The sequence below is a fragment of the Solanum lycopersicum genome, chromosome 1 (assembly GCF_036512215.1).
Source record: "Solanum lycopersicum chromosome 1, SLM_r2.1".
NCBI lineage: Eukaryota > Viridiplantae > Streptophyta > Magnoliopsida > Solanales > Solanaceae > Solanum > Solanum lycopersicum.
In genome coordinates, this window is record NC_090800.1 from 86,405,935 (window position 1) to 86,470,794 (window position 64,860).

General features: G+C 33.1%; 8 protein-coding genes across 12 annotated transcripts; 2 read left to right on the plus strand and 6 right to left on the minus strand.

The window, feature by feature from the left end:
- Positions 1-1,592: 1,592 nt before the first annotated feature.
- Positions 1,593-6,216, minus strand: CLPP2 (Clp protease 2 proteolytic subunit). The gene is made up of 9 exons (NM_001347103.1): positions 6,009-6,216; positions 5,787-5,906; positions 4,861-4,978; positions 4,664-4,756; positions 3,916-3,961; positions 3,692-3,764; positions 2,873-2,907; positions 2,689-2,777; positions 1,593-2,013 (listed from the first exon to the last, which is right to left on the minus strand). Exons 1-9 carry the CDS (start codon positions 6,125-6,127, stop codon positions 1,807-1,809), a joined length of 900 nt encoding a protein of 299 aa, NP_001334032.1. The 5' UTR covers positions 6,128-6,216; the 3' UTR covers positions 1,593-1,806.
- A 2,207-nt stretch (positions 6,217-8,423) lies between these two features.
- On the minus strand, positions 8,424-19,365 carry LOC101249681 (protein SEMI-ROLLED LEAF 2). Its single transcript, XM_026032874.2, has 20 exons — positions 19,022-19,365; positions 18,289-18,427; positions 17,860-17,934; positions 17,671-17,786; positions 17,008-17,122; positions 16,221-16,349; positions 16,038-16,085; positions 14,881-15,065; positions 14,550-14,746; positions 13,759-14,042; positions 13,542-13,691; positions 12,763-13,140; positions 12,496-12,645; positions 12,235-12,313; positions 12,030-12,154; positions 11,416-11,607; positions 11,113-11,253; positions 10,300-10,443; positions 9,134-9,340; positions 8,424-8,861 (listed from the first exon to the last, which is right to left on the minus strand). Exons 2-20 carry the CDS (start codon positions 18,421-18,423, stop codon positions 8,745-8,747), a joined length of 2,967 nt encoding a protein of 988 aa, XP_025888659.1. The 5' UTR covers positions 18,424-18,427; positions 19,022-19,365; the 3' UTR covers positions 8,424-8,744.
- Positions 19,366-22,319: 2,954 nt separating this feature from the next.
- On the minus strand, positions 22,320-27,248 carry LOC101249962 (actin cytoskeleton-regulatory complex protein PAN1). 2 transcript variants are annotated; one of them, XM_004230263.5, is made up of 7 exons: positions 26,750-27,248; positions 25,681-26,243; positions 24,435-25,107; positions 24,259-24,359; positions 24,064-24,153; positions 23,376-23,503; positions 22,320-23,224 (listed from the first exon to the last, which is right to left on the minus strand). In XM_004230263.5, exons 2-7 carry the CDS (start codon positions 26,215-26,217, stop codon positions 23,080-23,082), a joined length of 1,674 nt encoding a protein of 557 aa, XP_004230311.1. In that variant the 5' UTR covers positions 26,218-26,243; positions 26,750-27,248; the 3' UTR covers positions 22,320-23,079. The 2 variants fall into 2 exon arrangements, with proteins under 2 accessions (XP_004230311.1, XP_010313547.1); XM_010315245.4 differs by having other exon boundaries at positions 24,435-25,110.
- Positions 27,249-29,370: 2,122 nt separating this feature from the next.
- On the plus strand, positions 29,371-33,962 carry LOC101246773 (disease resistance protein RUN1-like). Of its 2 annotated transcripts, XM_026032878.2 has the most exons (6): positions 29,371-29,839; positions 29,914-30,039; positions 30,380-31,481; positions 31,646-32,080; positions 32,170-33,117; positions 33,210-33,962. In XM_026032878.2, exons 1-6 carry the CDS (start codon positions 29,802-29,804, stop codon positions 33,927-33,929), a joined length of 3,369 nt encoding a protein of 1,122 aa, XP_025888663.2. In that variant the 5' UTR covers positions 29,371-29,801; the 3' UTR covers positions 33,930-33,962. The 2 variants fall into 2 exon arrangements, with proteins under 2 accessions (XP_025888663.2, XP_004231293.2); XM_004231245.5 differs by having other exon boundaries at positions 29,371-30,039.
- Positions 33,963-34,110: 148 nt separating this feature from the next.
- Positions 34,111-37,788, minus strand: LOC101250547 (nucleolar protein 56). The gene is made up of 8 exons (XM_004230265.5): positions 37,476-37,788; positions 36,678-36,892; positions 36,355-36,512; positions 35,791-35,978; positions 35,464-35,716; positions 35,167-35,315; positions 34,925-35,059; positions 34,111-34,629 (listed from the first exon to the last, which is right to left on the minus strand). The coding sequence occupies exons 1-8, from the start codon at positions 37,678-37,680 to the stop codon at positions 34,271-34,273; spliced, it is 1,662 nt and encodes a 553-aa protein (XP_004230313.1). The 5' UTR covers positions 37,681-37,788; the 3' UTR covers positions 34,111-34,270.
- Positions 37,789-40,665: 2,877 nt separating this feature from the next.
- Positions 40,666-43,731, plus strand: LOC101250841 (pentatricopeptide repeat-containing protein At4g01990, mitochondrial). Its single transcript, XM_004230266.5, has 2 exons — positions 40,666-41,058; positions 42,317-43,731. Exons 1-2 carry the CDS (start codon positions 40,765-40,767, stop codon positions 43,469-43,471), a joined length of 1,449 nt encoding a protein of 482 aa, XP_004230314.1. The 5' UTR covers positions 40,666-40,764; the 3' UTR covers positions 43,472-43,731.
- A 163-nt stretch (positions 43,732-43,894) lies between these two features.
- Positions 43,895-50,074, minus strand: LOC101251127 (domon-like ligand-binding domain-containing protein). Its single transcript, NM_001321562.1, has 8 exons — positions 49,673-50,074; positions 49,535-49,602; positions 46,124-46,190; positions 45,833-45,987; positions 45,678-45,748; positions 44,840-44,908; positions 44,620-44,720; positions 43,895-44,326 (listed from the first exon to the last, which is right to left on the minus strand). Exons 1-8 carry the CDS (start codon positions 49,931-49,933, stop codon positions 44,036-44,038), a joined length of 1,083 nt encoding a protein of 360 aa, NP_001308491.1. The 5' UTR covers positions 49,934-50,074; the 3' UTR covers positions 43,895-44,035.
- A 2,982-nt stretch (positions 50,075-53,056) lies between these two features.
- On the minus strand, positions 53,057-56,721 carry LOC101247080 (acyl-CoA-binding domain-containing protein 5). Of its 3 annotated transcripts, none has more exons than XM_004231246.5 (9): positions 56,405-56,721; positions 55,236-55,763; positions 55,080-55,145; positions 54,783-54,949; positions 54,549-54,705; positions 54,368-54,461; positions 53,888-54,273; positions 53,678-53,782; positions 53,057-53,589 (listed from the first exon to the last, which is right to left on the minus strand). In XM_004231246.5, the coding sequence occupies exons 1-9, from the start codon at positions 56,549-56,551 to the stop codon at positions 53,281-53,283; spliced, it is 1,959 nt and encodes a 652-aa protein (XP_004231294.1). In that variant the 5' UTR covers positions 56,552-56,721; the 3' UTR covers positions 53,057-53,280. The 3 variants fall into 3 exon arrangements, with proteins under 3 accessions (XP_004231294.1, XP_025888672.1, XP_069144990.1); XM_026032887.2 differs by lacking the exon at positions 56,405-56,721 and adding an exon at positions 56,093-56,230; XM_069288889.1 differs by lacking the exon at positions 56,405-56,721 and adding an exon at positions 55,902-56,018.
- Positions 56,722-64,860: the final 8,139 nt, after the last annotated feature.

Here is a 64,860-nt window from a genome sequence, read left to right on the forward strand (position 1 = left end):
ACGAACCAACATTTGTTGCTTTGAGTCATTTTTTGGTTAATATCATTCACAACTATATTTCAAGATGAATATTTCATTACTCCTTTTCGGAAATAATTATGTAACATTGCACAAGTTATAACAATTTTCACTGATGTGTCAATATCATAATGATTCATGCCTTGTTTCAGTATTTTGAATCTATTGTTTCAGGATCCAAAAGTTCGTGTGTTTTTTAAAGCAAAATATAAACTTGTGGATCATTTTTTGTGTTTAAAAAATCTCAAATCATGATATGAAATTCCTATATAATTCCATGTTAGAACAAATGAACAAGAATGATAAAATTACGAGGAATTCAAAATAAAACTTGCTTGGCGTAAAGGCACGTTAATACGTTTCTTGAAGATAGTTGGAGTCTCTCCCACGAGCGATAGGAAGAATAAATAACAATTCTATCTTCGGGATTCAACTAAGTCACAAAACAAGTAGCACTCAAGAATGTTGCTCTTTTATTATTGAATTGCTGATTTCACCTTTTGATTAATGTCTCACAAGTGTTTTTCAAGGGAAAGTAGTTCTGTTTGAATGTTTTTTCTTTTCAACCAAAAAAAACTCAATTTATAGGACAAAAGTTTTTGCAAGAAAAAGACTTTAATTAAATTATATTTATTATAGGTTCATGAATTTAAAGAAAAACTCATCTTTCAAAAAATCCATAACATAGAATTAAAAAAGCTTCTTGCAAAAAGTTTATAACGTAGAATTAAAACAAAAGAATGTTACAACTCACATTTATGTATTTTGTTATTTCAAAACTTTTTTCAACGGATGAATTTGTTTCAAAATTAAATTAAAACACTAAATCTTACATTCCACATCTTAATTTTTGGAGAATATGATATTTCATCTCATTACACAAAATCATAAAAATGAAATCAGCGTGAAATTACATATTCAAACACTGATTCCATCTCATAATTTTATATCACGATATGATATTTACCTGAACCAAACGCCTACTTAGTTTGACTCATGGGTCATAGAAGCAATTGGGTGGATTACATGAAAACTAAAGGACAAGACAGCCTAAGTATGTTTGATGTCTGAATAAAAAGAGAAATGGAGGACCCTACATCATACGATGAATATCGAAATTGTAAGGTTCCATTCCGCAAAATATGGATCTATGTTGTTCTCTCGTTTTTCATTTCATTTCATGCAATTGCCATATTTCATTCAAACTTTATCCTTAACATCTGTCCCAAACACATGTTTTTACCTTTTCGTACTAAGATTTTTAAAAAGACTACTATGTTGAACAATTCGTTTTTAGATCTAGCAAACTCTTTATATAAATTACATGTGCATTTGATAGCTTATAATCTCACACACATTTACTCTATAAAAACGAACATAAAGATATGCAATTTGTTGTATTAATGTGGCGCTTGATACCTTTTTTATGTTTATTTGTAAAGATTGATAAGAGTTGTAAACTATACAAGATAATCTCCTCTGTGTGTGTGTGTGTTTCTTCTTCAACTGACATTATTGCACTCGAAACATTAATATCGTGCTCTTCAAGAAACACAACATGAACAACATGGGGTAAAGAATTGCTGATATGAGGAAACATCTATATAAGATCTGGGCAGGTACATTACACTCTTTCCCAACAAGTAAAAATTTTGGCATACATTTTCTTCCTGGCAGCAGGAATGTTGTGTCTACCCAACTTAGTAAAATCAATTACAATCTCTAAAGACGAGTGTATTAATGAGAAACAAAATGATAGGTAGAAAATTAACCTTCCTTGCAATACAACTACGATTGTTCAGCAGCTGCTGCAAGTGGTTGAAGGGCTTTCATTGGATTCATGATGACACCATCGATTAGCCCGTACTCCTTAGCTTCCTTTGCGCTCATGAAAAAATCACGATCAGTATCCTGATTAATCCTATCAAGGCTTTGACCAGTCTGGTAGGCAAGGTAACCATTCAAATTTGCTTTGTGATGCAACATCTCATTAGCCTGGACATTATTGTTGATTTAGCTCCAAGTATTTTTTTGTTGCAAACTAAAGTTATACAACAACAGGCATATGCATTTATGTATGCCTCAGCTTCTAAGCATGAAAAGTAGAAATGATCTCACATAACTATTTCAAATTATTAACCTATTGAAGTGAAGTGAAGTTCTACATTTGAGTTATTTATTCCATAGGAGAAACAAAATTTTATAAGCTCTGACTAACTAGAGTACATAAGCTTAGCTGGAATATTGGAAAATTAATTTAATCATCGCAAAATTGTCTAAACTACATACCACTACCACTTTGTCTCAATCCCCAAACAATTTAAGGAATATCTTTTGAACTAGAAGCATTCTCTAAATGAACAGTTACAAAAGATAGCTTTTTTATGGGATTGGATGGTAATATCCCAAGGGTTGATAATCATACCCACTATGTTTGGGGGTTGATAATCATATTATTGTATTAATCATCCTCTAAACATACAAAGAACTGGAAAATTACTTGGAACTTGGAAGTTTCCATCACAAGTGCATTATTCAAAGGTAGTATTTCTATGCATTCTTTGTGGGACAAAGTCGTCCATAAGCACCTTGTGCAGACTGATATATGCTTTTCAAAGGTCAGAGGTTCTGGCATGCGAAACTGTGGCATACAGTAGAGTGAGTTATTACCTGTATTTCTATATCACTTTGACCACCTTGAGCACCACCTAGAGGCTGGTGAATCATTATCCTTGAATTTGGCAAGCTATATCTCTTCCCTTCAAGGTGATAACAACTTCAAAAGTTAAGAGCAAAAACTAGAACCATAGGACAAAGAAAGTTACTTTAGCCTTGAATCAGCTATTCGACTTACCTTTAGTGCCAGCACTGAGAAGAAAAGCCCCCATACTGCAGTGCCGCAAAACATAAATTAGCTAAGCAAGATACTTTATTTATTCCATGAAAAAAGAAAAAGGCTAAGCTAATCACCTTACGGTACTAAAGGTAAAACAAACTCCATATATTCCACCTATAACTGAATATGAAATCTCAATTTACAAAAACTTTTTTGAAATAGACTTGTAAATTGTTCCACCACTCACCCATCTAAATTATAAGAAGGTTAGGAAATAGCTGCGTGAAAGATAGGTGGATTGTAAAAGCGATGTAACATCAACATGGAAATAGTATCAAATAACACATTATACAAACAAACATAATAAAATTATATCAGACTAGCTCCTTTGACATTGTATACTTCTCCATGCAAGGAAGTCCCCAGGAAATTGATTTCAAGTGAACTGGCACAGGGCTTAAAAGGGGCAAGGGTGATAAAACAGGAGGAATAGCAGAATTAAGGAGAGAGGAAGAGAAGAAGGAACAACAAATCTAATCCCAACATTTTCAAATATTTTCAACATTTTCAAATATTTTGTTGGTGAACTTTTGCACCAAAATAGAGGAGTGTGAAGTACCTAAATGAAAGGAGGCTGCAAAAAATGGCAATAAATGAAAGGAATTGGAAAGTTAATCAAATAGATAAACAAATAAAAGAACCTACACTGGAAAGCTATGTAGTCCTATCATGGGTTAAGCAAAGGTGATTTTCACACAAATATGCAACACAACAACAATGTATGAAAGATCATCTTCTAAGTGAAACACACAGGTACACAAGTAATCAATCAGGTACCTTGCAGCGAGTCCAACACAGACAGTTGAGACATCGGGTCGAATATGTCGCATGGTATCAAAAACAGCCATTCCTGAAATAATAATAGGTGCATTACAATGGATAAACCATGCATTTAAGTAGACCGTAAAATCTGATTATAACACTTCAACACTACGATAATAGCTGAAAAAACTATGGTAAACAGCAAAAAAATGAGATTGACCGGAAACACTTGGTTGTACCTGCTGTTACTGACCCTCCTGGAGAATTGACATACATAACAATGTCCTGTGTAGTAAATTAAAGAGGTGTTCAGTTGAATTAAAAGAAAACTGTGTAAAATATAAATAAAAGGATGCACTTAAGAAAAGGGAAAACAGTTTAAGAATTAAACGCTACACTGGAAAGGGATACTCCTGCAAAGGTCACAAGAGAAGCAGAGCTGCATACATAAAACCATAGCAGCATCTGTTTATTCTTTCTTGTTCGATAAAAAGCAATGTTTTATTCATTAAATAGGAAGCTGATCAAAAGGCATCATATAGTCAAAGGTATGTAGGTTGCCAACTACATCAGTCTGTAAGAATAGACCAAGAGAAAGAGAGGAAAAGGTTGAATTTTCACACTGTCTCACACCTAGGCCTTACCTTTCTTCACTCATTTGGTTCATGCACAACTGGGGCACTACGGCCTCAGTAGGCTAGTTCAAGCATATAAGTTATGCTGGCATGTCAATTAACATGACATGACATGCTGAAAATTCCATTGTGTAAAAGAGGAAAGAAATTCATAAGTTGCTCAAGCAATTAAGCAATAGACACTAGACAGATCATATTTAGAAAACAAATGCGATGGATCAATTTTCACAAATACAAAAGATGATATATACTACCAAAGGACTGCCTTATGCAGAATCTCCTCGAAATTGAAACATCTAATATTTTAACCAAAGTCTATCTGATGAAAACAAGTGCGCTCTTGAAAATATACCTTTGTGGGATCAACAGCATCAAGATAAAGAAGCTGAGCAACTATGACATTAGCCATATCATCATCAACTGCTCCACCACATCGTATGATCCTCTACAAGATGATAATAACAATAATAATACAGAAGTTAAAATTTTAGCAAGTACATTGTGACTTTGTGATGAATGCTGTATCTGCCATAAGAAACAAATTCTTACATATTGAAAGAGCTGGCTGATCACACTCTGAAATCGTTCTTGTACCATTGGCGGTGGTCCTTGACCTTGGGCGGCATATGTAGGAAAATAAGGTGATGATGGTATTTGCACGTCATCTCTGCAAAACTCGGTAACAAGGAAAAAGCATAAGATATAACAGATAAGATGACAAAGCAACTAAGTCATCAACAATGATTTCTTACAACTTATGCGTTCCACAAGTCCATAAATCTGGATCGTTTACTCCCATAAGATGACCTCAGAATACACCCTTCTATCTACTTTTCAGGAAACTTAAACAATTCTTTTTAAGAAGACAAATGAAAATACAGATTAAAGTAATGAAAATACTATCTCTGTCTCAATTTATATGAACTTTGCCATAACGGGGTATCGCAAAATGTTTGACACCACTAACAATCCTATTATATACTTTACGACAAGCAACTTTCATGACTTCCAATAATTCAAAATTTGTTTCACTATTCAATTTTGTGCCTCTACATGATGTTTTTGGTATCAAACTAACTTCTCATTGCTCCCTTTAGTATTTTCATTTTCTACTACTAATATTGTACTGCTAGGTCTATAAGAAACAAACTCTATACATTCCAAGGTCGATAAGTCAAATTAACATCTTAAATAGGAGATTGACAGGCACACCCCAAGATTTTCTTAGCAGTGTCTAAACTTAATTAGCTAAATTTGGGCCTAACCCCAAGATTTCCTATTCCTACTCCCCTTATCCACTCATCAACCATAAGAAACCCTAACAATAACACCCAAGAAAAGTAATCCTTCCCACTCTGAAATTAGAAAATTTCTAGCTAACAAAACATCAAAAAAGTTTCAAGATTTACCAAGAAATTCAACCAAGAACCTTAAAGATTGGGTTTGGGGGGTGGGGGAAGAAAAAGAATAAGAACCTGATAGACCAAATTCCAGAAGAACGTGAAGCCTTTGCTAAATCCCAGTCACCTCCAGAATACACAGCCTTGACGGTGCTATTTCCCCTACTTTTCACTTTCCCAACAGCCTTTACTTTCCTGGGTAATTACCCAAAACACAAAAAAAAATCAAAACTTTTCAGGGAAATACTCAGTATTAGCGACATATACAAGTAAAAAGACACAAACCCATTTCAGTACCTCAAAGAAAGACGTTTAAACTGTAGAGATATGGGAGAAATATTGCAATAATCAGATGGGAAAATTGCGGAATTGTATTTAGAGAGAGATGAAGTTGTGGCTATGCAAGAATGAGCCATTGGGGGGGTTGAGTTTGGTGTAGATGAAGAGGAAAAAGATAGGTTTTTTTGGGGCAATTTAAAGAGTTGAGTGTTGGAGTAAACAATTTACGAGAATGACGAACTTGGAAAGATATACAACGGCGCTCCCAGCGCAACTTAGCATATATCCAATTAACGTGCGCCGCTCAGTAAATAGTCATTAGATATTTCTAATACTATTATTCAGTATTTTTAATTTATTACAAGGACAAAAATCCATTAAATTAAACTCAACTTCCGAATCTTATCAAATTCATAGTTTCTAAATTTTTTCGTATTAAATATGCACTTTCTAATAAACTAGTAGTTATTAAAGTTTTTGATTTTTTTTTTGAGATAAGTAGAATTTTTTAAAATTTCTCTTTGATTTTAAGTTCAATAATTTATTTGTTTATTTATTCACTTTTTTTGTGATGTTATAACTGTTATTTTTCCATTGTCTGCGAAGTTGAAGATGAGTACATTTTTAATTATTTCAGTTGATTTCAACTAAACTCTATCTAAATTTGACGACATAAACTTTATCACGTATAATTCTTTTGTAACAAGGGGATAGAGTTGATATATTTTGAATAGTTTAAAGGTATGCTTGGCTCTTTTCGATTAATTTTACAAATAAAATCTCAAAAAAATTATTAAACTTATCAATTTTATTAGACAAGTGAATAAAAATACTTTTAACATTATTGAATTCTTATCACTCAAGTTAAAATACATTTTTGCAGTAGGATAGCGAGTATCCTCCATGATGTTAGTTAGCATATATAATTATATATTTCATAGAAGAATAATAAAAATTGTATAATTAAATTATACTTTTCCATTCAATACAAGCTTATTAGACGAAATGTTCAAAATCATAGCAAGTTCACCCCTTAGACAAACAAATGAATCACAAAGATCTTTCATAAATTGAAGTATATATCTTTACCAAGGAAATACAATACAAAAATGTATTACAAAAAGGATTAATAAGACATTGCAAACAATTAATAAATAAAAACAGTGAGAATAACCTAAAGAAAATAGTAATTAAATAGAAAAATAAAAGTGTGAATGATTATATTTGAATATATTATTTGATCATTTGTGATGAATGTTTGAACTTAGATTGACTAATAGTCTATAGCCTTTTCTCTGTCAGGTGAAAACCATCCCAAGAATACATATTCACAATCTCTTGAACATGCAATAGGATAAAAGTTAGCTACTAGTGCAGTGGTGTAAGTGCTTCACTCTTAATCAGAGGTCTCGAGTTCGAGCCCTTGGTATAGAGAAAATTCTATTGGGAGCGCCATTCACGAATGGATCCTGCACGCAATCCAAATTTAGTCGGAACTCCAATATGGACTCCCGACACCATACATAGATTTTGTTTGTCAAAGTAAAAAAGAAGCTTGATAATTAATTGGGAGTATGCGTATGGCATGAGATTACTGCTGACAGCTTTATTTTTTTCATGATAATATCTATACTAATGATTTCTTTCAAGGAATTGTTATTCTATGGTTGGCAATTTGTGATATATATATTTCATGTTAAACATGTTTAAATGTTCATATATATTATATTTATTTTATATAATGACTCAATATTAGGTGACCATTATATATACGTCATTTGCTTTTATTTCAATTTATGTTTACACATTTGAAATTTTGAGATTTAAATTTTTAAACTTTGTTTATGAATTTGGACATAAAAGCTTTTAGATTTTAAAATAAATTTATGTATTTAACAACCAAAAATGAGAATTAGCGAGGAGGCCAGTGAATGCTGTCTATTGATGGTGTTTTCATAACTTCACTATTGATGTTTGCCATTTCAGATTGTAATTAATGTAATAAGAAAATCAATTGATATTTTCAATTTAACAAATATTTTCTTTTCATTTACAACAAAAGTAATGTTATATGACATGTAAATGAGATCTAAACGTTACATGTCAATATACATGTATAACACCACTTCACTGCAGTGGTTATGAAACTTTCAGACACACGTTGTCACAATGACTGTATCAAACATGTATAAAATTAAATTCACAACAAATTAATTCAAAATGATGAATAAGTCGCTCTTTGAAAAAAAAAATTGATCTCATAAGTATCACTTTAGTATTGCTATATCACACCAAAAGTTAGTTGATCATGAAATGAAGGTTTGAAGATGGGACTTGAAAGTGTATGAAGTCCCCTCTAATGTGGGACTTTTCTACACTAACCTGAATTTAGTCGAACTCCAAAGGCTCAGGTGGGAAACAAAAGAAAAAGCATAAGAGAACTTCATCTAAATTGAAACTGCATCCAAATTGTAAAGAGACAGATTTGAAATGAGCAGAGGAGCTGGAGCTGTAAAGCAAGCCTAGATACAGACGACTAACATAAGTTAGAATTAAATACAGCTTAGTAATACTGCACTTTACAACAATGCTACAACAAACATACACCTTAGAAATACAAACACTTGATAATTGGGGCATGACAGCTCCAGAGTTGGAATTAAAGCAAAAGGGTTAGCTAAACCTACTAGTCGATCAATAGCTCAATGTGATGTCATTTACAGCCTAAGGTGCAGTTGCATAGCGTGCATCGATCTAACCTCTAGCAGCTCTGAGGAAGTTATCAAAAGGACTTGCAGGAGGTAGCCTCAGTGCTAGCCATGATTCATTTGATAACGGCGGTCCTTTAGCAGGTCCATCTTCTTGAAGTATCTGCAGCAAACGCAAGTTGCAGACGTTAAAACATACCATATGGATATCAAAATCAAATGCAAGTAAGCAAAATGTCTAGACTACGTACATTGATGGCATAGTAAGGGGCATAATTAAAAACTCGAAGAAAGAACAAAAACAACTTCTACACCGGAAACAAAGAGAAATTAAATCATCTGAGATCACATTTGTGCTCAAACTTTCTCTGTCTAGGGAATCAAAATAAGAACACGCATGAAGATCTAGTGAGAAGACAGTTAATGAAAGATCACCTTAGCTAGTGCAGATGGACCATTTGCGGGGCAGGCAGGATACACCATACCAGCTGCTTTTGAACAATGATTTTCATGAGCTAACCAATTAGAGAGTTTCTTTCTTGAGTCTGTGCCAAGAGATTCGCATTGACTAGTGATGGTGTCATATGGAAGAGGTGAAGTTGAAACAGATGAACCAGCTACTTGACCAGCCACCTCGAGTGCCTGAGAAAAGAAACCAACTTAAGGAACAACACAAGAAGAACGCTTATGATTGACTTGTTTCTTTGAAATCCCGTAAAAGATCATTACGGTAGTGATTTGTCTGCTTTTCATACATTGGACCAAACAAAACTATGAATACTTGTACTTTGTTCATATCATCGGTGCAGTTTTATCTGTCTAGCTTCAAATTTTAATAAACCTAACTGTGAAAACTGATTTTGGAGAAAAAGCAGGCAAAGGACCTAGAATAATATTAGATGTAATCCATTTATTTAACTTGACAGGAGATGCAAACATGAAGCTAACTTTGTAGACATACATGAATGCAGGACCAGCTTGCAAATAGAAACGATGGTACAAAACTAAGCAGAAATTTAACAATTTTGTTTCAGATTCAACTCACATTTTCTCATTTTGCAGATTTAACTCACATCATCTTGACACACTTTCAGATGAGAGACTTCTTTGCTTTTAAATTGGATCAAATATGGGAGAAATCAACAAATTTTCAAAAATTCATACATTTAACGACAAATTCAATTTTTTTTTCTTCAAAATTTCATATATTGAGCAACAATTCAAAACATGCACAACTTAAGATTGCTATAAGAGGTGAAATCTGTTTGCAGAGAAGTGATATCATGCAGCATCCACTTAAGTAGTATGTGACACATTGTTGCAAATAGCGAGTTACCTCTGCAATTGAGTACATGAAAGATGTTTCCTTTTCTTTAAAAGGATTTACACTCTCATTAATAATGTGGCGATAGTCGGATCAAACAGGAAAATCAACTATTAGTCACACCTCCCTAGATCTTGTTTACAACTATAACGAACTATTTTGCCTTGACTATATAATCCTTCTACAAGCAAGCTCATCTCTAGGGGCACACAAGGCAAATAGCCAAATAGACAGATGCATGTGGATGGACACATATAAGGGTTGTGGGGAAAATTACCGACTCAAGAAGCTGTCCAATGCTCACAACATGAGACATCGAAGGAGATGGAGACATAGGAATTCTGGGAACAAATCTGGTGATGTCAGCAATTGATGATTCACTTACTTTGTAATCCTCTACAAACGAGCTTGGATAACATTCCTGCACCAGTACACAATAAACATATAAAGATGTTGTGATTCAGCAATATGAGAGCATGTATTAACAAGGAAGCTGTTAGCAGACACTGGCATTAAACTAGGGAATGATAGGGACAGATTTGCTTGGTACTTCCTCCATCCCATTTTATAGGGCCTTGTTGACTGGACACAGTTAAAAAAAGAAAAGTCTGCTGAAACTCGTGTCCAAAACAATCCAGACACTTATGTGGCTATAAATAATCTCACTAAGGGTAAAAAGAAAAGGTGGCATTCTCTTTTAAGGGCATGCTACTCCCTCCATCCAAATTACTTGGCCCTTAAAACTAATATAGATTTTTTCTTTTTACTTGTCTATTTTAACAAATAAAGAAAAATTTATCATTTTCTTCCAATATTACCCTTACCATTAAATAACTACATAAAATACTAGTAGTCAAATTTAGATTTCCAAAGCATGACTAATAAGGTTAATTTAGTAAGATAAACCCCTGATAAATATTTTCTCAAGGGGAGCGTCAAGTCAACATGGGTCAAGTAGAATGAAATGAAGGGAGTAAAAGTAAAGTGCCACATAAATTGGACCAGGGGTGGGAGTACTAAATGATGATGAACATTAAACCATCATCTATGTCATGCCACAGAGAATCATCTGAATGCTTAATCAGCAAACCTCATCAAACGAAGGTGAATCTCTGGAGTGTGATCCTATTTGGACGTGATCCATGCCAACCATTGATTTAAGATAAAAAATGAAAGTATCATCAGGTGTGAAATCCTCCGACAGCTGCTTGAATATGTCATCTGCCTCAACCTAAGGCACAACCCAAAAGAATAAGTAAGCACGAATAGGCAGAACCAGGGACAAAAAAAGTCCGTTTGCCATTATTTTCCTTTTTTTGTTGCTGGCAGGGGAGAGCTGGAGTTAAGTTAAGAAATAACGAAGTATAAATTGAATTTTCAAGACAACTAGTACCTCTGCAATGCTAGACAAACTTTTAACTAAGATGTCCTTTATTATCTCATGACACTCTAGAATTTTGTTCCGCAATTCTGATAGTGATGATACAGCTGCTTCGTTATCTGCTGCAGAACCATATTTTCTCACATCTACGTGAGGCTTCAGGTACACTTGATAACCATCATTGATACCCAGAAAAGGATCAACCTGAACATGGAGGGATTTTAACAGCAATAACAAACAAAATATGTCGTAACAAATTTATTAAACAAACGTGGTAGTAGAGATGAAATGTTGTTTCTAACTTGTTTAACAATAGTAAAACCTTTGCAATCATAACTTGTTCAACAGAAAAATAGTCCATTTCCATAATGTTGGAATCAGAGCTTGTCCAACAACAGAATAACAGAAGATTCTTCTGTTTCCATAATGTAGCAATCAGAACTTTTTCAACAACAGAAAAATAGTCTTTACTATTCCATAATGTTGCAAATATCTTATCAATTAAGATTCTTTTTAGTGAAAAAAGCAAGATAAAACCGCCTTGTTTGCATTAATTCTTCGTAACAGAAAATGTAGCCATGACTTTAAACTGAAATCAATGAAAGTTTATCCTAGGGAGTACTCACACCAAAATCCCGCAATGTTTCAAGTATAACACTTAGGTCAGTTATCTGATAAATCTTCGCCAAAAATGCTAACATGGCAGCTGATAACACAAGAAGCGAACGCTGGTATGCTGGAGGAAACAATCCTGAAAGACACAAGGTAATTGTAATTCACTTTTAGCATTTAACCATGAGTTCATTAGCTGCAAAAATTACAGTTCCTTACCATTATTAGGGTCTAAGGATAACTTCATAAGTGATAAAGGAAGCTGACAAAAGTGTATCAGTAAGTTATGGTTGGTTTTCTGCAACAACAGAAAATTGACAACCATGAGCATAGATTAGATACAAAGATGTTTAGAGGAAGCACATAACCCTTGCCTGGAATTGTGTTTACTCAGACTTTCAGACTTTTTTTTAAGTTTTTTTTTCTTTGGGGGGGGGGGGGGGGGGGTAGCATCAGAATGTGAATAACCTGAATGCTCACCTTGACACGTGAAGAAATAAGTGTCAAGCAAAATGACTGAACTATAGCTTCAACATTTGCAGGTACATTATCTGGCATGTTGGCTTGTAGCCAGAGGGCTGACAGCAACTGGACAATTTGATCCTTGTTTAGCTTCAGAATATATGGTTCCTGGATCAAGTAAAAAGCATCCTTCAGTGGAGCCAGAAATTAGTGAAAATGCAAAAAGGAGAAGGAAAGGAAAACTAGAATAAGAAAGTATATTAGTTAAATCAGTAATGTTCTTACACCCTCATTCAAGCCAGCTGTACAATCAATCATAGAACTAAATTTTTGAAACTTCGGTGAATTTTTAACGGCCCAACCCTGCTTGTGTTCCTCATCAACATTGTCTCTCGCCTTCAAGTCATCTTGAATAACTTGTCCTTCCTTCAACTTAATTCCATCCTTTCCCTTTCGAAGTTTATCAAGTAAAGAAGTAATTGACACAAATGTCGATGAGCCGTTTGCATTCCATCTCCTTGTGTGGTTGGCTATGTCATGTCTAATATGATTAGAACTTGGGATTAGGAGAACAGAAAAGATGTGGTGTCCTCCAATTCGTATTTCAACGTCTGGATGCAATGTCACTTTCAGTAGCTGAACAAACAGCTCCTCAGGGAACACCTAAAAGGATTTAAGATAATGAAATATAAAATAATCTTGTTGAAACGCAAATGATATAGAAGATGAACACATAAATCAACTCAACAAGAAAATTTCATTGTTCCCATTGATATTACTTGCCAGTTACCATAAAAAAATAAGAAATCATGTACAACAGGTAATATATCCATTTCATTTAGAATACATAGAAAGAACAAATCACATCCAACATTCTGTGAAGAGTTTATTCACATCCAACATTCTGTGAAGATTTTATTCATTAACCTCAGACATGATTACTCAAAACAGACAATAAACGTGCGAGAAGCCTAAAGTTAAAAGGAGGAAATATATAACGGCAACCAAGCTAGCTGGCAATGTAAGAAGACCCAACATGGATGACAAAGCAGGCAATCACTTACCTGCTGACGTCGTGAAACAACAGATGCTAATGAAATCATATGAGCAAGAATGATCAATGATCCCATTGTAGCCCTGGCAACCACTTTAAGAGAGGGCAACTTCTCCAGCATCATTGCCATCATATCAAACAGTGGTCGTGCATCAACAATCTACGGGAAAAACCTGTTAATATCAGAAATAGCCGATCAAAACCACTCATTAACTAACATAAATTACCCCTTTAGCAGTTTCTAGGAAGCATTCTTGGATAGATGTTTGAAGTGCAAGATTGAAGTTAAGCTCTTGCTCTTGAACTGATTCGACAGTTGCTTGAAGGCTCTTACGCAAATGTCTGCACAAGTCACCGACAAATCGTACATCTGAGAGACTAGCTTCCAATCTAATGAGTCGAGCCAAAGCAGTAGCAGTTTGGATGACATAAGACTTCGTTTGAGGATCATGTGCCACATTCTTGTGGTCTAAATGCCGAATCACACCGGTTAAAATCAACTGTTGATTCCCTGAAAATTCACAAGAATGAAGAACATTTAGATGTCATCAAGTCTATTCAAATATTTGTGCCATCAACGTATAGAATTATGATGACTTCTAGGAAAACAGTGTTTAAGCAATATACTTTTACAGTGTTAGATGGTGATATAAGAACAGATACCAGCCATTGACCCACCAGTTTAAGCAATATAATTTACAGTGTGTTTTGTCATTTACCTTATTCTCCAAAACACAACGCGGAAAAAGCAGGTCTAGTAACTTTTTCTACATGCAAAAGGAATATCTATGAAGAAGAATTAATACTGAGCAGTGAGCAGAAATGCAATGGGAAACCCATCAAAGAAACACCTGCTTCACAAGTGACATCTGGTTATACAGCTGTACACTGATGAACAAAATGTACCAAGAACTCCACTATGAAGACAAGGATAGAGGAAAAGTTGTCCAATGCAGGCACATCAGTACACTAGGGATAATGACACCGAGGTTCAAGAAGCAGTATATTAGCAGATCACCTGAACTTTCAACAAAGTAGATCATATCGGAGAGAACCATCACAGCCGATCCATGTGGAGAAACCCAGTGCCTCCCATGGTCAAAATGGACAAACATTGGCTCTAACACCCTACGCATTGTACTGCTCTCTTCGGCCAGGTCAGCCATTCTCTCAAGACAAATTTGAGCCCATACTTTTGGTGTTTCGATTTCTTCTCTGTAGAAACAATTTGAGGCAGAAAGATAAAAATGTAGGTAGATAAAGTGATTAAAAGAGATATCAATGCATTAGCAGCAGTCGCGATTATCTGGTAAGAAAGCCAAACTTTTAGTGAATTTAGCGGCACAAACCTTGTTAATGAAGATGGATCTTTCTTATCAGGTCTGGGTCTAATTTGGCGAGGACCAAATTCACTACCAACAGCTCTTCCTTCAGATCTAACAACTTCATCCACCCAATTGTGGTGTGCCTCCCCTCGTTCAAAATCTTCATTATGCATTTCAGGCTCATAGTTATCCAGAGTCACATGAACAATCTGCACAAAATGATATAGAACTTCAATGATGGCTAGTTATTGTCATTTGTTAACAAAAGACAACATTCTGAGAAGAAATCATCCATACACGGATAATTCCTAGTCAGAAAATCTAGAATAACCAACTAGAATGGGAAAACAAGACAATGCATTTTTTCTTAAGAGTTGTAAATGAGCCAACCCAAGCAATTTACAGATGCTTGCACTTGGTCTGACTACTACTGCAAGCACAGCATCTTAGTAGAATTACCATGTGCCACGTGTCAAGCACATACTCAACTTCAGTACATTCCTTCAAGCTTGAACTGAACTCAACTCTTCTTGTCTAAACCAAAAGAAAGTACGACAAACAAATTGAAACTGAGGGACTAAATAATCTCCTATTTTATCACTTGGACTTGGGGAAGTTGAAAACCCATGCAGAGACAGAGAGAAAACAGATTATGCCCCTGCAAGAATTGGAGACCTTTCATATTCACAAAGAAAAATAGGAAAGAGGTGATACTGAGCGCAGATCATTTAATATTGAGCTATACAATAAGCTCGTGTTTTGGCTGAGTTTGTTCACGAACATTTCAGTTTATTTACTGGTGTCATTTTTCACTTGAAAGCCAATGACAATGAATATCTGATATAATCGATTACAATAAATGCAAACAATCAAAGGATAGAGACTCTTAGGACTCACCCAAGATGGGATACAAGATTTACATTAATATCCACAACATATCACTGTCTATTTCAGATAACCTTCATATCAAATCTCACAATAAAGACTCATGAAATATGTTCTGGCAAATGATGAGTATGTAATTTTCACAAATATAGGGAACACAAATCTCACAATAAAGACTCATGAAATATGTTCTGGCAAATGAAGAGTATGTAAAGTTTACAAATATAGGGAACAATAACTCAAGGAACTAGAACATCTTGTGTGTGTGTGAGAGAGAGAGAGATCACTGTACTAACCTCATCAAAATCAACAAATATATGAGAGAACTCAGCCATGAACCAAACCTGCAAAGGTGGATTCAATTACTCAGGTCTGACTAAACATTCAGCAAACTTGTATGAGGAGAATTGCTGCCATATAAAGCAAGCATTGTTAAAACAATGGCTTTTGACTGAACCATAAAAGTAATTTCACAATACCATGGCAGAAAGACACTGCAAACTTGATGCCCTCAAGCTGCGTTTTTCATGTTCTTCACCAGTCTCCCGTGCCAATGAACATACTTTGGGAACCAAAGTTTCAATGTTATATGTGTATGTTCCATCTACCTGCTTCCAAAATAAGATGGCAAGTAATTTTAGAAATAAAAGAAACTAATGTCAATCTTCAGCTAGTGCAGAATGACTCTGGGTTTACCATAACTAGGAAGCAGTAATTATACATACAAGATTCGTGGGGAATAAAAATTCTATAAACATACATGGGCAGATAGTCATCTCAGATTAACATGCATAAGATGATTAGAAGTGACTCTTTACACTGTACAACTAAAGTGGCATGCTCATCTATACAAGTAAGAGGAAGAACTCAACCATATGTAACACACTTTAGCTTCAATAACAAAAGTTTTGACTATCAAAATAACTTAGTTTTATAGTATGGCTTCAACTAACAAAAGCACACTAGCTTAAACTCCCCTATATTTATTTGAGGTTGCTCAGATATGAATATTGAATACTGATTACTGAATACCACTTTTGGAGCCCAAAGAAGTTTTTAAGGTGAATTAATCAGCAAAGCTTCTTTAATCAACCAGAACAGCATAGTGCAAAGAATATGCAATTAGACATTCAAGGACTTTTCTTTTACATCTAATGAAGGTATGAATTTATGTGATTCTGTTACATATTTAGATTTAATAAACTACTCATTACACACCCAAATTGATACCCCAATAGAGAATTGGACATTATTTTCATTAATCACCTGACTATAAATAAACCTGGTCAGGGTCTGGCAACCAGTAATCCTGACAGCATCTTTCTTAGAGTCATCCAGCAGTTCAACAACCATGTCTAATAGGCTAGCAGCAAAGTATGCCCTGCAGACACACAAATCGGTAATATATTACATCCCTAGAAGATTAAGTGGAAGCTTACTCCAACTTGTTATCATTTTACGAAATAAAATGATCTCTGAGTTACCGAGCATAGGTTTTGCCAAACAATGAGAATCTAAAGCATTATATTACAGAATCAGTCTACCGGTAAGCGCATCAACTGCAATGCAGACTTAACGAAGGGCTAGCAAATAGAAGGTTGGAATAATATAGGACTAATGAAATTATATGTATTATGTAAACTTGCAATAGTTGATTACATGCAGCAGCTTGAATTAGTAATGACTAATATCAAACTCAAAATTATGGCATGCCCTACCAGTGCGTAATTTGAAGATGTTTTAAATTGTTAAGCCTGACACTTTGATTGAAAAAGTGCCAGAAGAAATTAAAGAATAATTGTGGGAAATCTTAAACGTATTGAGTTCCATTATATCATATTCAGGAAAATACTACAAGAGAATACTCTTGGTGTTCAAACTCTTATACTTCACTGAGATGGTCATAAATATTGAAAAATAATAACTCACATTTGCTCTTTGCACATGCAAAGCAACTTATTGTACACCTCAGCAATTACGTTGATAAATTTGATGTGCTCACTTCGCAGCTCTTTGTAGCATCTTTCTTCAAGATACTTTGCGATCTGATCAAGAAAAGCGACATGTTTAATTTTACTGAAAGGGTTTACATCCACAGGCAGTGAAGAAAACCAATACCTTCGGGATTCTGAAAGGATTTTTCGCTGCATATTCACATAATTTCACTATTTTCCTTTCATTAGGCGAGCCATCCTGCATACACAAGTTGCAGAGCAATTGAATGTTGCTATCACAAGTACCAACAAAGCAGATTCATGGATTGACTATGGCTACTCTTTATATCTTGCATTCTCAAGCATAACAAGGGAGTTACTCCCTCCATTCACTTTTACATGTCACTTTCAACATAACAACGAAAAGACACGTATCTTTTTCCGTGTTTTACGCTTAGCATAACTTAATTCCCTAAATCACCTACGAAAATACATCAATTAACATGGGTATTAAAGTAAACGATTCATCTTAATTATTAGTATTTCTGAATGAGCATGGGAAGTTCAAAGTGGACAAGTGAAAAGTGGAGTTTAAGCTAGACAATGTACTTACTGGTGATTTAGGGAAGATTTCAGCTAGCAATTTCTTGTAACGCTTAACGGGTTGTCGAGATCGAGACCTCATAGCAGGACAGCAAATGCACATGTTCCCACATGCAGGGAATAACTTCCGTGAAATAAATCCCATTTTCCTTCAGTTATCAGAATAAACAAGTAAAATTTCTCAGTCATAAAAGGTAGAACAAAAGAACCCAACCAAAATAGCATACATACACAACCTTAGTGACAAGATAGATAAGTATTAACCAACCTTACAAAAAAAGGAATTGAACACTTAAAAGTAAAAACCCAAGAATCCAAGAAAAAAACACCAAGAACTCCAAGAAAAATAACACCAAGAATCAAAAATAACCCACAACACAACCAACTCAAAACTCAAGCCAAAATCAAAATGCAGCAAAGAGAGAGATCGATCAACCAACAAGAAACGGTAACAAAAGTAAAAAAAAAAAAATCTGATACACAGAGGCCAAAAGCGTGAAAACCAAGATCATTAATGACAAGACAGAGAAAGCATTAATCATCTTCACAAAAACAAGAATTGAACATTTAAAAAAAAAATAACCCAAGAATCCCAAGAAAAATAACACCAAGAATCACAAAGGAGCAATAACCCAAGAAAAATAACACCAAAACTCAAAAAACAAACAATAACCCAAGAATAGGAAGAATTACCAGGACAATATACACAGCAAAAACTAGTGAAAGAAGTAAAAGCAAAATACCTTCTTCAACTACAGAAGAAGATCTTGGAACTCCCAGTGAAAAGGGGTTTCAAGAACTCCAACAAAGGTTTGAACTTTGATAGAAAGAGCAAATGGGAAGTCAAGAAACCAGACAAGAACAAAGTAAGCGCGTGAATTTTAAGGAAGAAATCTTAAAAGGAGGAAAAAACAACAATGGGGTTGTTCAAGAATCAAAGACTGGTTAGTAGAGTAACAGAGTGGAAGAGAAAGAGAGAGATATCACGTGATTGTCAGGTCACTTATTTGTGTTAAAAGAGACTTTTTTTTCCCTTATTGTCTGTCGCCTCTTCCAACACAGGTCAGGTCCCCCTATCTATATTTCTCTTTCAAATTTTTGAAATATAACAAACTTTTTCCTTCATATCACTGTTTTTTCAATGGTCTTGTTGACTCACTCTCTTTGGACCAACAAACTTTTTTTTTTTTTGGCTCGTTTAATAAGATAAAAAGATATTAAAATTTTGTGAAACTCTATAAATATATATTTAATTTAAACGTATTTAATGTTAATTAAATTTCAATTAGGATATTTGAACGCATCTTTATTTTAAATTTTAGTTTATGAGATATTATATTTTCTTGAAAAAAAAAATATTCACAAAGTGAGATCAAAACATGTAGTCTTATTGGCAATCAAATACCAACAAATTCGTTAATGGAGATAAAACCTAAATTATCTTAGATCGAGAAATACGTCATTAACGGCCTATAAATTATTAAAAAATATTTCATTAATGATTTTTGAAATACGAAAATCTAAAGAGATAAGAGTCAAGAGAGAAACAGAATTGTACTCGCATTATTTATCAATAAAATCACAATTTTTCATATTAATTTAGGATAGTGATTGCTTTCAATTTTTAACTTTTAAATAATATTAACAATTTATTTAATTTTTGTCAATGTGTAATATTTTATTCATGTGAAATGTCATATGCATTCTTTTTAAAATAATATTAAAAAGTGTATTACACGTATCATTGAGATATAATTCTCAAACTTACTTAGATATGATTCTCAAACTAAGTAAGTGATAATTTATGTATGAAACTCACATTTTCAATAATTTAGATATGAAATTAAAAAAAAATTAAGATGTATTTTTTACATTTTACTCTATTAATAATAATAAATTTAGATTAGTAACTCTAACGACTTGATATGATAAAAGGAAAATAATAAAATCAGATTCAATTTCATTTCAGTAAGTTATAGCTTATTAGTTATTACAACTCGAAATCATTTCAAATTTCAATCGAGAATTAATAATTTCAAAAAAAGAAAATAAATATTTAATTAAAAAATTACTTATTTATTACAATAATCTTCCATATAAGTTTTTGTCTGAAACTCTGTAAATTAACTTGTCCCAAACGTATAAATATAAAACAAACTTGTCCCATGTAATAGTTCAACAACAAGATTGATTGTTTTGTTTGTTTTGAAGTAACTGTCCCAAAAAATATATATTTTTAAGCTAACGACGACATTATATTTTAGCCTAAATAATTATTTCAAATCGTTAAAAAAAATGATCTCCTTCCAAAAAAAATTTTAAAAAAAAATCTCTCTAGGTGGGAAAGAGGTTTGAAGGAAAAAGATTCTGATGGATATGATTCTTCTTTTCTGGTCTGCAAAATTTTGAATTATGAGTACTTTTTAACTTTATTAGAATTTTTAGTGGAAAATATATATTTGGTTGAAATATCCAAATCAATATTAGTACTATGTTTAATAACTTTGTAGATAAAAACAACTAAACACGTCTTTTTCTTTTCTATAAAAAGTTAAGTATATAAGATAACTAGTATTTTTTAGTTACAACCTTTATATCCAACATAGTCACTTAAACAATTAAGGTTAACTATGTACTTTTTGCTTTATATTAAGCGTAAAGTTCACTGATTATGAAAAAGAAAAAAGTGTTTAAATTAAAAATTTATCCCTCAATCTTCAAATATACCACCTAATTATTTTTCTCTTTTTCCTTTGCCTGATAAAGATCACAAACCTAAACTTGAAAAATAATGTTAATTAAAGTAATATTAAAACGGTTTTTTTCTTTGCTAGCACATCAAATGTTGATTTTGCTACCTAATAGAAGATTAATTGAAAAATTAATGAAAAGATTAGTAAATATCAGAGTTATCCATTGGAAAAGATTAATGAATTATCTAATAATTTTTGTCAATCTCAAGTAAACATCAGTGTGAATAACACGTTATGCCACAATTGTTTATAAATTTGTTAACCAAAACACTTCCAAGAACAATCAGCCAAATTACATTATTATATTAATTAGATAGAGTAATAACTAGTCAATGTGCTGTGAGGGAGACTTCTTATTTTTATTTAATCAACATAGTATATGAGTGTGATTGTTCCTAACTTTATACATTGCAGTTAATTTTAATGTTGGTGCTTAAAATTCGCAACAGAGTTGTCACTCTATTGAAAAGTTACATTGTTCAAAACTTTACTTAGTTAAATTTGTATTTTTTTATTGAAAATTTTAATTTCACCAATTGATTGCGACTGATCAACACCTAAATCAAAATTAAATATATAATAGTAAATCTAGAGGATATATAACCTAGATATGGGCCTCAACTGCCCATTGCCAACCCTATTAAATAAAAATGTACATATCAAGGACATGAATTGAAAGATACCTATACTCATCAATTCCCCTGGACCACAAAACTCACTAATGATTGACTAATTAAGTTGGACATGCATGTTTAGACCAAGTCCTTAACAACTCAGATGCTTACATTATTATTATAACTTGATATTCTACATTTGGATTTTAGACCACCTTAATGAAGGACAAATAATAGAAGATCATTTTCTACAGCACAGTAATTTCTGATTTTGCAGGTCATAGTACAGCAACTTTAAGATGGCATTTTCAGCTTTCCATAAGTTGGTGTCAGTCTTCTAATGTATGTTACATAGACTTCTTTTTGGTGGCATAATACATAAGCATGATATTTAATTAATTGGCTTCAATGAACAATCACGTCCTCCAACAGCACAAGTAAACACTTAAATTTGTATAAAATAATACATGTAGTCCAACATAACATAATATACGTAGAATGCCATGTACGACACAAAGTTCACATGTAGGATGAATGTGTTTATTTGCTCAATATTATACAAGTTAAGTGTCTACTTATGCTCATCGAAAGTTAAAAGTCATAATTGTCAACGGATATCAAGTTAAGGATCATGTTTATGTATCACGTCTTTTTTAATCTACATAGCCATGTGATGATAAAAGGTGATGGTTTTTCCATACCAATGGCACCAGAAGATCGACACCATAACTGAATGTTAATTTACAATTTAAGATCAAAGTTTACAGATTTAGAATTGGGGTTCTTGGGTTCAATTTCTCAGCTGGAATATACTGATGTGTGCCTTTACATATTCCCAGGAACAAGAACTGAAGAGTGACAATATTGAATATAGGCACTTAATCAAACGGAGTAATATTCAGCACATCATTACAGCTTAGACAGACATTCCACTTCAAAACGTTTAGATAAAAACTTTCATCCTTGAGTTCCATAGCTCAGCAGCATGACTGTTCCGAATACCAATTATCCCTATGTACCCACATCCGCCACCTCTGCTATGGACAATGTCACCAAATAATGGATCGTCGAGATCACCCTCAGCAATTCCATCCATGTTCAGCCTGATCTTATTGGTTGTAGAGGTGACCGAGAAAGGTTTCTTCTTATACTTTTGTTCACTCTTCCAAGCACAAATTCTTAGAGCATTTCTATTCAGAAGGTGCACCGTAGATTATGTGTGATTCATCCCACTTTCAATTGAGTCGGACAAAAGACTCTGTTATGAGATATTTAGTAGCTTTATGAAGCTACTCTACACATACTAGAATTCTTGGTAAACGGGGCATAGGCACAATGATGATATGGAACACAACCATTTCTTTGCAGTTCCCACATGAATCTCTACAAATAAAGTCCAAGTGCCCATTAGTATCAGGGCTGTGAGAGCTCTGTTCAGCAAGCACTTAGATGTTGAATCTTCTCACGTATTGCCTTGTAGCACTGGAGACTGCAGAGAGGCAGTTTTGATTTGGAGTCTCTGTATTTGTATGTATTCATACAAGATGGACCGGCACATTTCTCACGAGGAGGTGGATAGCTGAAAACCCAGATGAAACCCAAATCAACAGGTTTATAAATTAGTGATCAGTATTTTAATAAGGGGTGGGGTTGGGAGGATTTGAATAATTGAAAAAGGTCCTCGAGCATCCAAACTTCAAGAATAAGCATTAAGTCCTACAGATCATCACCTGCAAGCCTTAGGTTCAAATATGCTTGGGAGTCCCATCTCATTGGGAAATATCACAACAGTACCAGAAGGACCCATAACCCATCTGATAGCATTTGATGATAGTGAAGAAGCTGCTCCAGTTCTTTCCTGAATGCATAATTATGCACAAAAGAAAAACTGTGACATACAAACTAAAGAGTACAAGTGCAGAAGAAAATTTAATAGTGCAACTTTTGGCTCCTCAACAAGGAAATACTCTCTTTAAAGAGCAGCGACTTCGCCCTAACGATTTAAACTTACATGCAAATGGGCAAATGGCCATACATCTGGATGTGCTCATCTAAGCATGTCATAGACACTTTAAAAGACATACGGTGCAACACTCTTCCAAAGGAGTAAGGAGCAGAAGGGGGGAAGAAGCTCTTTTTGCCATTGCTGGGGATGGTGACCCAAGGAAAGTGGGATTGAGAACTGAATGAACTAAAAGGAAGTATTCATATAGATGGCAAGAAGGGAGGAAGAAACTAAAAAAAGAAAGAAAGAAGAATCTTAAAAACAAAAACATAGAAGTAGAAAACAGAAGATAATAGGTGTGCTAGATTTCGACCCAAAAAACAAGTTCTTGGGAAATTTCCAAAAACTATCAAGTAGGAGGGGAAACATCAAACTAAAAAAAATTCAATTCTTTGCTTGTTTTGTACTCTCACCTGTGCTAACTCCTCTTGACGCTTCTTAATTTTATCTTCTCGCTTTTTCCTACTAGAATCTTGACTTAGGATTTTCCTTATTGCTTCAGCCTGCAAAAAGCTATATACGTTAAAACCATTTACGTAAGAGCTGTATGGAAACTATTTGGACAATGAAAACACATAAGCACATAAACTTGAGTAAGATGTATACACCTCCGACTCTCGAGCAGCCTTTTCAGCTTGCATCCTGCGTCTTTGCGCAGCCTCAGCTTTCTTCAACTGCTGCTCCACTTCAGAGAGCTTCTCCTTTTGTTCTGCAAGCAGATTACGCTAAATTTATCAGCTGATCCTCAGTTGAAATATGTAAACCATAGAAGAGAGATACTCACTTTTAGGTGGTGCAGGTGGAAGTCTATGGGGAAACTCAACTGCACTGCAAGAAATATCTTTTCCAGATTGAAGTGCCTGCTGGCGAGTAGTCACGGCCATTTTTCTCCTTTCAACTACTGAGATATCAGCTAATTCCTTTAGTTTTTTCTTCTTCTTCGGTACTAACTCAGTATCAGAAACCACCACCTCTTCATAGTCCGAACCCTGAGATGCTCTTTCAGATTTGGATTTCTCAATCCCTTTAACTGCTTTAAGCGAATCGTAATAACTCAGATCTGCACTATAAACTTTGCTACTTTGACTTAACACCCTTGATATCTTCCGCTTTTTTCTACATCCAACTTCATCATCATCCTCATAGCCAGCACTATAACACGCAGAATATTTGGAAGACCTGAGCTTCTCCAGGAAACGGATCTCATCATCATCATCATCCTCAGTGTCTTCATCATCAAATGTTTCACCTGATAAATGTCTTTTTAGCAGAGACTTGCTTTTATGAGATGCCTCATATTTTTCTAATTGTTTCAAAGGGGCAAACTGCCCAGGTAACTGATCCGTCGAGGAATCCACTTTCCTAACACCAAAACCAGTTTTAGCAAAATCCTTCCAGGGGATACCTCGCAAGCCAATTGCCCTTCCACTATAAGAGGAATGATGTCCACCTGTATTCTGCTGTGGAATATAAGAAGAAACCTAAATTAGCCTCTAAAAGACATCAATCATCTGTAACTTGAGGAATCTAAACAGAAGTCTTTCAGCAGACTGCTGAGGAAGTGGTCTTATAGGTGACAAGTCAAATTCTTTTGTACTTAGGTGGTGCTTTTATGTTAGACATTTATCAAGGAAAAAGAACACGCAAATTTGGATATTACAGCCACGAAAAGGAGAAAACTACTTAAACGAGCTAAAAAATTGTAGACAAATTTGGATATTACATCCATGAAAAAGTGAAAATTACCTAAAGGAGCCAAAAAAAATTGCTGATGGACAGGCAACGGGAACTCTAGAAAATTTTCAATATGACAAGTCCATTCAAGACAACTTAGGGAAAAGTTCATAAATAAGAAAGACCAGTTAGGTCACATTTTTCTAGGCAGCATCTAGTAAAAATACCTATTGTATGCTGCACCATTTCTTTAGCGTTAAACCAAGGTGCATCCCCAATCAGTATGATGCACATCTTAAGTTTCATAAAGCAAATGTGTATAAAGGAGCCATCACAACAGGAAAATAAATAATGACCTTGGGTTGCCATTTCTGAGGGGCATCTGAAGAGGATCCAGCGACAGAAGTGTTTATTGTTTTTGTAACACCACCAACTTTGAGTTTCACTTTCTTGACTTTGGTGTCATTCCCAGCTCCATCTGATACTACTCCTGGCATTCCAGAATGATTACTGCACATCACAGTTCCACTTTTGGGATCCTCTACCCGAGATGTTGCTTGGTCTCCTTCACTAAATCTACTCATATCTATCTGACCATGCTTTTGCTCGGTATCACTGGAACAGGAGTACCCAGAGTTCCCACCTTCGACACCAAACTCACCGGCAGCCTCAGCTTCAATGAGGTTACTATAAGATGTTCTTGAAATATTACCATAATCAGCATTATCACAACTAGATGATTTGCTCAAACTATCAGATGGTGGTGCTGATGAAATGGATGAATTATCACGACAATTTAAATTCAACTGAGACTCCTTTTGAGGCCGCCGATATAGATCAGTTCTCTGTTTCCTAAATGTGTTGCCCAACCCAAAACCGCTGAAGTTCTCCATAGAAATAGAGAAGGTACACGCAACAGCTGCAGTAGGCAAAAGATGCAGATTAGGACTTAGCAAGACCAATCTTCACATACATGGTAAAACAGGAAAGCTCTAACTTAATCTCTATCAAGTGAGATCAGTGTATACATAAATATGTAGAAATTTCTTTCACTTAACATTGCTAAGAATCCTTTGAAACAGAACAACCAATTTTAGAGGTTACCAATGATTAAAGATTGACATCAAGCAAATATCTGTTCTCAACAAAATGCTCGCAAGAAGATTCTGGCGAAGTAACACCAAATTTTTTATGCCAAATTAAAAAAAAAAAAAAAGACACTAGATTAATGTAACCAAAATAGCAAAGATGTTCTTGATAAAGTGAAACACTTCATAGTATCCTTTCTAGTCTAAGAGCAACTTCTTTCCACTTAAAAGCAAGAACTTCCACCATGAATTTTAGTCAAATATCGCCCTAAATCATCAATATCCCTCGAAAATACATCAAAGAACCAAGAAAATAAAGCCTAGATTGAAGCTTTACCTTCTGAGTATAGTCAGGGCCCTTGAGGTAAAAACCCTCAAGAACCCTAATATGATCGGAGACGGAGGTATGAGCGTTAACCGGCGGTGTTGATGTATAGTTGAGAGAATTACGTGGCGACTTCCCAATCACCTTCTTGCTCCCCAGCCCGAGGTAATCACAACCAAAATGTTCCTTTGTCAGTTTATTATTTTCCTTTGTAATAGTGGGAATATTTTGGGATGATTTCAAATTCAAATCATAGTAATTTTAAGAAAATTAAAATGTCAAAGTTGATCCATGAGTTCCCATTTTATTTAAAAATAACTCATTATCTTAATTTTTGTTAGAAATATTATATATTTGATATGAAATATTATTCGTACCATGTTAAAAGATAAAAAATTATCTATCAAAAGAACACGGAGATTTGTGATTTGTGGATGCTCTTCAGATATTTGGATATCTTTTTTCACAAACTATGATTTGCTCAGTATAAGAAACTAGTTTCTGATGACGTGCTTCGCACGTGTGTTCTGTGTGAATTTTTATAGATACGTTAGAATGACTAAAGTTTCATGGAGTCATATATGTAAATTGTAATGAACAATAAAATGTAACAATTACAAAATAAGAATAAAGACTTGCGCAATAAAACATTGATAGAAAACTAAATTAAGAAGTCTAATGGAGAAAAAAAACAGATTTAAGAAAATATAGGCCAAAGTCATATGCGGCCACTCTAACTTGTCCCGATTATTCATTTAGACACCTGAACTAGGACTTATACCTATTTAACACCTAAATTATCAAGAAATGGGCCTATTAAACACAAAACGCTGATGTGGCAAAGTAAGTGTATCTCACTGCTGCTGAGCACGTGAATGCATTTTTTTATTTTTTTTAAATATTTATACCTACTTTGTTGACACTTGGCATGCATTGACTAAATATATATAAAAAAAATTAATTTAATTAAGCATAAATCTTTTAAATCATAAAAAAAAAATCCACACTCATCTTCCTTCAACCCACCATTTTAAAAACTTCAAATTTCTCTGCTTTTGTTATGATTTTTTTTTTCATTTTTTGTAAACAAAACGTCTGCTGCATTTTCAAGAAGAAGAAAAACTGAAACATTTGGAGTTAAAAATTGACCAATATCTGTACTTTTTTATTTTCAATAACTCCAATTGAGCAACTATCACCATTCATAAACTTATTAGAAATGCTATAAAATATTTGATATAATTTTAATTTCTCTTTGTTGTTGATTTTAAAATAATTTATCAAGGTCGATTATATTTATAAAATCGGAATAGTCGTCAAAGGAATAACATATAATGAAGAAAATGAAAGAGAAAAACATTTGGTGGATGAATTCGAAATGAGATGGGGTTAGGCATTTTTTTTTTTGTTATGAAGAGGAATGGTGATTATGGAACAAGAGAGAAGAAGAAGAGAATAAGATGAAGAAAAAAGGGCAGTAAGTTAGATGGGATGGGGTTAGGTGGGGGTGAGGGAGAGGGTGAGGGGAAAGATTTTTTTTAATTAATTTAATTTTTTATATATTATTAAAGGAAGGAAAATATTCGTTATTTTTAAAAATTAAATTAATGAGCCCATGTGCCACGTGTCGTAATTCTATTCGTACTTTTTGTCAAGATAAAGAGTGTGCATTACACGCACAATATTTGTAATGATAGTTGTTATTTTATGTTCAATAGATAAATATTTATTAATATTAAAGTGTCTAATAGGTAAGAGTCTTGTCTAAATGAATTATGCGGACAACTTTAAGAGGCTATCAACGACTTAAAATACAATGTAGACATTATTCTTATAAGACTGGTGTATGTATAGAATATAGATTAAAAAAATAAGTACATAATTGTCTAAGTTCTTATCGACTCCTCTTATAGCCTATCAAAATTCAAGAGGCTTCTTCATCTACTTTAACTATAGAATAAAAATGATAGCCTAATAATCGAGTTTCATGAGACAAAGAAGTTGAATTTATATAGATAGAATAGAAGGAAAATCAAAAGTTATCTTAAAGTTTTAGTTTAAACATTTGAAGGTTATGAATATGAAAAGATGAGAGTAATGAATATTAAGAGTATAAAAGTTGAATTAGTAATTAACAAATAATAATAAATAAATGAAGAATATGAAGAAAAAAAATTAAAATTAGCAAACCATGTAAAAAGAACAACTAAAGTTCTTATCACGTAATTAAGCTTTAATGGATTTAAATTTGTGAAGATAGAGTCATTTTTTAATAATAGTCGAGAGGAGAGTATCAATGTGTGTCTCCATTTCGCAGATTTGCACCCTTTAAATTATTAAATTTCGTTATTTATCATTAAGGTAGAAACCATTTTTTTTAAAAAAAAATTATAATTATTATATACATATAGATTATAGATAATAAATATTAATTAATTAGATATTTAATTAGAAATTAATCTTAAGAAGTCTAAAAGTCATTAACATTTTAATTAAATATTTAAATATTTTAGAACAATTTAATTTATAAAAAGGATAAAATCGTAATATAACTTCTAACTTTTTTTTGTTTATGCTTTTAATAATATATGAATTAAGAATATATTGATAATTTTTTCAAAGTGTGAATTTTCACGTTTACCAGAAAAAACACAAAATTAAGAAATTCAATTAGATGTTGACTATGAGGTTCACAATCATTGTACTACCATTAAACAAATGGAGTTCCAAAGCTGTGTTGATGCAATTCTGCAAGTCTTGTTTTTTTCTTTGGTTGAAAACATTGACTTTTCGTATCCGCTATGAATTTTGCTAGCCTAAGATCCTCAATTCCAGTTTCTTGAGTTTTGCTCTATGGCTACTGAATTCAAGTCTCAAGTGTTCTTGAGTTTCAAGGCCAAAGATACCGGCATTACTTTTGCAGATCATCTCTATGAAGCTCTGGCTGGAGCAGGTTTTGTAACATTAAGAGGTGGCGATGGAGACGAGGGAGGAGAAGAAACCAAATTGAAATTACAAAAGGGTGTTGAAGAAGAATCAGGGATTTCAATTATAATCCTTTCAAATGATTATGTGTCTTCAAGTTTGTGTCTTGATGAGTTGGTAATGATCTTGAATTGTAGTAAAAGAAGATCAGTTCTGCCCATATTTTACCATGTGGATCCTTCTGATGTTAGGAAACAGAAGGGGAGAATTGGAGAAGAATTTGATAGGCATGAAGAAGCTAAGGTTAAAAAATGGAAGGAAGCACTCAAACAAGTTGCAGACTTGGGAGGAATGGTCTTACAAAACCAAGCTGATGGGTGAGTTCATTAACTTTAAATGCACTTTGAGAAATGTTTCATATGAGTTTATTTTAAGCAAAAGTATCTACTTTATTAGAGTTGGAGCAAATTGTATTTGATTGGTAGCAATCCTTATTAGAAAGAGAGAGAGGGACTTAACATTGCTAAATATAATTTGCCTTCATTTGTCCTGCATTTATGAACTTAACATGTCTTTATCTCAAGTCTTTCTAATGACAATTTCTGTACACTCTATTAGGAGACTGTGTTCCCATGTTGCATGATTAAGTTCTCGATTCCACGAACTCACAGAATAACTTTGTGTTGGTTACTTTTCCATTTCGTTAAAACATTTCAGACATGAGTCCAAATTCATACAGAAGATCCTTAAAGTGGTTGAGAATAAACTGAGCAGGCCAGTTCTGTATATTTGCCCTCATCTGATTGGAATAGAAAGGCGTGTTGAAAACATCAACTCATGGCTAGAGGATGGATCTACTGATGTTGACACTCTTGTTATTTGTGGCATTGGTGGAATAGGCAAGACAACAATGGCAAAGTATGTGTATAATTTGAACTATAGTAAGTTTGATGGTAGCAGTTTTTTGTCCAACATTAGAGAAAATTCAACACACCATAAAGGTTTAGTTACTCTTCAAAGACAATTTCTTTCTGATATTTGCAAGAGAAAGAAGAAACCTATGTTTTCAGTGGACGAGGGAATGACTGAGATGAGAGATGCTGTAAGTTGTAAAAGAATCCTTCTTGTTCTTGATGATGTTGATAGCCGCGATCAATTGGATGCTCTACTGGCAATGAAGGACTTGTTATACCCTGGAAGTAAAGTCATAGTGACAACTAGGAACAAGAGATTGCTTAGGCCTTTTGATGTGCATAAGCTTTACGAGTTTGAAACTTTGAATAGAGATGAATCAGTTGAGCTCTTAAGTTGGCATGCATTTGGTCAAGATTGTCCTATTAAAGGTTTTGAGGTATGTTCAGAACAAGTAGCAATCGATTGTGGAGGACTTCCATTAGCACTTGAAGTTCTTGGTGCTACTTTGGCAGGAAGAAACATAGATATTTGGAGAAGCACAATACAGAAATTAGAAGCAATTCCGAATCATCAAATTCTCAAAAAATTAGCAGTAAGTTATGAATCTCTGGAGGATGATCATGATAAAAATTTGTTTCTCCACCTAGCTTGCTTTTTCATTGGGAAGGACAGAGATCTAGTAATAGCTATTCTCAATAGGTGCAACTTTTACACTGTAATTGGAATAGAAAATCTAATTGACAGAAATTTTGTAAAAATTAGTGAGTCTAACAGGTTGATTATGCATCAAATGATTCGAGATATGGGAAGAGACATTGTTCGCCAAGAATCACCAATGGAGCCTGGGAAACGCTCTAGACTATGGCGCTCCAAGGATTCCTATAATGTCTTAATCCAGAACCTTGTAAGGAATTCCGTCTCATATGGCTGATACCTTATCCTTTGTTGAGATTAGCGTTATTCATCTTGTTTCAGTAATTAACATAGTTCTCGTTAAGTTAAAATGAAATGGGTTGAAGATGAGTACCTTTGCCTTTACTCATCGTTTTCTGTCTTCTATCTGAACAGGCCACTCAAACAATTCAGGGCATTATCCTTAACATGGATATGCTCAAAGACAATGACATAGTTAGCTCAAGTTTTTCTGCCATTGATTTCAAGAAACACAAAACAAAGAACTTTCTCAACTATCATAATCCTCAGAGAGGTCAATTCAAACAGAAAACGTCTGGTTTTTCCCCATGGCATTTATCAGATGTCAAAGAAGTTACAAATCAACTGGTTCTGGAAACTGTTGTGTTTGAAAAAATGCAAAAGTTAAGACTACTCCAGTTTGATCACGTTGAGCTTCAAGGATCTTTTGATGTTTTTCCTAAGAGATTAAGATGGTTACGCTGGTCAGAGCTGCAACTAGAATGCATGCCAATTGATTTTCCTCTGGAGAGCCTTGTAGTGATTGAATTACAGCATAGCAGATTGAGGAAAATCTGGCATGAAGTCAAGGTACGCTAATAATGTGATTCATTCTTTAAGGTGTAGCAGAAACATAGTTTTGTCTGATTCTGTGTTCATTTCTATCTTTTGTCATTCAGTTCCTTAAATATCTGAAGATTTTCGATCTCAGTCATTCCTACGAGCTTCTAAGAACACCTGATTTCTCTGGACTGCCCAACCTTGAGAAATTGATCCTTCGATATTGTACAAGCTTGATTGAGCTTCATGAGACCATCGGATGTCTCGAATCACTTCTTCTGTTGAACCTCAACAATTGCAAAAATCTGCAGAGACTTCCAGATAGCATTTGCATGCTAAAATGTCTGGTCACACTAAATATCTCTGGTTGCTCAAGTCTTGAATATGTACCGATGGATCTAGATAAAGTAGATTCACTGAGAGAGCTCTATGCTGATGAAATTGCAGTTCATCAAATGGTTTCTACTGCAGAAGAGGTTCAACCGTGGTACGGATTCCTGCGGTCCTGGATGTGCAAGGGGACAATATGTCCTAAAGTTTCACACATTAGTTTACCCAATTCTTTGGTTACTTTGAGTCTTGCTGGATGTAATCTATCCGACAATACTTTTCCAGTTGCTTTCAATAGCCTCTCCTTATTGCGAAACTTAGATTTGAGCCATAACAATATTTGCAGTCTGCCAAAGGGCATAAGTTATCTTACTAGACTTCAAAAGCTACAAGTGGAAGGCTGTGAAAAGCTCAAATCTCTCATAGGGCTTCCCAATATAGAACATCTCAATGTTACTAACTGCAGCTTGTTAGAGAAAATATCATATCAATCTAAATCATCTAGTCTGAAGAATTTGCTGGTCTCAAATTGTGTTGAATTGGTGGAAATAGATGGAAATTTCAAGTTAGAGCCCTTGAGAAATACTGAGGCAGGGATGCTTTGCAAGCTAGGCTTGTTGAACTTGGCTCCTATGGACAATGTCATGATCAATCTTACATCTAACATACTGAGCTACTACCGAATACACGGTAAAGGGTGGACTCCAAGAAGGAAGACAAAGAAAGTTGTTCTTCAGGTATGTCCTGCTTATTATACCTGCAAATATCTACTTGCAATAGAATTGAAGACAGGAGCATATAAAAGTTCTATGAGTTACTTTTTTTGCAGGGACTGTACCAACCAGGCATCTTTAGCACTTTTCTTACTGGTGAAAGAGTTCCTCCTTGGTTTAGCTCAAAGTTCTCAAAAGAATCAAGTGCATCCTTCAAAGTACCTACTTGCAATTCCAGAATAGAGGGATTGAGTTTTTGCATTGTGTACAAGCGTTCCACGATTGGGCTTTCACCGAGCATTCTCGGTCCTTCACGGCTAACACCACCTCCAAGAATTTCTCATCTTGCCATGCGCAAAGCTCAAGGAAGACCACTTCGTTATAGGCTGGTGGAAAATAAACCATATGAATCAACTTTCGATTGCCCATGCATTACAGTTAATAACTTAACTCGAAGTTTGAAATGGTCTTACCAGCCCTTGTTCTATGGAGTTCCAGAAGGGAGAGAAGGAATGATGTGGTTAAGCCATTGGAAACTAGAGAATCAGTTGAGCAGTGAAGATGTTATAGAGGTCACAGTTACCGCAGGAGATGGTATCACAGTTATGGAATTTGGGATCAAAATTGTGCATGTTGAAGAGACAAAAGTGCTAGGGAAACCAGGCTGTGAAGAGACAGATATTGTCAATCCATTTTGGGATGTTAATTTGGTACATGCCACCACTTCAAAGGATACTTTTTCTGTCCGTCTTCCTCCTACTTATCGTTCCTTACGTGCTGCTCATGAGCTATTTATGGAGAAGGCACTTAAAAGAAATATGTCAGACTATAACTAAGAAATTTATTACCTTCCATTATACACACTAAAATGCATATCAAAACAAGAATAATGTCAGAAAACAGTGAGAACTTAAACAGTTCACACTTATATTGCATGACAGTAACCTTTTTAAATCAGGTACCCAGATGATCTTAACACTTGAGGAATAAATCTACGTGAAAAAATAAGGAAGGGAATCATGATAAGACCATCCTGATAATAGTAAATAAGAGGAGTGTTTGATACACGCGAAATTGAAAGACAGACAAAAATCTAACCTAGGAGCATACAGGCAACTATAAGAGGTGACCAAAAACCGTCAAAATAACAAGACCAAGATTAGAAAAAATTGTACATTTATTCATCATCTTGAACTTTGGACTTCTTTTTCTTCTTTTTAATTTCAACAGCAGCTTGGAGTTCCTCTCCATTGTCCTCTTTGTTCTTCTTTTTCTTCTTCTTCTTTGCTGTTCCATCCTCATGCACGCCATTACCATTACCAACAGTCTGATCCTCTTCATGCTCTGCCTCCTCTTCTGATTTCCGCTTCTCTTTCTTCTTCTTTTTCTTTTCAGACTTGGGTTCTTCAGAGGCATCACCATTTGTTTCAAGTGGTTTATCCTCGATCATGGGTTGAGCATATTCCACCACATCAACTTTGGATTTCTTTTTCTTGCTTTTCTTCGTGGAAGGCTCATCCACGTCCATTTCTGTGTCTGCAGTGCACACAAATACTACATCCTCAATACAGAAACCAAAATAAGGACAACCAACAAAAAAATTGTCAGGAATGAATTTCAACCAATGTTGGGCCAGTAGCACTTACTGAACAAGTACAACAGCAGCATGGCACAACATTCAAAATGTTTATCATACAGGCAGTAAGTTATCAATAATGTGCACCATGCAAGTACACTTGCAAAATAAGCATTTCATTATGTTCTGTTTAAATTGTTCAGCCTAAAGATTGCAACTCAATAGGATACATAGCTTCATGATCCCAAAACTCACCTTTATCTTCGACGGTTTCAATAGCAGCTTTCATCACATCTAGGTTTTTTCGTGGTGCAACCCCCTTGTCATAGAAGTCTAGACGCTCCTCAACTTGTTCACGGAGTTTCTCTCCAAAAGTAGTAGTACTCTTATCTGTGGATAAATATGGGAAGTGAAGTGAAAAACAAAAACAAAAGAAACACAAAACCACTGGGTAATGAAATGATTAAATGTTTGCCTCCGGTCTTGCAGAGACTAACCTAAGAAACAGTCGAGACGAGAAGCAATAGAACACTTGTTTGCAAGATAACGAGCCATTCGACCTTTATTACGAGCAGAGGCACGGCCAATGAAAGAAGAATGGAATATGAGTCCATATTTTGGTGTATTTCCTTTGGTTTTCAAGGCCCTGAAACAAAATTACAGAAAGTGACACTTAGAATGTGATCAGACAAAATGTTGGGATCAATAGCAGAATGAAATAATCTATATACCAGAAAAACCTAACATGAGACGATGAGAGCAAGTGCAAACAAAATTAAATAAGTGCAGATCACCTGAAGAGTGCCTTCTCAGCACCCAGGATCTGAAGGGTAGAAGAAGGGCACTTCGCCAAATTTGTGAGACTACCAGCATGAGAAATTAAACGAGCACCCACAACTTCACCAATCAGAGCAGCCAAATTTGGTGCTATGTCGTGCATTTTGGCGACAAGATAATCATAAAGATTTTTCCTGTATTCAACAAGGTCCATTACCCTCTGTGCAAATAGCTTGACATTAATCAAGTCAACTGGTGACAAATCCTGGCCTGGGAATTAGAACCAAAACGTTAGAAGAAGGAATGAGCACCCATCAATGACTTGAGAAAGGATAATATCATACCCATGGAAGCTTTTGCAGCTTCTACGATTTCTTTTGCTTTATCTTCATCTCCGACTATTTCAGTTAATGCTGAAATTTTGTCTTCAGACAATTGAGATTTGTCATCAACAAATTTTGCAACCTTGGCATATAGATAGTTGTCATTGACAATCTTGACCAACTCGGGGAAATGCCAAGAGTACCACTCTCTGCATCAATAAGCATTCGACAGGAATCAAATGGACTGAAATGGAGGGCAGCATTCAAAACAAACATATACTTCATCTATATTGCAGAAAGACATCCAGATGTAAGGACATTGGATGGCATACATGACTATATCAGTTACAGAGATAAATTGAACTGATAGAGAAATGGCCAGGAAGTTAAAATCATGCATCAGATTGTCCTTGCAATTACAAGCATGTGTCACGTTCTCTTCTAAGGTGAATAAACATATATTCATGTGACTTGAAAACTACCGAGCATAAAAAATGGAACTTGATATAAATACCAAAATGATTATGGAATGGCATGTTAAAACGAACAACACATGGATCTAGATAAGGCAAAGAGTAAACATACCTGACTCTCATGGCAAAGGTATTTATATCTTTATCAAGAGTGTCAAGTAGGACTATTGCCTGAGTGACCATATTGTCAACACGGTTGACATTGAACTTGACCTTTGCTCTGCTGTAACTATGACTCAGACCAAGTTGGGCTTTCTCCGAATCACCAGGCTACAAGAGGTTCAAAAGAATCAAGTAAAAATTCAACTATCTGAAGATGTTTTCAAACTTTTCAGATACATAAATATGACTGCCACATGTAAAATAATCATGCAAAAAACAAAATGTGGAATATCGCAAATATAAACTGTTTGGTAAGTGAATGAAGGAACAAACCTTAAGGTTTTTAACAAATTTCTCAAAATGCAATCGTACTCCACGCAAAATCTCAAGAACAAACTCGTTACTTTGGCAAGGAATCTTAGTAACTTCATGGATATGTGACCCAAGCTTAGGCTCTGCCAATCCTAAGCTGAACTTAGCTTTCTTACCCTCCTTGACTTTTGGGAGACTACGCTCCAAAAAGTTCTGTAGCTCCTCAGTCATTTGACCTGTAAACCCAATTCCAAAAATCCATTCAGAACAATAAACTCAAACAACGCAATAAAATGAAAACTAGCTCGCCCTGACAGATGATTGCTGCAACCACATTTCTCAGAATTTCAACACTTAGCAAGTTACATAAAAGCGAGTACCAATAGTAAATGTGGATTGGTTACCTGGAGAATAAAGTAGATTAATACTCCCAGCACTAAAAATACATTGTCGATGTATAAAAAGTAAATCATACATACTTAATCTTCTAAGTTCTTTCAAATAGGTTTCTAAAAAGCATAAATGCTTGCAAAAAGACAACCAATTGAAAATAACCTTTAGTCAAAGTAAAATTGTATGACAGTCTGAAAATCTTGGAAATCTTGGAATTTGTAACAACGGGAAAGAATTACTTCAAAGAAACCACAAACGCACATGCAGACCTCATGTCACTAACTCGGCCAAAACTATAACAACCTGAAAGTCCATTAAAATGAATTCGCTAAAACCGCACATGCAGACCTCATATTCATAAAAACTTGTACACACAAAAAAAAAAAAAGTAAACAAATGTCATTAGCAAAATTTACACTAGCTGACCTTCAGAAACAGCATTGCATTGATTTAGGGCATCAAGAGCGGACTCAAAAGGGTTAAAAGCTTCAATCTTTACAACTTTCCCAAAGCGATTGAGGTCATCGATTGAGTTCCGGACCGCCTCCGTGTTCTGCCCTATCTCATCAATCCCGTGAGCCAAAAACAAACCGTACCCAGACGCCGACTCATACAACAGATACAGCGCCATGGAATTTTACTTCTCAATCTCTCCCGATGTTTGCTCAATTGTAGCGGAAGAGAACTCGTTTAGGGTTAGGGTTTATAAGAGGTTTATAGTGGTTTTAAGTAGGAAAAAAAAAAGGGAAAGGGAAATAAGGCTTGGGCTGTTGAAAGAAATAGAATTTGGGCTGCCCTGAGTAGGCCCATCTTTTGGGCTATTCGATATTACACTGGGCTGGGCTCAATTAACAGTATGTAGTATTCATATGTGGATTTACCTGATCTTTGATATCCCATAATTCAATACAAGGACTTTGAGAGTGTGTTTATGAAAATGAGGTAAATGTGCTTTAGAAAGGGAAAATTTATTAGAGTCCGTGTGGAATGATTTAAAAAATAATAAGTTCTGAGTTAAAAAAAAAAAAAAAAACTTAAAAGTAGGCACTTAAACTTGTGTAAAATTGAATAAATGAATATATTCGTCCTACGAGACAATTTTGTGTCATGTGTGGCAACCTACATGTAATATGTCAAGTAGAACAATTATGTCTACTTGTTTAATTTTATACAAGTTTAAGTGTTTAACTGTACACATGTATAGTTGGAGGTCATAGTTATCCATTAAAGCTAAGTTAACAGTCATGTTAATATATTATACCTATTTTTAACTTTGTCAAACACATCTTATAATTCAAAATATTTTTTAAAAAATCTAACCTATTTTTAAGTCAATCCAAATATATTCTTACCGAAAAGTGTGTATGTTATTTAATCTTATATATAAAAGGTGGGATGCCTTTAAAAGAAGTGTACTATCTATATAAAGACTTGTCATATTTGAGAAGGTTTGATATGTACTTTCTTTCCACTTTTAATTGTTATGTTATATTTTTTCAAAAATTAATTTAATTAATTTTTAAAAGTTAAATTAAATTAAATTATATTGATACTTTAGATAAATATTTTAGATATTAAAAAATTATACGAAAAGTACTATATATTACAATTTTTTACATATCAATATGTTGAAAAAATATATCATAAAATGTAGTCAATATTTTTGTGGTTGACCTCTAAAAAAGAAAACTATGAGAATTAGAAGTTAACGGAGAAAGTAATTTTAAAATTCCTCTGTCCATTATTAGTAAGTCTTTAAAGGGTTGTTTAATAGAGTGTTATGAAAATAATGTTCAACAGAGTGTATTAATAATAGTTGCAGTAGTAATGTTTATATTTATTATGTTTGCATTAGTTATCCACTGATTCGTTTCTATGCATTTTTTGGTTTGGCGTATTAAAAATAACATGCATTATGTATAAATATTTATCTATTAAAATATTCTCGACCATTATAGTAGAAAAGATGTTAAAATACTTTTGAAGGATAATTAAATTTTTATAATAACGTAGTATATAACGAATGTGTGCTTATACATGAAATGAAAAAATACACCAAACAAAAGACTACTAATAACACAAAGTCAGTACATATATTATTTTTACTAATATACTCTACGAAATTATCTTTTATCATGTCCTTAGAATAGGGATTCATCTATCAATTATTAGTGTTGAGTAGTTACGATACATTGCACTATTCATGAATATCAAGTTATAAGGTGGGTAGACATTTATTCTCTATGAATCAATTTCTAGTATTAAACATTTAACTTAGTAATCAAGATTAATTTATTTTCACTCGTGTGATCTAGATCTTTTGTCTTTTTTTAAATTGGATTTATACTATTGTAAAATAATAAGATGAATCAATATTAATGTCATAATTCATGTTTTCTTTGTTAGTAAGTTTTTAAACAATAAAAATATTTTGAGAAATTTGTCAAAGTCATGTGAAAGTATGCAAAGTTTTGTGTTCTTAACTTCTATTTATGGCTCTTACATGATATTTATAAAGACATATTGAAAATTAATCCAATTGTACCAATATAAATAGCAAATCAATATGACAATACAATGTTATAATGTCTAATTTAATTGCACAAAATAAAATACCAAAAATCAATATAATTAATTCTATAAATTAACCAATCAAACTATACCATTAACAACCCCAACTACTAGGGATACATGGGTGGACTATATTATCTATTAATAGTAGAGCAAGACTTGTGATTTGAAATTTATGTAACTCATTTCTACAGCAATATCAAGTTAACATATACTCCCTTTCGTCCCCGTCTCATTTTATGTGACAACATTTAATTCGGCACATAGTTTAAGAAATAATGAAGACTTAAAAATATTTACTGAATTGATCTTTAAAAAAGTAAACTTATCTTTCTCTCTCTTTATAAATGTATTTTAATATTCAAGTGGAACCAACAAGGATAAGAGAAGATTTTTATCTTTAAATATTTACCATATAAGAAAATATAACTTTTTTTTTTGGACTGACCAAAAAAGAAATGGTGCCACATAAAATGAGACGAGAGAGTACTAATAATTAAACTCACAATCACATATTATATAACACATTTAATGAATTTTTTGACACAATTATTGATTTGTATCATTTCATTTGAGCATATTATACGCTCATAGTTTACAATAATAATTTCAATTACAATGATAAATAGACAATGACCACATTGCTACGATAGAGATGACAACAATAACAATGCATTAGGATTTCTCAATAATTTGTATTGACATATAAATCTTATATCGATTCTTACTTAGGAATATAAGATTTTAGAAAATGTTAAAGTTTTGAAGCAAAAGTATGAATGTGGTTGAATTTGAATGAATGGGTATCACATAAATGTTAATTTTATTTTTACCATTTTTGAATGAATTTCAAAAGATTGAATATTTATCCAGATATATTTTTTTCATGTGATTTAAGATTTACAATCTCTTCAAAAATTTACGATTGAAGATTTATTGAGATGCTTAAAAACTTTTTTAATATATAAATTTTATGTTTAATAAAATATAATTAAAAAATTGAAAGTTTTTAAAATTCATGTTGGTTACTTTCCACAAACGCAAAATGGTGTCGTATTGGCAATTTTTTGTATTGTTTTTCAACTTTTTGTTTCTTCTTAGTTATAAACCCTAGTTAAACCCTTCTTCTTCATCCACAAAAGAAATGGTGGGCAGAGCTATCTGTTTGAAGCTTCTCCGATCAACGACTTATCGCCGATGTTTCTCAACAGAAACGGCGGCGGTGGAGACCATATCAACGCCGGCCATCAGCCAAAGAAAACGAATAAGCGACGGTCGCCGGAAATTGTCGGACCTTATCAATAGAGCAGACTCTGAATCCAACATTAAAGATGCTTTAAACAAATTGGATAACGAAGGGGAATCCATACAAAAGATAGACATTGTTGGCTGTATCAACAATCTCCGTAGAACCGATAGGTTTGATCTTGCCCTTCAGGTATCTATCTTTCATCTCCGAGCATGCTTTTTTCTCTCTCAAGTAACTCAATTAAGTATTTACCATTATAAAGTTTACATTTTCCATGGAGATGTTTTTCCTGCAATTTTTTTTTCGTTTCCACTGTTTGGTTGTTCAATGATAAATGTTTATTATGATTATTTAAGATTGATAGTAATGTCGAAGTGTCGATCGGATTGGTGAAGCATACGAAGAATACAAAGAAAAAAATGACTTCCACAAATCATTTAGTGTTTTCTAATTGAGTTTTCCTTGAAACATTTAGTGTTACGAATTTGTAATTTTTTTCTAGTTCTTCATTGCTTTTTTCTTTGTTTGCGATTCACAGTGATTTTGTCAAACATTCATTACACTAACAATAGTTGGAGTCTCAAATAAATATGCTTGTTGACTTACTGTCTCCAATAGAACATTTTTGCTTCAGATAGTAATTCCTTAACCTGCCACAAATCTCTCATTAGCAAGATATAAATCAAGTTAATTTCGCTCATAAACTACTGTGCCTAGTCAACTAGGAGTACAAACTTGTACTCCAACTAAAAGTGGAAACTGGGGAATATTCTATGACTTGCATAGTGTCAATGCATTTGTGAGAACTATTGTGGAATTGAACCTCTATTTGACCAGAATGGAAAACAGAAGTGATTGACAAAGAACAACTATACACTTGGTGTAATCCCACAAGTAGACTTTGAAGAGCTTGAGTGTTTCAATCCCAACTCACCTTAAAGAGAGTAGTCGTTCTCTTTGCCACATCAACAACTAGGGGTAAAGACTATCAAATAGCCAAGTTCAGGGGTAATTAAGAATACTGATAGATAGTTTAAGCTATATCCTTTATGTGTCATAATCTGAACTTGAGTTGACATACAAATTTGTTGCTCATATTATTGTGTTTTTTATTTAGTATCTTGGGCTTGACAAGTTAATAATGAATGAATATGCTATGATTGGGCAAAATTGTTGTTTCATAATCACAGCAGAAGACTTGTTTGTATTGGCTTTAGTTTAATTTTATAGACTGTCTGCTGTATTCAATGGCTCTAGCCAATTCAATTCAATGACCCTTGTTTGAATTGGCTATATTACGTGACTGCTGCCATTCAAACTATTCTTGTTTCATGAATCATATAATAGTCTTATCGAAGTTGATATCCTTTTCTTTTCCCCTTCGATTACATAAGCTGCTATTTTTGTCTTGGACATATTGTCTTAATCTTTGAACTTCCAAATGCAGCTGTCTGAATGGATGGAAAGCAGCAAAATTATGATCAGCAATGGTGATCGGGCAATACGGATACACCTTCTTGCCAACACAAAGGGAACAGATTCAGCCGAAATGTATTTTGACAGCCTGCAAGAATCTGAAAAAACTAGTAAGACCTATGGAGCACTTCTCAGCTCTTATTGCAGGCAGAAAATGTTTGATAAAGTGTCAAAGCTTTTTGAGAAGATGAAGGAGCTTAATTTTACATCTACTTTAAATTATAACAATGTGATATCTCTTTATTTAAGAAGTGGTCAGCCTGAAAAAGTCTCTGCACTGGTTCAAGAAATGGAGCAGAGAAATATTGCCGTTGATATATTTACCTATAATCAGTTGATGAACAGTTATGCTTTAGTGAAGGATATAGTATCAGTTGAGGCTGTTCTTGAAAAGATGGAAAAGCATCAGGTAAAGTTTGACTGGCTCACATATGGAAACCTAGCTGGGATATATATCAATAACGGCTACCGTGATAAGGCGAATGATATTCTCCAAAAGATGGAGAAAATGAAAGATATGCATGACCGTGAAGCTTTCCATACCTTAATCACATTATATCAGAAAACATCTAATCCATCAGGAGTCAATCGCTCATGGGAATTATTAAAGTCAGTTTTCCCAACTCCCAGCAAGTTTAGCTATCTCATCGTGCTTTTGGCTCTATCCAAACTGGGGGACTCGGAAGCCCTTGAGAAACGTTTTAGAGAATTGGAGTCACATTGTAAATTCTTTGACATCAGAGTTTCAAATGTGATGATGGAGTCCTATCTTGACAGAAATATGATCGAAGAAGCAAATTTGCTTTATGAGAATGTGTTGAAGCAAGGCGTTGAACCCAACTTAAGGACTTACGATGCATTCACAAATTTCTATATAAAAAATTCGCAGATAGACTCTGCTCTAAAGTATTTGGAGATGGGTGCCAGCAAGGCAAATCCTAAGAAAAAAGTTTGGTTTCCTAAGGATGAATCCATCAAGATGTTTCTAGCTTATTTTGAGGACAGTAATGATCCTGTTAGAGCTGAGAAGTTTTGCGAGATTATGAAGAAGATTAATCGCCTCGATTCCAGTGTTTATGACTCTCTTCTAAGCACAAACTCTGCAGCCTCTGAAGTGGAACTATGAACACCTTCATGCTCTTGAGGATAACATGAGTGGCTCATTGCTCAAAGTTTCTCAACCCTCTCCAAGTGGTATGGAATCTGTCGATTTCGCTCTACATTTGCCATGTTGCTATTTTTTTCATGCTCTTTGTACTTTACATTATTTAAGAACCTTACCAAGAGAGTTATGTCAGCTCACTAGTATTTCTCGCCCATTTTCTGTGCGGATAAAACTGCGTACCTAACTAACATGCTCTAATATAGCTTGCAATGTTTGATGAATTAGTGAACATTTTCATTTTCTTGACATTCTATTCTATACTTGAGGTGGAAATGTGTGGTACTAGATGTGACAAAACTAGCACATGAAATTATAGCGTTCAACTTGGGAATTCGGGATGGCCAAGTTCAAAAAAAAAAAATTCAGTATGCCAACTCATAAAAGTAAAACAAAATAGAGTCATCTCCTAATGAAATTGCAAATAGACTAATTCTGTCACTCAATGAGTATAAGATATGCGCTTATTACAAAAGAATATTCCATGGCCATCCCTCTATGTAAAAATATAAAAAGGTAAAGACAAGATTAAAGATCAATGGGTTGAAAAGAGATGGCATTTTTCTTATGAACCCAATAAGCAACAAAAAAGGATACGCCAAATGAAACAACAGATAACAGAAAAGCAAAACCATTGGCAGCGTCCCAAGAGCTTCTTGATACCACTTTGATGCCTGCAGATGAACCAGGAGGAACATCTAGAGGTACCCAGTCACAACCAATCGTGTAATGTCCTGATCCGTGCCATGGATTTCCATCCTCCGGATACCAAAATGCAGCTGAAAACTTGCTTGACTGACCGACAGTGAATTGCACATCCTACAGCTCGACAGCAAACTTAATTAGTGCAGCCCTTTTAAACACATACTATTTTCTTTTCAGCTGCTAATAAAGGGGGGAAAGCATGAAACAGCATGCCAATGGATGTTTTAACAAGTGACTATTGACAATGTGGAATTGAATTTTTTGTCCTTTTCTGTCTCATTGACGATGTTTACATACACCTAGGACTTTTTTGGTGTTTATATTTAATGCTGAGGTTTCTAATGTATGACAACATTATCGATAACATAAGCCTCAAAGAGACTAAACACATCAGGATGATAGACTACCTGCTGAAGACGATCCATGGTTCTCAGAGCCCTAGAAAATTCAAAATAGAATGTTCCCTTCTGACCCTTTGTTGAATAAGGACTGTCTTCCTCAGAATAACCTGTCAACACAAGTTCATTTAAGAAATGAAGATGCCAGAAGAAGAATCAACTTTATAGTATCATCAAGAAGGAGCACAGATGAAACCCATGCTGATTTGACAAGGGTGAAAGATGTTACCTGAATGGGTACTGAAACTGCTATGCCACCATGCACCCCTCCAGTCATTCTGGGCAGATGTATCATTTCCTAAGAACAAAAATTAAGGGTAAGTACAAACAGACTCGAGCCAAAACTCGCATGTCAAGAATGTTGTGTCCTGCTTATAGATATAGCAGAAACAAGATCGCCAAAATCACAAGAATGAAGGCATGCATATCATAGTTGAAGAAGACATCACAAACATGTGTGCGTTAAAGTCCTCTTTCTTAATAGACCACTTCTAAGTCAACAAGCAGGGACTAGGATAAATTCAAGATTTTCTCTTCCTTCAACCTCTTAGACAATATGTTTGTTTGATCATCCATCTGATATTAAATTTCCACCAACGCAACAACAAAGGTAGACCGTGCTATTACATTTCCACCAGGGTAGCAACCAGATTTAGAAATACGATCTGATATTTTTTTTCAATCATTCAATTTATATGCTATATATATAATTCATTAAAATGTAATTTCTTTTTTAGTTGCATCTCATAGAACAGACACCAAGTCTTTGGGTGCATGGTAAGTTCCAATGAAATAAAAGAGATCAAAACAACAACCAAGAAACAACCCTACATGGTTACTGTTATAGATCCGCAAAAATGAACCACAAGTATTAAGGTCAGCTGTAAATTTTGTAACCTCGGTACTTGCATCAGTCAAATTTTTCTTTCTATTCCTCTTCTCCATATGCTTCTATCCCCATTTACGAAGGACAATCAAGATCCAAGTATTAATTGATAGGTGATCAGTATAATACTCTAGTACACGTTCCAGAGTTTGAGTGCCAACAACTCGAATGACATTCTTACCTGTAGAACTAACCCCATCCAAATTCATACAGTGTGGGCTCCAAGCATATAAATCGACTAGATGACCAAATCTGTTGACAATGTGAACATAGTAAAGATAAGTTGGAGAATTCTGTAAGTGTTTATAAACAAGATAATAGTGTATAAAAATTTACCTGTCTCCCCCATTACCATCTCTGTTGTCGACTGGGTTTCCACCATACAATCTGCCAGGGATAGCATTTCCAATTGAGAAGTGCATGATATCGACTTCGTGCCCACGACAAGTTTTTTTGTTGCATGCATCAGGTGATTGCTTACACCCACCCATCTATTCCAACAATTTAATCCACATTTTAGGCAATAAAAGATATCAAACAGAAACACAAGAAAGCTGTATTTTCCTTTTCTGGATAGACACATTTGCAGAAGTTAGCATAACCCGTAAACAAACGAGCACAACTTACACTATGATATGTGGCACTCTCACCAACTTGAAACATCAGTGCTACAGATGGGCAATTATTGTCATTTCTGCATCATTAAAAAGAAATCCTAAGTACGGTCGCATGAAATAAACAATATACCATGATTAAGTTGATAACATGTTACATCTGTTGTACAAGTACCATAAAAAAAAATGAAGTCAGTAACTCAGACACAAAACATAGAGAGTTAACAATCACAAAATATAGGCAGTTACCCACTCATGTAACACAGTGGAACTTGTGATGAAAGCATGAAAGAAGTCAGAGCAGTTTCAATCCCCAGGATGTGCACATCTGATACCTCAGTTTAATAGAGAGGAAGAAATTAAAGGTGCATGCCTTTTGGTCAAATAATTTATGTAGGATGATAACATTTGCTTTTCCATGCAATACATTTCAGAAATTCTGTTGTATGTTCACACAAAATGAGATAGAATATCCATTATTTCTATGTAGACACAATGCCGACACCTCTTTTAAGCAGTTTTACAAGTTTCAATTATCTTGGCCTAACTACATGCACTTCATCCCACAAAGAAGAAAGTTATTCAATAAAACACAAAACCTTCCCCTTAAGAATCAAAAAGTATATACCGTGTGCACATAGTTTTAAGATGTGATTGACCAGGCTTGACGAAAAATAAGGAAAGAAAGTACTCGTGAAGGTTCTGCAATATTTGAGTTGGCTGCAAGTATTATTAAAAATGATTGTTAAAAGGTGTAAGGAAGATTAGTTTAATAGCCTTCTCAAAAAAAAAAAAAGATTAGTTTAACGTCAATATTAGGATGACTTGAGAAAGGAAAGAAGAAGCCGAGCTTAAACTGATTAGGTAACTGCCCACATTACATACTTAGAATGACGTATTGTACATATTTAATGTCACTTTAATAGGCTATAAGCATGAACTAAAAACAACCGCCAAAAAGAGGAGAAGATTCAAGTATTTGAGTTTATGAGACCTAGAAGAGGTCTATGTATGGATTTGGCAGTTGGATTCATCATCACTTTTCTTTTAGATAAGTAGGATTCATTGTCACATCGATCTCATGATTCAGGAATATGGCTCAGGTGTCAATATGCGGTTGATATATGTATAATATTTTTGGTGTGTGTACAAACTTCAAAATGGAAAACTTAAAACCTAGTCAAACTATTGTTGTCGGCCATATTTGTAGTCCATACAACCCATGTGAACTAGCTGAATCCGGTATGCATATCATACTGACACCTACAATCACACCCACACCCACACCCAAGTCAATTAAGATTGGAACAGGTGGTTGGGCAAGTTGAATGATCCATGTGAAATAAGGAAGAAGTTTGACATTAATTTTATATTTATATCTATAGAATTCCTATAAAGAGGAAGGGCTATTTATATCTTTTTTATGCCCCAAAAGTTTCGTAAAAGGACGTAAAAAAAAGGGAGCAGCGTAATGTAAAAAATTCTTTAAGGTCTGAAAACAAAATATAGTGATTCAACTTATAACATTAATGAAAAGCATAAATGTCGGATGTAAAAGAAAAAAAAATCCCAACATGCCTTCAGACATCAATTTTCCAGTGGTTCTTTTTTGGATAATGAAGTAATCCAGTGAGTGAGAATTCTGATACAAAAACCATCTCTCTTGCATTTGTGACAAATCAAAAGAACGAATAAGTTACCATCATATTTCATAACAACAGTTGCAGAAGATAGTAGCCATGAGTAATGACTTCAGGATGATTAGGCATGCGCACATAATGACTTATTGAGAAAATGCATGAGTCTTTATACCAAAAAAGGAGAAAAAGATCATCCTCACTTTTCCTTTTTGTATAAAACATACCAATAGTCTCTATTCTACAGTCTTTTTCAACTCTATAGCAATATCTCACATTATTTGAGACAATGATTATGTGATGAAAGTATACCAGTGCAGATAGAAATGATCTTCTAGGGCACATGCTTGCAGTAATTGTTGACTGACCGTGATGGAAGGCTCTTCGACAATGTTACAGAAATTATAATGTTTTCCCCCACCCCAACCGTTAAAAGTAAATAAAGCACATTTTCCATGCATCACCTCATCTTACAACCTTCCACTTTGGACCAAAATTTTCAGGAAATTCACTCGCTAATACCACTTGAATGCTACCTTAAATTTATTTGGGCAAATGTCAAGCACTGTCAACTTTTTGGCTCACTCATCTTGTTCTCGTCTTTATCCTAAACATTGCCTCATGCTAATACACTAGTCTTTTTCCATTTGTTTTAGTTCATTTCAAACTTAACTAGACCTAAGAAAATCTTCCCCACTAAAGCTCAATCCAGTGTGACTTTCTTTTTTTATTATTTCAGAAGTTCATCTCTAACTCCCAAATCTGGCTTCCCTTCTTCCCAACCACAACTAGGAAATAGTGCACATCCTTGCAATCAAAACCTTACATGTCAATATTGAATAACCCTCAAAAACCACAACTAGGGAATAGTGCACATCCTTGCCATCAAAACCTTACATGTCAAGATTGAATAACCCTCAAAATCACGATTTTTCACAAATTTAGGTAGAAAATAATGTAAACCTGACAGATCCTTCATTTTTTTCAGAGACAGCACCTAGGATTACCCAAGACTATATAAGGAGACAAGAAACTATTCCCTCAACCAGTGTGGGACAATGTAATAGAGGTGAAAGAGGAAGTAAGGGGGCGATCATATGACATCTTTATGATGCATGAATAGGGAAAGGAGGAGGGAGGCACCCTGTTTATGCAATATCATTTCTACAGCCGTGTTGACGGAAATATGTTTTCTTCTTATTCCTGATTAGTTTGACTTTGACAAATTTCATTTATCTGTTTCCTAATTGATTTACAATTTCATTGAGTTCAATTTAGGAATTTGTTGAACAAAAAGAATTCATAAGACGTCTCCTTTTCCCTAAAAATAGAGCAAGCTACAAGACATATTAAAATCATTAAACTTCTAATTAAGGAGATTACCCTTTGCTAACGAGTTTCATAGTAGAGCTATTTTTAATTTAGAAGAAATCCATTAGAATAACTTACACAAATTTGTTTTTCAAGTGTCTTTCAGCAAAAAAAAATCTATATTGGGAAGTCTCTCAAACCCAATGGGTAGCAATGCATAGATTCACAGACATCAAAAGAAAGGTAACTTCAAATTTCTAAAGAAGCATGAAATGCCTTGAGGATTTAGCATGTTAAAGAAAGAAACGAGAAACTACACCACCAATGATGTTACCTCAATGCCAAATAAGGTATGTAATTTAATAATCAATTTTCCAATAAGCAACAGTCTAAAAACAGGAATAGTTCCAGCACAAGGTCACTAAATAAATCCCAAAATCCCACAAGATAGGTAATTATTGAGAGCATTTACTCACCCTTTCTTGTATACATATTCTCCATCTACTTGCAACAAAAAGTAGACATCTTTCCCATCGTGTAAAGCCTAATCAAAATCAAGTAAGTAACCCAAGAAAACAAATCAAGGAAATCATTGTAGAAGAATCTAATAATACCTTAACGGTCATTTTCCCCCCTTTGTATTCATGGTCATGATCTGGGTCAAGAGCAGGAAGGAGAGAAAACTCAAATCCTTCAATATTTTCCCAATCATCAGCGTGTCCATCAAGGGTTACGACTCCAGGCCTGAACTCCGCAGAAATACGGGATACTTCATCGGTTTCGCAATGCCAGTTGCCGGATTCTTGATGGGAAGAGACGAATTGGATCCCGATTGAGAATAATAAGAAGATTGATAGTAACAGGGATTGCTCCATTTGTCGTGGAAATAGAAGATTGTGTGTGTTAGTAGTAATGGGGTTTTGGATAAATCAAGAGTTGACTCGACTCAGTAGAACCGGCTGCCATGGAAGAAGATGGACGTTAATTTACAAAGGGACAAAACGTTCAATGTTTTGTGTACTACATCTGTTTTTTCTCGGATCTTTCCTTTTAATAATTTCCTTATTATACGTATTAAAAAAATTATAAATAAGTATATAATTTTATTAATTCGAACTTTAAAAAATTAAAACGTGAACACTTTAAAAAAGAATTCATTGCAAAGATAATATAAAAATAATTTAATTTACATTTTCTTAATTTAGTAAAGTGGACAAGTAATATGAGACATTTAATAAGATGATCAATCAATATGAGACACGGGAAGTATTTTCTAAGACCAACCATCAGATCTTCATTTATGAAGTTAAGCTAACGTCTAGTCATAGATTGTCAAATATTCTTGGGTAATATTTTACCATGTGTTTCGTCGTAGTATTTGAAAAATATATTTCTCATAAAGTTTAAAAACTATCAAAACTAACCATATGTTTGTATTATTGGTCAATTAAATCTTCATTGCAACAAATAAAAAGTAATGACCATGATACTAGAGCAATATGGTAATTTGGAGCAACTGCAACATATATCAATCCATACATTAAGAAGTAGATAAAGCACATGACTTGTTATCGTGAGATGATTGTTTGTCATTTTCATCCGCAACCATATCATCATTTTCATATTTACTGAATAATGACTAGTTATATGGACAAACACTTTTTGCCAATTTTTTTCTCAAATATTATTTAAAAAATCTATAACAAAACGGATAAATGTAAACAAAACGAACCTTCATAAACAAAAAGTTGTTGCAACATTAATCCATTCAATCTGAAGTTTCAGCTAGATTTTAAAATGTTCTTACAAGTTGGTATAATTTAAATGAAACTTATATTATATACACCATCGATATAAATAACTTTTATATAACTTCAATTCGTTTTAAATTTCGGTGTTTGATATTTGGTAGTATTTCTACCTGCAACATCAAAGGATGCAATTATTTCTCTTCTTTTCTGTTACACATTTTACCTCCATTCTTTGGGGTGGAACTTACATAAATATACTATGATAAAAAAGTATTTATCATTATTAATAATAATATTTTTTTTCACTTTAAATTAATTATAATACAAGTTTAATATATATTACAAAGATAAATTTATCATTCAAATATAATACAAGTTTTAATGATGGATAATACATTTTCACACATTTTAATACACTTATAATACAATGTGACAATTTTTACCAAATAAACATAATATATTTCAAACACAATTATAATTCAAATATATTGCATACATAATTCACTTTTAATACATATCACAGATTTATCATAATATTGCTATAAATGGAAATAAATAAAAAGTATCGCCAAAATCAGTAATTATTTTTAAAAATATATTAATTCATGTAATTTTTATTTTTTTATTAGTATTATAAACATTTTTTTGCAAAAGAATAGATAACTCACTCATTTGGAAGCTCCAAGGAACATATTTAACGAATTATGGGCCAAGCTCCAAATGATTTGGGCTTTAACTAAAATGGCCCATCATCTACCAGAAGGCCCACATCAATGATGACAGTGGGCCCATTTAGCATTAAAGGGCCTTTGTTTGCTTCCAACGGATACAGATCCCTTTTTATCCGGCCCAATAATGTGGGGCCCATAAAGCAAAAGAATCTTTTCTCCTTTTCCTTTATTTGGTATTAAATGAGTCATAAAGGGGAAAAAGGTACCTAAAATGACGTAATAAAAAATATTTAAAAAATCAGTCAAGTACATGTCATGTTGAAAAGACATTTGAGTTAACGTACTTGAAATCAAATGAGTGTAAATCTGGCGGTGGTAAGATGACGTTGGAAAAAAGATCGGACGGCTGATAATGACTGAAATTTTAGCAAAATCCCGCGGGAGGCACGGGAGCTTTATTAGTAAGAGAGAGAGAGATGGGACATGTCTCTGCGTGTGACTCTCAGTTAAAAAAACAGTCTGTACTTTTTTAATATTTCTTTTTTTTTGTTTTTAATTTATTTGACATTGAATTTAAAAAAATTTATATTTTAAGATAAATTATAAAAATTATTTTTCATGTTTTTACATGTCACATGCGAGTAGTACGATTAAGATTTGAGAGGTCTTTTGACTTCTTCACAGTTTTACGTTGAATTACTATTTATTTTCCTTTCACTCGGCTTTGATATTTGAGTAGACACTCATCGGTCATCTCCATATGACCTAAGTGATGAGTTCGAGTCGTATGGCTTTTAATTGTTAATATTTGCATCTGGGGCAAGGTTGTACTTGTATATATATTTATACGAAATTCTCGCAAATAGTTATTATAATTAATTTAATTATGGTATATAATTATAGTTTGCATATTTAAGAATTGTAGCTATGATTTAGACTGTCCCGTTTATATAATTCGTGGGTGAATTTGTTTAATTTGTGGATAGATTTGTATGATTGAGTTTTTTTTATATAATCTCAAAATAATGATTTTATACAATTATAAACATCTGAAATGTAACTACTTATACAAATTATATTATTATATAAATTTCAAAATATAAAACGTGCGAATTATAAGAAAACTAAAATGTTGAGCCGCATAATTATAGCTAAAAGTAGACCGCGAACTGTAATTAAGACAAACTATAGCTATGATAACTAAATTAACTTGTATATATTTACTTATACACGTAATTTCCCTTATAAAATATCACCGGAAACAACTTACCCGCATCGAATGTTTACACCAAGCCAATGCAATTTCCATTATTATGTGATTTAATGAAGTAAAATGAACAACAAGTTTCAACACATGGCATGCATGTATTGACTTGGTGTAAACACTCGATGCGGATAAGTTTAACCCCGCCCCAATATCACCTCCGTCCCTAGTTTCTTTTTTAAAACCTGACCTTACTTATGGACTCTTTTTCAAATATCACCTCAAAATATATACTATTATTATTACAGTTGTTCATATCTTACATCCAACATTAGTTAAAAATTGAAAGTATTGCATGTTGTTGGTAAAAAATAAGAAAGAAATATTCACCTTGCAAAACTTAGCTTGAAATTACAGAAAGAGGATACATGTCTGCTTTAGATGAAAGGAGGTTTACTACAAGACTGAACTAATACTAACAAGATTAGATTGAAAGGAATACATAGAGAATGGATCCAATAATATATCTACCTTAATTAGCATGTACAAAAACACACACTCATGAGACTTTCTAATTCTCTGTTATTATCATTAATTTAAGTTTTTGCATTGCCACATCCTGGACCTCCTAGTGTGAGCACCACTCCTTCAAGTTCACTTCTTTTCTGTGTATCCTTGTCTAGTTGATGAGATGATCTCATCACCGATGATGTTGATCTTCTAATTGGTACTTTACCTATGCTATGTCGTCCGAGTTCTGGAACTTGCAGTTGCACCAACTGCTGCTGCTGAGGTTGCCTTCGACATCCCAGACTTATATGATTCGCGTAGTTGACACCAATATGTCCCGGAGAGGGTGAAGGATTATGACCAAGCACGGGTCCTCGTGGTACTAGATCAGGTGCCTTTTTTTTTTATAACAAGAATCAAATGGATGATGAGTTTGAGGTACTAATTGACAATTTGGTTCAATTGAATGGTATATGACCTTACCGGAGCAAACAGAACACCTCGAAAGATCTTTCCATTAACAATCGCAGTCATTAGATAACCAGAGTCAAATGCTCCATCGACTTTTCCTCGGATCTCAGCTCCAATCTGAGTAGTACATTATATTATTGAGACATTAGGTTCTTATTCAACATAAAAGTTGGAAAATGCTACAATGACTCAAACAAATTTTTGCTAACTTCAAAGGCGTACCAAGTTGTGGAATCGTCCAGGCTCTAAGGATTGGCATTGCACTTCCTGCTTATCCATAAGAACGGCGGGGGGTACATGTCCTGATGAGTTTGACGGATTTGATTGTTCTCGAAATAGTTGCAGATCATGAGGATTCCTTGCTATGACATTCCTCGGGTTTGGTTGGCAGTTGTTAGGGATCAAATGTTGCTGCCTTGCGAAAGGAAACCGATCTGATGCAGTTCCAGAACCAGAGACTTGCTTAATAGTACTCATTTCTACATCGGATTGGGACGGAGGAGAACAACATTGAGACAGAGAAGGAGACTGATCTTCTTCTTGATCTGACTCCAGATTAAATATGTGTGAATTGTGACTCATTCTTCGCCTCTTTGGATGCAATGTGTCTTCCAAAATACATGAGAGTTATAAGTTAGTCATGCTTAGTTCATGTCTTGAAACTACTGGCTGCTAGCATGACAAAATCATTTTATAACCTACCAGAACTAAATCGAAAAGCTGCTTTTGATACGAACTCAAGTTCTTGAGATCCCGTCGTTTGTATATCTTCCTTCTTTCCCCTACATATAGCTTCCTGCCAAATCAATTTATACGAATCAGAAAAATGATCTTGAATTGTTTAAATTCATGAGAAAGGAATCAAGTTCTCGCTCTAGTATACCGAGCTATTGTCTCTTTCTTTCAGAAATCTTTTCTTATCATAATGACTTGTATTCCCAGAAACCCTGCCACCAGACAAGCTGCTAGTCCCATTAGGATATTCTACTCCAAACTGCAAGATAAGTAGCTCATTGAGTGGTCGCTCATCCTCGCCGCACCTGCAAAGTTGAAGAAACAAATTTAAAGCTATACAATCTACTGAGATCAGGCAGGAAAAAATGGATTAAAGACTTACCCTCCGTAGATTACAATATCCGTGTTCCGGGAAGCAGCAGTATGAGAAAATCGCCCCTGTGGTTTTTGGCCCGTCACATCAAGCTGAGTCCATGAAGAATTTATCACATCAAGAACCCAAACATCATTGTAGTATTTCTTGTCTCCAACTCCACCAATCACGTATACCTGTAGAACATCGAATTTCAACATCATTCTCTAGAGGATAGCTCACCGAAAATAAAGCTTTACTCCATTTGCAGTACATACTAAAAACAAAGAGCCTAATTACACAAAGGCTACAGCATCAGTTACTTGCCTTTGACCCAAAATTCACAGAGGCATGACCGGCTCGAGCATCAGGTGACGGTCCAAGAACATCCAGCTGGTAAGAAAGAGAACTAATTATCATCTAACATAATCTTTAGAACTCTACATCCAGACTGTGAATCAAGAAGAATACTGAAGCAAGTACCTTTGACCACATTAGTGTATCCATATCAAGAACATCGACATCGCCTTGATATCGGTCACCACAATCTCCGCCATATATAAAAAGCCTATTACCAATCGCAACAGCACTGTGGCTATCCCTAGGAACAGGCATTTCACCCCTCACTTCAGGAGAAGACCACCTCATAGTTTTGAGGTCCAAAACATGTAAATCATTCAAATAGTTTGCCTCACCTTCACCACTACCACCAAAGATCACTAATTTATCACCACCAACAATAGTAGCGGTGTGACTTTCACGCGGTGAAGGTGGATTGCCTTGACATTCGAGTTGAGTCCATTCTTGGCTCCTGACATCCAATACATGAATATCATTGACCTTCCTTGAGCCATTTGTACCTCCAAACACCACCATCCTGTGACCAATAAGAACAGCACTGTGGCTATCTCTTGGCCCCGGTCCTTGTCCTGTTGTCACAAGAATGCTCCAAGCCATTGCCTCAAGATTTAGTACAAGTACATCACTAAAATGTAAGCCCCCGCGACATCCCTGAAACAGAGAAATACAATTTAATTAAGAATATATCAGACATAAATTTGTCTAAACATATCAACGCTGCACCAAGAGCTCTCAGACTAATAATATGAAAGCAGTCTTTTTGATGAATATTAACAGATTAAGTTTCACCTTAACACTTATTCAAGAACAGTGGGGAAAAAACAAACAGCATGATCTCCATCAAACAATGAAATTTTTTACTTGATTTGTTGAAAATTTGAGTTACATCTTTAAAATAACTTCATGAGTACATGTTTGGTCATGAAAAACATCAACAAATTCAGTTTCTCTAAATATAAAAAAAGCAAAACAGACATAACCTAAAGCAAAATATGAATTTCTCCTTCACTTCATTTTTTTTCTCCTTTTAATGCATCACTGAGCATTTCACACATATGTAGTTGCTTTTCTTTTTTTTTTATATATAAACATTACAAAAACAAGAAGAAACAAATAGATACATACTACTAACATATATATAGGAAAACAAAAGTACAACTCCAGAAAGAGTAGTTTCTAATAACCAAAAATATAACTACACAGTAACATGAAGCAAATGACAAAACTAAAACTCCCATTTCTTGAACATACAGTTCCAACTAATATTTCTGAAGAAGCAAATATAGACTTACCCCAAAAACATAGACAAATCCATTAGAGTTACAAGAAGAATGACCCCATCTCTCAGAAGGATGAACACCCATAACCTTTGGATATGACCACATTGGTTTCTTCTTCTGTAATAATGATACTGATACTTCACCACCTAAAGATCCCATTTTTATTTGCTCTGTCTTCTTTAATTACTACTAATAAAGTTGAAGATGAAAGAAAAAAGATTTTAAAAGAAAAAAAAGGGAAAAGGGGTGGGGGGGGGGGTGAGGGGGTAGTAGTACTAGTAGTAGTAGTAATTAAGGGTCAAAGAGGACATGAACAAGGCAAGTGACATATCAACTATCAATGTCAAAATGGACATGAAAAGATGGGCGCTTTCACGTCCAAATCACTGTGACACCAACAACAACACATTCAAAAGAGTGAATTGAAAAGAATATTTATTACTAGTATTAATAATCAAGTAAAGAAAATTACTCAGTTTTTTACTATTTACACCTACTACCTATCTATATATTACTACTAATGAATCTTTCTCTTTCTTGTTTTCCATATCTATTGCTTATTTTGTGCTCTTTTACTTTTTCACTTGTCTAACTCTAAATGATGGAGTTTTTGGGGCATGGCTCTGTGGCCCAAAAACAAACAGCATCTCTGGTTCCATCTCAAATAAGTTAGCAATGGTTAATATGATTTGTTACTTACGGTAACAAAAATAGATTTTAGTGATAATAAATATGTACATTAATAAAATAAAAAAATTTAGCGTCGCTATAGATTTACTGAAGGTGTTGATTGTCACAAAAAATGTATGTTTAGTGGTAATTAAATTATTGTTATTAATTAACTTATAGTTAAAAAATATTTTTTGATATATTTTCTCCGTCACTAATTACTCGTTCACTTTTCAATTATAACATTTATATTAAGAAAATAATTATTAACATAGTAAATTTACTATTTTATATCTATTTATTATAAAATAGATGAATTAAAAATTTAATATTTTTAAAAAATTACATATTTTTTAAAGTAATTAATTAAAATATAATAAATAAAATAATTTTCTTTTAATATATTTAAATAAATAACTAAATAAAAATAGATAAATAATTAGAGACAGAGCGAGTACGCGAGGATATGTTTGGTTTTTGTTTGTTGGTGAAAGAAGATAATCTTGGGATTGATGGTTGCCAAGTTTTTGATGTAAACTCAATTCTCAAGGTAGGTGTTAGTGAAGTGGATCTAAGAGAAAATGTCCCTTCTCAAGGTCTTTTTGGCAAACTTTGGACTTTGTGCTCTTAATAAGTACACTACTAATTCTTTCTTTTCTTTTGGGAAATGTGAAGGGTGCTCTTCCTCTCATTCTCTTAAGCTAGCGTTTAGTTATAAATTTTTAAATATTTTTGATAATATATTATTTAAATAAAAATTTAGGTAAAATTTTATTATGTGTTTGTCATAAAATTTGAAAAATATATTTTATTTTTAGAAAATATACAATTTATATCTATAAATTGTAAGAATTATCAAAATAAATTATAAATTTGTATTACAAGTCAATCGGATGTTTGTTACAATAATAACAAATAGTGTTCATGACACTAGAATAATGTGGTAATTTGGAGTGAATGCAACAATCATTATTTCATACATCGTGAAGTAGACGAAGCAAATGACTTTGTTACCTTGAGTTAATTTTTCATCATTTTTATCAACAATCATATTATTATTTAATATTCATTAAATATTTCATCACTATTTTGGTGTTTACGTAAAAATTATGTAATACAATGCAAACAACTACTACAGAGATTGTTTTTGTAAAAGATAAAAGTTTGAGATAATATTTTAATTTTCAAAAGATTTTAAATAATGATATTTGGCCCAAATACTCGAAAAAGCTATTATTTTGAGAATTTGGGATATTTACCAAAAATATTTGTCAAATAATGACAAAATGTATGAACAAACATTATTTGCCAAATTTTTTTACCAAATATTATTTGAAAAATCTATGGTCAAATGGGCATTTTTTCTCTATTTTACACTTCTCTTATCCCACTACTAACTTTTATAGATTCTTTTATTTTAATATTTTTTTAAAAAATTACTTAAAAGAAAAATTAAATAGAATTTTTTTAATTAACTTATTCCTAATTAATTAAATATTTTGAAGAAATAAGTGATTTTCTAATAATATAAGACTTCGGTTATTGAATAAAAATAATTAGCGAATAAGATTAATTTCTTTTTAAAATGGTACTATTAAAGAAAATAAAAAAATTAAAACTATCACTTTTTTAAAAAAAAAAAAAATTGATAGATTACGTAGCTATTACTACTACTGGCTAAAAGTAATAAATTCCAAACATACTTAAATGTTAAAAATACAAGTCTCCCCCAAAAGACGTCATAATACGTATAAAAATAATTGTTTTCTTTTTATTTTATGACAACGAGATTCTCATTGTGGAATTATTTGAAATCTTCTCCCAACCTCAGACATTTTGTTTTTGAATTTGTGCTCTAAATATTTAGTTTTGATCTTGCTCAATTGAACTATTTTATTGAACATAACATATTAATTATATGCTACACAACATTAAATTTATCTTGTTAACATATTCGTCATCAAAATGAATAAAAATGAATCTAAAATAAATTTTTGAAATTATAAACTTATGACAATTTAAAGAAATGTTTCGTATCTCCATTCATCGTGTTTACCCGAGTATTTATATATATCTTTATTGTCTTCGAATCCGCTTGATAAAAGGTATTAATTAAAACAATTCATGAATTAAAATTTAATCTAACAAAAAAATTATTTAAATTATTTTATTTAATATAATCCATAGATTAATTATATCCCATACAAAGTTTTATTTTATTTACGAATGATTTTCTTAATTGATTAACCTGATTTTTTTTAAGATGCCATGTGTGTCTGAGATTGTCTTATCAAAAAGTGGGATTTGAAATATAATTGATGACGATTAGGCTATTGTCTTGATATTGTCTTATCAAGTTGAAATTAGTGAACTATACTAGTTACTTAATATGATTTAGACATTAAAATTATACTAGCTAGGAATATTATTTTATTTTTGAAAGTGAATTTAAAAATAAACTATACATCTACAAGTGTCTGAAGTCTCCAATTTTCCAAAATTCCATGCTTAATTAAACTATATGTATGTCACAATAAATTTAAAACAGAAGAAGTAATATTCATTGTTTGGCTATATATTATATATAGAAATATAAGATATGTTTATTCTATTTTAACAAGGTGTGTTAAATTTTAGCTAATTATAAATACCAATCATTCATTTTGAAAAGATGCTGAATGGCTATATATATAGCTGCACTGTAGGACTGGAATACTCCTTTTAATTAATGGATGGAAATTAAACTAAAACAATGTATACAACCTTTTTAGGTTAAGCGCTAGAGCAATTACTTTCTCAATCCAATAATAATTATTCAAAAATATTATCTTAGAATGTTCAAATATTTTTTCTATTTCAAAAAGAATAATCTTCTTTTCTTTTTAATTTGTTTTAAAAGAATGACCTCTTTCTTATTTTTTGGAAAAATTTTAATTTCAATTTTTCACGTGATATGTTTAAGGCCACAAGATCAAAGGACAATTTTGTACATTCGATCTAACTTTAATTTATGACCACAAGATATAAAAGTTTTCTTTATACTATTAAACTCTGTGTCAAGTCAAACCATGTCATTCTTTGTGAAATAGAGGAAGTAATATTTATCGACTTTGTAAAATTAATACTATATAATTTTACACTAATTTCTAATTTACTCTTATCATTAATTATATATAATTATTATATTTTTCAAGATATTTCAGTACAAATATCGTTTCATTTATAATATTTTAAGAAGTATGTAAACTGTAAAGTCAATAATAAACAAGTATTGTTAAACAAAAGATATTAATTATAGGTGTTATAGGTATCAGAGTTGTGATGCAATACTTAGATTGCTTCATCCTCAATTAGGGATATCAAATTTAAGCTTTGAATATAAAAAATTTTACGCCATTATTAAATAAATCTTATAATGTGCAATTCAAATTTAACAGATACACCAAAGTATAAAACCAAAAATTAAAGTTCACTTATTAGTTATAGGTGAACTTTTCATATTCCAATACAGTCACCAAGGAAGTAGCAACAATTACAAACAGTTTTAGCTATGACATTATTGAGGGATTCCAACTTATGATAACTTCAAGATTTTAATTTTATGATTTCAAGAATCAAATTCTAATCACTAAAATTCATCACTTTTCTTTGAGTTTTGGGTTAATAGGGTATATATTCTTAGCAATTTTAGTGGGTTTAGGTTTATAATATATGGGTTCAAATAAACCTACTTTATCATACTACCCATAACACATCTAATATGATAATAAGTAACAGATTCAGGATTTAAATTGTTTGAACTTGATATCTTCTATTGAAATTATTATACTTATAAATTTATGAATGTAACTATTTTCAATATTAAAATAAATACTAATGAAATAGATTTTTGGTATAAATTTCAGTTGATTTAGTGACTGGAAACAATGTCAAAGGGAGTGCAGAAGATATTAAAATTTGAAGTTTATAGATTCTATATAGATCTTTTTAATTCACAATAATAATTGAATTTACCGAGAGAAAAATATATGTGCGAAAAAGTTGAAATTATATAAATTTTTTAAAATTTTAGATTGACTTCTGAATATTATATTCACTTATTTCATTTACTTGTATTTTGAACTCAAGTTAATTGAGGTATAAGTTTAGATCTTAAAAAATAATTTAGGAAATAAGTAACTATTGTTGAAAATAAAATTTAAAAGTATTTTTTTTATATATATATATATATTATTAAAAAGAATAAAGTAATGAAACTCAAGTTTGTTGACTACTGACAGGAAAACCCTAAACTGTACACTATATTAGTAGTAGTGCATTGTTTTATGGTCAGACACACACACCAAAAGATGTTTCTGCAGTGCACGCGACAAACACGGGCGATTATATTTATAGGCCTTTAACTTTACATAAAAAATAGTTTCGAATAAGTATCGTTGAATATCTATTTTTAATATAGTGGATAAATATTATTAGACGGAGAGTATATTTACGAGGAGTACCGTCTATTTGCTCATCAATTTCAAAATTTTACTTATGAAATATACTGAATATATTTGTTAATGCCATCAACATGATACTGGATAATGTTGTGTCTGCTATTTTTTTAAAAAAATTATTAAAAAACTTACGCGGTTAAGTAAAGTTATGCTATTTAATTACTTATAATAGATATAGTCTGTTATAATTATTACTCACAATTAACATTATATATTAATTACGCGGATTGATTTCGAATTTGTATAATTAGTCACATTTTGTATATGTATAATCCGATAGAATATACAAATACATATGAATTATCTAATCGATATGCATATACAATTCACCTCTCTTCCACTCTCTTCCCTCTCTCGCTTGCTTCTCTCCTCCCTCTCCTAATCTCGCTTGCCATATATACAAATACATATGTATAATATATAATTATCTAACTAATATACATATACAAATCACCTCTATCCATTTTTTGCTCTGTCTCTCCCAATCTCACTCACCTCTCTCCTCCCTATAACATATAGCTACGAATTGTAATTATCAAATCATAGCTTTGAGAAATAATTAAGCAATTTTTTAATGACTATGTGTAAAAATTTTCCATTATTATTTTACCTCTGATGGATATTTATGCTGAGAATTCATGGTTCTCTATTTAATTTGATTTTTGAAGCAGAGAATTCATGGTCCTCTATTTAACCATACATTAATAACTACTTTTACGATCCGTTTACCAAAAAAAAAAACAGATGGAATAAATAAGATAGGCTACTACTATAACATAACAGATTAAATATACGATAGTATCAATTAAAGAAACTACTGTTTAAGTTTTATTTATATGGACATTAAGCATATAAATGGACGACGGTAGTGCATTTATTCACGTTACTCACTGACTTTTCCTTTCTTTTTTTCCCAATTCGATCTTCGAAATCTATATTACAATTTGATTAAATTCAGATCACGCATCACAGAGCTCATTCTGAAATAATATCTTTAACCTTTTTTGTTTTTCATATTCACGATTTAAATTTAAAACTTCTAATTGAGAGAATAAAACAATTCTACTACTATTTTTCTTTTGTTAATGTGAATTGGAATATAAAAAATAAAAATAGTTAATAAGTTGACAGATAGAAAAGGAAAGTGAAAGACATCCATCGTATCAAGGGAAACCATTTATGATAGATTGGATGTGTGCTATAGTATTTATGCATCGCTTTACACTTGCATTTTCCTTTTTATCTTCATTAATCTTCCATCTTTTATTTGACTATTACTAATTCTTTTTCTGGTTGGTCCATAAAAAGTTTCTCTATTGTATTTATGTTTGACAATTTTGTTTTCTTAATTAGTAAGAACTAACAAAGCTAATCATCCTATTAAAATATTAAAGAAGGAAAAAGAAATCAATACAATAACTTCCTATTTCCAGCAAATTTTCATTTAAAAATTAAAGAATTATTAAAAATGTTTAATCTCCTTCCTTTTTTCTTTTTTTTCACAACCTTTTTACTTATAATTTTGCATATAGAAGATTTAAGAGTACATAACTAGTACTTTGGATTATTGGATATATAAAATAAAGGAATAAGAGTTTGAAAAATATCTCAACTTTGATCGAATTTACTGTTGCAATCAGTGGCGTAGCTACACTTGTATTGGACTCCCTTCGTCGGAATAGTATATTCAGGTAAAATAATAAATTAAGTGGTTAAATAAAATATTTTGGACACCCTTTACATAACAATTTGATATAGCGTAGTGGTTTCAGGCACCTTGAAAGAGTAAACATACAAAAAATTTTAAGTGTTTTGTGTGTTTGAATTTCACTACTAGCAATATTTTTTCACTTTTTAAGAAGAGTAAATTTACTTCAGCACCTGGACACCCTTCATGAAAATTCTGGCGCCACTGGTTGCTATACTAAACTTTCGGAAGGACCTATTTACCTCCCTAGACTATTTCATACCATATTTTAAACATATATATTTGCTCATGTGGACATAAAACAAAATGCAAAATTGTAATTAGTAATATATTCACTCGGCACATATATACCTTTAAAATACATTAACTAATTTAGGGAGTAAAATATATACTATTAAATAATTTAGACTGGTAATAAGTCCTCATGAAAGTTTAATATCACAACAGAAAATTCGATCAAAGTTGGGACATTTTTCAGACTCTCATCCCTAAAATAAATGATCATGAATTTGAAATAAAAATGAATAATTAGCACGAGTTTCACCTCTAAAAAGGAAAGAAGTATGTTAATTAATCGTTATGATTTACAGTTCACTAATATCGACTAGTCTTTGATTCTGACTATACTTTGAAGCGATAAATTTGGAATATAATGCAACTCCTCGACATGAAGATACCAAAACATTGTCCGATATAATAACAGAATATAATATAAATGTACTTTTGTGTGAAAGTGTGTTAAATTGTTATTGGGGTTCGTGGAAATGTAGTACTCATATGTAGTAGTAAAAGACCACTACTCACTCAGTTCAATACTCCAAAGCATTTCTAAGATATAAACACTACACAAATAATATGATAAAGTATTATTTTTCGTAAAATCTAAAGTAAACAACGAGACTCGAGAGAAAGTAAGAATTTTTTAGTAATTGGAATCTTTATGTAGAAACAGCGTAACGGGTACGTGCAGTTGACCCTTTACCCTAAACTCACTCGTGACCCAACAACCAAAGCTCCTCTTCTTCTTTCTTATTTGCTACTATCAATGTATAATTTAGGCAAACATTGTTTTGTGCACTTTTTACAACATTCAAAGTAGCCTCCTTTTCAAATATGAAACCCAAACAAAGTACTACTACTACTACTACTACTATATTATTATTATTTTAAAAAAAGGTTTATGAATATGCTAAGATTAATGTGGAGAAGTTTCTATACCATTATTTGATTACTACAACAATGGTCCACCCTAGCCATAGTACCTCAGTGCCAGCTTAATTTTTTTGAATTGAATTATGATAGTTTAATTTTTTTTTCATTTTACTAGCTGTCATGTACTAGACTTTGCCAGACAACAATTAAAGACCCTGGTCTGATCTAAATGTCACACTATTCAACAGACAGATTTGAGTTGATGGTTTAGCTAATAGAGACTACTACTCACAAGATGATCATATATATGGCTCAAAAACACTTCCACGTTATTGTGAGACAAGAGATTTGAAGCGCCAATCAAATACAACTACAAACATTTACTTGTGACAATTTGAAAACCAATTCAAAATTCTGTTTAATATGTCCTTACATTGATA

Coding starts and splice junctions, on each gene's coding strand:
- CLPP2 (NM_001347103.1), bottom strand. CDS start 6,127: ATGGCTCATTCTTGCATAGCCACAACTTCATCTCTCTCTAAATACAAT. Junction 4,979..5,786: donor TCTGGAATTTGGTCTATCAG/GTTCTTATTCTT, acceptor CGAGTTTTGCAG/AGATGACGTGCAAATACCAT. Junction 2,908..3,691: donor TGTGTTGGACTCGCTGCAAG/GTACCTGATTGA, acceptor GCGGCACTGCAG/TATGGGGGCTTTTCTTCTCA.
- LOC101247080 (XM_004231246.5), bottom strand. CDS start 56,551: ATGGGATCTTTAGGTGGTGAAGTATCAGTATCATTATTACAGAAGAAG. Junction 55,764..56,404: donor GATTTGTCTATGTTTTTGGG/GTAAGTCTATAT, acceptor TCTCTGTTTCAG/GGATGTCGCGGGGGCTTACA. Junction 53,590..53,677: donor GAGGTGTTCTGTTTGCTCCG/GTAAGGTCATAT, acceptor TAAAAAAAAAAG/GCACCTGATCTAGTACCACG.
- LOC101251127 (NM_001321562.1), bottom strand. CDS start 49,933: ATGGAGCAATCCCTGTTACTATCAATCTTCTTATTATTCTCAATCGGG. Junction 45,988..46,123: donor AGAGTGCCACATATCATAGT/GTAAGTTGTGCT, acceptor TTGTTGGAATAG/ATGGGTGGGTGTAAGCAATC. Junction 45,749..45,832: donor GATGGTAATGGGGGAGACAG/GTAAATTTTTAT, acceptor CATTGTCAACAG/ATTTGGTCATCTAGTCGATT.
- LOC101250547 (XM_004230265.5), bottom strand. CDS start 37,680: ATGGCGCTGTATCTGTTGTATGAGTCGGCGTCTGGGTACGGTTTGTTT. Junction 36,513..36,677: donor AATTTGTTAAAAACCTTAAG/GTTTGTTCCTTC, acceptor AACCTCTTGTAG/CCTGGTGATTCGGAGAAAGC. Junction 34,630..34,924: donor TGAAACCGTCGAAGATAAAG/GTGAGTTTTGGG, acceptor TGTGCACTGCAG/ACACAGAAATGGACGTGGAT.
- LOC101246773 (XM_004231245.5), top strand. CDS start 29,591: ATGGCTACTGAATTCAAGTCTCAAGTGTTCTTGAGTTTCAAGGCCAAA. Junction 32,081..32,169: donor AAATCTGGCATGAAGTCAAG/GTACGCTAATAA, acceptor TTTGTCATTCAG/TTCCTTAAATATCTGAAGAT. Junction 33,118..33,209: donor CAAAGAAAGTTGTTCTTCAG/GTATGTCCTGCT, acceptor CTTTTTTTGCAG/GGACTGTACCAACCAGGCAT.
- LOC101250841 (XM_004230266.5), top strand. CDS start 40,765: ATGGTGGGCAGAGCTATCTGTTTGAAGCTTCTCCGATCAACGACTTAT. Junction 41,059..42,316: donor GGTTTGATCTTGCCCTTCAG/GTATCTATCTTT, acceptor TTCCAAATGCAG/CTGTCTGAATGGATGGAAAG.
- LOC101249962 (XM_010315245.4), bottom strand. CDS start 26,217: ATGGAGAACTTCAGCGGTTTTGGGTTGGGCAACACATTTAGGAAACAG. Junction 24,154..24,258: donor AGGCTGCTCGAGAGTCGGAG/GTGTATACATCT, acceptor AGCTTTTTGCAG/GCTGAAGCAATAAGGAAAAT. Junction 23,504..24,063: donor GTCAAGAGGAGTTAGCACAG/GTGAGAGTACAA, acceptor TTATGCATTCAG/GAAAGAACTGGAGCAGCTTC.
- LOC101249681 (XM_026032874.2), bottom strand. CDS start 18,423: ATGGGATTTATTTCACGGAAGTTATTCCCTGCATGTGGGAACATGTGC. Junction 13,141..13,541: donor TTGTTTCACGACGTCAGCAG/GTAAGTGATTGC, acceptor AAATCCTTTTAG/GTGTTCCCTGAGGAGCTGTT. Junction 12,646..12,762: donor CAGCTGGCTTGAATGAGGGT/GTAAGAACATTA, acceptor TACTTGATCCAG/GAACCATATATTCTGAAGCT.